This window comes from Nycticebus coucang, chromosome 17 (assembly GCF_027406575.1).
Source record: "Nycticebus coucang isolate mNycCou1 chromosome 17, mNycCou1.pri, whole genome shotgun sequence".
In the NCBI taxonomy this organism is placed as follows: Eukaryota; Metazoa; Chordata; class Mammalia; order Primates; family Lorisidae; genus Nycticebus; species Nycticebus coucang.
Window position 1 is genome coordinate 40,658,003 of NC_069796.1, and position 70,559 is coordinate 40,728,561.

The 70,559-nt window shown below is 50.1% G+C and overlaps 1 protein-coding gene and 1 non-coding gene across 10 annotated transcripts; one reads left to right on the forward strand and one right to left on the reverse strand.

Annotated features, from left to right (window-relative positions):
- Positions 1 to 13,255: 13,255 nt before the first annotated feature.
- PCDH1 (protocadherin 1) lies at positions 13,256 to 40,983 on the reverse strand. Of its 9 annotated transcripts, XM_053566256.1 has the most exons (6): positions 33,352 to 37,289; positions 30,819 to 31,681; positions 25,503 to 27,698; positions 20,032 to 20,251; positions 19,087 to 19,125; positions 17,172 to 17,306 (listed from the first exon to the last, which is right to left on the reverse strand). In XM_053566256.1, exons 1-5 carry the CDS (start codon positions 33,446 to 33,448, stop codon positions 19,100 to 19,102), a joined length of 3,402 nt encoding a protein of 1,133 aa, XP_053422231.1. In that variant the 5' UTR covers positions 33,449 to 37,289; the 3' UTR covers positions 17,172 to 17,306; positions 19,087 to 19,099. The 9 variants fall into 9 exon arrangements, with proteins under 9 accessions (XP_053422229.1, XP_053422224.1, XP_053422228.1 ...); XM_053566254.1 differs by lacking the exons at positions 19,087 to 19,125; positions 33,352 to 37,289 and adding an exon at positions 40,963 to 40,983 and having other exon boundaries at positions 13,256 to 17,306; XM_053566249.1 differs by lacking the exons at positions 19,087 to 19,125; positions 33,352 to 37,289 and adding an exon at positions 40,037 to 40,219 and having other exon boundaries at positions 13,256 to 17,306.
- A 17,712-nt stretch (positions 40,984 to 58,695) lies between these two features.
- LOC128569466 (U6 spliceosomal RNA) lies at positions 58,696 to 58,802 on the forward strand. Its single transcript, XR_008375401.1, has one exon. It is a non-coding gene; the product is annotated as a U6 spliceosomal RNA (small nuclear RNA).
- The last annotated feature ends 11,757 nt before the right edge of the window (positions 58,803 to 70,559 follow it).

Below are 70,559 nucleotides of genomic sequence, written 5' to 3' on the forward strand. Positions count from 1 at the left end.
CTTTATATGTGTATTGCATCTATATCTCCTATCCTGAAGTGGTTCCTGCGCTCCTCTATGCATAATGACATTCCCTGCTTTCTACTTTGGCCTCATTTGGGTGAAAATGTATCTCCCAGATCAGGCTTGGTGGCTCAAGCCTGTAATCCTAGTCCTCTGGGAGCCAGAGGCAGGTGGAATACCTCAACTCAGGAGTTTGAGACCAGCCTGAGCAAGAGCAAGACCCTGTCTCTACTAAAAATAGGAAAACTAAAAAAAATTAAAAAAAAAAAATAGAAAAACTAGGGCAGTACCTGTGGCTCAGTGAGAAGGGCGCGGGCCCCATATACTGAGGGTGGCAGGTTCGAACTCAGCCCCAGCCAACTAGAACAGCAATGAGAATTGCAACAAAAAATAGCCGAGCATTGTGGCGGGCGCCTGTAGTCCCAGCTACTTGGGAGGCTGAGGCAAGAGAATCGCTTAAGCCCAGGAGTTTGAGGTTGCTGTGAGCTGTGACGCCACTGCACTCTACCAAGGGTGACATAGTGAGACTCTGTCTCAAAAAGATAAAAAAATTAAGGGAGAAAAACTAGCTGGGCATGGTGGCCCATACCTACAGTCCCAGCTACTTGGGATGCTGAGCCAAGAGGATCCCTTGAGCCCAAGAGTTTGAGATTGCTGTGAGCTAGACTGATAACAAGGCATTCTACTCAGGGCAACAAAGTGAGACTCTGCAAAGAGGAGAGGAGAAGAAAAGAGAGAGAAGAGAAGAGAGGAGAAGGGAAGAAGAAGGGGGAAGGGAAGAGAAAAGGGGAAGGGGCGAGAGAGGAGGGGTGGGAAGGGGAGGAGAGGGGAGGGGAGGGAAGGAAAGGGAAAATCTATCTCCCATAAGCTGCTTACCTCATAGCCCTGAAAGAAGACAAAGTTGCTGAGGGGAGGCCAGAGGCCGAGGGGCTGTGAGTTGACTGTGTGGCAGCCAGAGTTGAGAGGAACCAGCAGAGGGTCAGAGGCAGGCCTGGCACCCCGCACCAGCCGCCTGGGATGGAGGCTGCTCTGCTTGCCAGGCCAGGCGTGCTGATGTTGGGAGCTGCTTATCAAGTTAGAGAGGATCCATTGTCTCTGGCTGTCTTTGCACATTACCCAACCCATCCGTCCTGCTCTCCTGCGCACCCTGCCTGCCCCCAGCTCTGCCTGCGCTAACTAGTTAATTGGATCTTGGCTAACCTGGTTATGGGCCAAGTCAGCCAGTTCCTCTGCCTCCAGAAGCAGGGGTGGGGGAGGGGCAGATGGCTGTGCAAATGTGTGCATGAGCGTGTGTGTGTGTGTGTGTGTGTGTGTGTGTGTGTGTGTGTGTGTGTAGAAGCCTGTTTTGAGCTCCGGTTCCAAGCCTCCCAGGAGCCCCCACAACCAGAGGAGACTGGATCTGGTGCCTGGGGTGAGCCCAAGACTCTCCTGCCCCACCGTGACAGGTGGAGGGCCTTGAATCACAGGACCTTATTCCAAAGTCCATCTCTGCTATTTGACTTGGGGTGTGGGTGGGGAGAGTGGGATGGGTGGGGCAGTTAAGCCCCAGCTTCCTTCTGAAGGGATTATAAAATGTACCACCTGGGGTGGTTGTGAAGATCAAGAGAAATAAAGCAGCCACTTCAGTGCTTGGCAGAGAGCTGGTACTCTGTAAATTACAACTGTGATCACCATCTTTATTTGGGTTCCTGCTACACCCCCTACCCCTGGAATCCTAGGATGGGGGAGGGTGGGAAAGATCTCAGGGCTGGGGGCAGGAGAGTCTTTCATTCACAGTTCTTTGCAGGTGTTTCCTCTGAGGCTCTACTCCAATCTCCTCAATTGTTCCTTATGCAAATGTTATGCTAATGTCATGTCAGAACACCCCTGTGCCCAGCATCCGGAAGGTGAAGGGTGGGCTGACTCCCCAGCTTTCCCTTCTGCTAAATCCTCTTTTTTTTTTCTTATAGAGACAGAGTCTCACTTTACCGCCCTCAATAGAGTGTTGTGGCGTCACACAGCTCACAGCAATCTCCAATCCTGGGCTTAGGTGATTCTCTTGCCTCAGCCTCCCGAGTAGCTGGGACCACAGGCGTCCGCCACAACACCTACAACCACTACAACTAAAAAATAGGCAGGTGTTGTGGCTGGTGCTTGTAGTCCCAGTTATTTGGGAGGCCGAGAGAATCGCTTAAGCCCAGGAGTTTGAGGTTGCTGTGAGCTGTGCCGCCATAGCACTCTACCGAGGGGACAAGCTTGAGACTCTGTCTCAAAAAAAAAAAAAAACCTCTGGAAACATCAAACTCTTTCTCCACCCTGTGTGAGCTACTCTACAATTCTGGAGGCACAGCCCCTAGTCCTGGGGGAGCTGGAGTTGCTGGGGCTGAGGCTGGGATGGGGGATGTGGGGGGAGGAGAGGGAGGTGGAGGAGGAGTGGGTTTCTAACTGGCATGTGGCCATTTTCTGGTTCTTCTGGAGGGCAAGGGCCACCTTCAGGTCCACCAGTGATTTCGCTCCAGGTGGATGAAGGGCTCCATATAAAGTGGAGAGATCAAAATCAAGGAAGTGATCACAGCAGTTCTGGTCTCCATGCTGCTTTCATTCTCTTACCAATTGTGTGACTTCACTTCTTTGTTTTGTTTCCTCAACTATAAAATGGGTATAATAATTCCCACCTCTCTAGGTTACTGTGAGAAATAAGTGAGATCCTGCAAAGCTCAACGAAAGTTGATCAGAAGTGCTGACTAGAATGATGGCAAAGGAAAAGTAAATTCCCATCCCTATTTCCGGGGCCCACATAGCAGGGTGATCAGATATAACTGGTGCCACTTTGCACCTGGCAACTTGATGCATGATCAGTTTTCTGAACTGAGGTACATAATAAAATCAAATAGTGTGTGCTCTCCCAACTAGGTGGGCTTGAGATTGGGGTCTCCACTGAACATTTAACCTGCTCTCTGGGTTAATGCTGGACAAAATTTAGAGTTGAATTTTAGTTTGATGCTATCCTCTGGGTGGTATAAAAATAGAGTTGTGGGGGGCAGCACCTGTGGCTCAAGGAGTAGGGCGCAGGCTCCATATACCGTAGGTGGCAGGTTCAAACCTGGCCCCCGGTCAAAAACTGCAAAAAAAATAGAGATGGGGGCAAAAAGACAAAGCTATAGGCACAAGTATGGCCAAAGTGGAACCAGACTCTTCCCTGTGGGGAGCCCCGTGAAGACACTGCCAAGCTTTTGTTTCTAAAATGGCCATGCCTGTAGGCAGCTCTCTCTGACCTCTCCAGTGCCTGTAGAGAGAAGAGCTAGCACTTGGAGCCTACTCCAGGGCAGCCCCCGCCCTCAAGGCATAGTAGGTACTCAATAAACACAAATTGGATGGTTGGAGAGATAGCCCCGAGGACACCGCCAGATAAATAACAAATTGTGCAAGCAGCAGGCCACTGTAATTAGACCAAGGAGGACAGTCAGTTATTAATATCAGGCAGGAGGCAGGGTTAACAGCCACTGAGGGTGGGTATAATGAAGAGAGAGTCACTTCCTGCACCCTCAGGGACTTTCCTCCAAGATGGCCTTCTAAAGAGGGCCTGACATGCAGCTTTTGTGGTGTCCCCAGTGGTTCTCAGCTAGCCCCCTGGTCTCTCTCTTTCTACCCTCCTCCTAACCCCACAGCCCTTTATCTGCACCTCCATTATGGTGCTGATCAGCATCAGTGTGGAGCCCAAATTGGAGTTTGATATGCCCAAGCCTTATCTCCCCTGTGGGATTCTAAACTCCCAAGGGCAGTATTTATCCTGTGCCCATGCCCATTGCCGTATCCCCTGCAGTGGACACAGAGCCCGGTCTTACCAGGGATGCTTAATAAATGCTTATTAAAATGGAGAATTCTAGTGAGGAGGGAAAGGGAGAGTGAGAGGGAGTGGAAAAGAAAGAGAAGGGGAGGGGAGAGAGAAAAGGAAGTTAGTTCAAAGAAGGGAGAAAGGGGAGGAGAAGGGGAAGAGAGAGAAGAAGGAAGAAGCTAGGGAAGAAGGGAGAAGGAAGGGAGGAAGAGGTGAAGCGAAAATACCAAGGCAGCCATGTCTGTTCTCTGGATCAGGAAACAAAAACCTAGCCCCGTCTTTGGTGCCTAGCATCTATTTGGAAAGGAACTGTGGCCACATGAAAAACTCTGCCCACCCCCCCCATCCAACTGCCCCATGTCGGCTGGGGCTGGCCTGTGTGTCCCTGGCCTGTACCTGCTCTCTCCCCTGTCAGCCCAGACTCTCCTTGGCAGCCTGCCCCCAAGGAGGTACTCTTGCCTTCCAAGGGGTGGGGGCGGGGCAGGAACCCAAGCCAAGCCAGGGAGCATGGCCAGGAAGGAGTCAGCAATGCAGATGCCGCCCCTCTCCTCCTGCCTTGATTAGAGAAATTGAGATGTTAATAATATTCCGAGATGCAAGGTGCTAATTAAAGTTAATTACTGTTTCCTTGTGAAGTAACCTCTCCTCGTGTTTACCAGGAACAAGGCTGCCTGCCGCTCCCCTGGCTCGTGCCAATCACAAGGCCTGCTGCTCAGTGTACCCCACACCCTCACAGGTGCCCTCAGCTGCCCCAGCTCAGCCCAGTCTAGCCCAAGCAGGCACCAAAATCTGAAGTTCCCAGGCCCTCCTCTTGGCACGGTATCTGACTAGCCCTGCCAAAGAGCACAGAGCTACATGGGCTGCGTGAGTGACCCCTGGGGCCTCAGGACACGACTAGTGGTCTCAGGGGCTGGCTTGGCACCCTTGCCCTTTGACTCCCCCCGCCTGCAGAGTCTTGCCCAGTCATCTCTTTCCAGCTCCTTGACCTGGAGCTAGTTACTTAACCTCTGAGAATCTCAGTTTTCTTGTCTATAAACGGGGATAATAATTCCTACCTTGTACTGGTATTGTGAGAATCAAAGGAGACACTGCCTGTAAAATGCTTACCACAACCACATAGGTGGAATTTAATAAGCTCTCAATTAAGGATAACTGTGATTATTGTTGTCTTTGTTAATAATCGTCTCCCTCCCAAATCCCTCTACTGTGTGGTCTGGCTGCAGGATTGGGGGTGGGTCAAGTGAGTATATCCACCTCATCTAATGCACACTGGGACACCACCACCCCAGCTACACTGCACATGTAATCCCACACCAAGCTACACACTTGGGAAACACACACACTTGCCCCCTTCAAAAGGCTTTCTCCTTGGCACCCTGATACTTCCTTTTCCCAGCACCCCCTCCCTGGTCAGACTCACCCAGAGAAGTAGAGAGAAGAAGCTGACTACACTTTTCCAGGAGTAGAGTTCTACAAAGCCCTGTGTGTGTGCGCATGCATGTGCATGTGTATCTCCACTCTTGTGTTCCACGCTTCATAGGGCTTTGGGGGAGAGGCCACCACCTTAGGAGCCAAGTCAGTTGCCATGACAACCAGGGCAGATGTGCACCCACCTCCAATTTCCTATGCTCCTTCAACCTAACCCTGGCATACACAGCCACTCTGGTCAATTCCGGGGGAGACAGCACTTCTCTGATGGTCATCCCCCCACCTCCACTCTAGGTTACCTCCCCTGTGTTTTGCCTGCCTTCTCAGGAAGCGCCTGAGCTGGGGAAAGGGCCAAGGGAAAAGACAGAACCGTGTGAAATGAATACTCCCTCAAACCCAGTTTCCTCTGGGGGCTTAGTACTAATGAGTTAATATTGCTGTCACCTTTGATTTGGGAGAATGGAGGCTTCTGAAGGGGTCTCCTGGGGGCTATAGTATGGGTAATCAAAGGGTCAAGAACTCTTTTTTTTTTTTTCTTTTTTTTTTTATTTTGGCCAGGGCTAGGTTTGAACCCGCCACCTCCGGCATATGGGACCGGCGCCCTACTCCTTGAGCCACAGGCGCCGCCCCAGGGTCAAGAACTCTTACTGGCTTTGCTCACCTTTCCCAGCTAAAGGAAGATCCCTGGCTCTTTCTCTAAGGGCAGTCCTGGCAGGCCCAGCCTGGGGCATTTCCTGTATATGGGCTTAGAAAGGCAAGGAGAGGGGACTTGGGGCTGGGCATCCAGCCCAAAGTGGGGGGTGTAGGTGGCCTGGAGGGACATTGATGGCACCAGGAAATGTGGGCCTGGGGAACAATGATTCAGTTCCTTCTGGTGGGCTCCTGCACTTTACCCACTCTGGCCCCAGACCCCAATTTCAGGAAGACCCTGTCCTTGGCTTCCTATTCCCAGTCTGACCTCTTACCTGCACCCTGCCTCTAGCCCTTTTGGAGAACTGGGTTCCTCCTCTAAAGCCTGTGCCTCCTGGTTCTAGCTCTATCTGCTTCAGGCTCTGCCTCATCTCCACTTCTTCCTTAGTGTCCTTCCCATCCCCATCCCTTCTACTCCCCCTACTTCCAGCCCTCCCCTCCTTCTCCACTCACCTGAGGCCTGCCCTCCCTCTGCCTCCCTTTTCTTGCTAGGGCTGCAGAATCCTTAATCAGATTTCCTTCCATTCACTCATTCATTCAGCACTTTTAGCAGTGGTAAATAAGTTAAACAAGGTTCTTACCTCCTGTATGCTTTTATTTTAGTGGGAAGAGACAGAAACAGAACAAGTAAACAAATAGGTAAAATAATGATTGATAGGGATAAGGCCAAGGAAAAGGACAAGGGGGCCTATAAGGCAGATTAAAAGGAGCAACTTCTATTCCCCTACTAAGATGTGGAGTTGGGAAAGGGTCATGGAGAACAGCCCTATAGGGCCACCTGGGGGCAGAAGTTTGGCAGAGGCAGTCCCTCAGCTCCTGTGTAAGCAGGGGGCATGGAAGCCACTAGACTCTGCTGCTGTCCTGACATGCTCACCAGCTATGGACTGATACTTCCTTTGAAGTCAACCATAACCAAGACATGATCTCAGGGAGATCTTGACTTCCTCTCCCACCCTCTTTGCTCTCAACCCACCGGGTTTTTCCAACTACTGGCCTCTTCTGGTAATGCTGATGGGATGAGGGGTAAGGGGACCACTCCTGGGGGAATCTAATGGAGGAAACTGAATATACAGGTAAGAAAAGATGTGACCATGTAAAATACAGCCTAAAAGCTTTACAAACTACCTCAGCACAGCTATAAGAAATAAGGACGCATGTGATGAAAGAGTTTTGGAGGGATCTTGGTCAGGAAAGGGTTCCTGGGAGCAAGTTTCCATGGGTGTAGTGTTTTGAGGGTTGGGGGATATGGAGTGCACTGGGCATTGGGCATGTGGAACAGCTCTGAGTCATGTGGAGTCACATGCACACTCACAAGCACAGCTAGGGGACTTTGCCCTTCCCAGTGCTGTAGCCCCATGAAATATTTAGGCTTCTGGACGCTGCTCATCCCTTATTGTCCCCCTCAGCAAGTATACTTCTCCTACATCATTTATGCCTGTCCCCTTTTCTCCCCTCTGAAGCCTGTGGAGAAGGGACAAACAGACCCTAAGCTGGAGGAGGAATCTGTCCCTGCAGACCCTGTGGGCAGGGGGCAGGATAGAAACCTCACCCTCAACCCAGCCACTCTTCTTCCACGGGGACACCATTGGGTAGACTTGGCAGCCAGTAAAGAGGGATGAGCCTAGGAATTGGGATGTAACATTGGCCCTCAAGAATGGGGAAGCAGGGTGGCGCCTGTGGCTCAGTCGGTAAGGCGCCAGCCCCATATACCGAGGGTGGCGGGTTCAAACCCGGCCCCGGCCAAATTGCAACCAAGAAATAGCCGGGCGTTGTGGCGGGCGCCTGTAGTCCCAGCTACTCGGGAGGCTGAGGCAAGAGAGTCGCTTAAGCGCAGGAGTTGGAGGTTGCTGTGAGCTGTGTGAGGCCACGGCACTCTACCGAGGGCCATAAAGTGAGACTCTGTCTCTACAAAAAAAAAAAAAAGAATGGGGAAGCAACAAGAGGAGGAGGGGATTTGAAGATACAGATGTCCTGGCTCCAAAAGGGCCCCAGAGAAAGGAAAGGCGTCTAGAGTGACAATAAAAGCTGCTATTTATTGAGTCCTTACAATCTTCTGTACTAAGAAGTTTACATACATTATCACCCTAAATCCACACTACAAATTTAGGATTTATTATCCCCACTTCATGATTAGAGAAAGTAATGCTCAGAGAGGTGAAGTAACTTGTCCAAGGCAATCAGACAGAGGTCAAACTCTCACACACCTGTCCTCTGAATATGCATGGGGGTGAGGGCAGGAGGAATCACGCCAGGCCAGTATCAGCCCTATTCCCTCTTACTCCTCAAAAGTAAAAGTAAGTCCCCTCTTGGTATGATCTCCGACCTGCTCCTCCTCCACTCTCCAGAGGATAATCTTTGGAGTTATTTAGGAGTTTAGGCCTTCTGGAGTCTCCCCTTGGCCTGGGTGACATCCTTTCCCTGTTCATTAGCCAAACACTGGTGACCAGAGGGACCCCCTCTAAGGAAGGAGAGACGGGAAGGTTAGTTAGAAAGGGAGAGCGTGTGGCGGGCGCCTGTAGTCCCAGCTACTCGGGAGGCTGAGGCAAGAGAATTGCTTAAGCCCAGGAGTTGAGGTTGCTGTGAGCTGTGTGATGCCATGGCACTCTACCGAGGGCCATAAAGTGAGACTCTGTCTCTACATAAAAAAAAAAAAAAGAAAGGGAGAGCGGGTGGCGCCTGTGGCTCAAAGGAGTAGGGTGCCGGCCCCATACGCTGGCAAAACTGCAAAAAAAAAAGAAAAAGAAAAAGAAGAAAAAGAAAGGGAGAGCAAGAGTGAGGGCTGGAGCCAGGGAAGTAGTAGGAGACTCAGGCAGAAACAGAAGAGAACACAGGTGAGTGTGAGGGGGCACTAGTGGCAGGGGTGGTAGTGTCAAAGTGACCCCCAGCCTGTACACTCAGGCCTACCCCATCCATTGAGTGATAACAGTATGGGTGACAGGTGAGAGAAGGCACTCCCAACCCCCTTCACTCCCCTGCTTCTCCTTCCCCTCCCCCACTGTTTTCTTCAGAACAATTCTAATTAGACTAAGTGACTAAGAGGTGGTTTCAGCCTGAACAGCCAATTAGGCCAGGAAGAAGAGAAAGTAGCTCCCCAAAGTCGCCCACCCCCTATTTTCCTTTTACCCAGATAAATATTTTTATCCCAAGACTCTAAACTGTCCTGCAACTTCCCTTGATCCTGCTCCCTCTGCTCTGCTCTGCCCACTGGGGCCCATTACCTGTGTCCAGACAGTCACTGATTTACTGCTTAGTCTCCACCATGAGCCTCTCCATCCTCAGGGCCCAAGTTCATTCATGGCTTCCTGGCAGGGGGTGCAAGGAAGCACAGGGGCCTCCTTGGAGGCTATCTTTATAAGTCTCTTTATTTCTTTCCTCTCTCTCTTTCCCCCATCTCTTCCTCTGGCACTTATTTCTAACATCCATGGACCAGGCCTACTGGTTGCCATGGAGACGCAGTGTGCAGCTGGATGGTGAGTGTGTGAGAGAGGAGCTGTGTGCACTCTGCAGCAAGAGGGGGCGGCAGGGTGAGAAATGTACCCTTACCCCCTGTGCAAGGACCGCAAGGATGTATTCTCTGAGGGAGAATGGACAGGGATCTAGGCTGACTCCCTGAAGAGAGACCCAGGCCAAGGGGGAGACTCCATAAGGCCTAAACTCCTAACCTTCTCTGCCATCTTCATCCAGGAAACATCATCCTCCTCTCAGCCCGTCCAGGTCAGATACTAAATCCTATTCAGTCCAGGCTCTGGATTGGCTGATTCTGCAGGGACCCCAACCTGCCTCTCTTGCCCAAGAAGAGGGCTAGGAACCCCAGAAAGGAATAGGTACAGGCTGAGGCCTGTGCTGAAACTGGGGGGAGGGGCTGTAAAACAGCTGGAAGATTAAGCTGGGCAGATGGGCTGACTGATAAGAGGCCAGCAACTCCCCAATATCACTCAAGGGGGTGGAGGAGGCATTTGGCCTGCAGGATGGAAACTCTCCTCAATTTCTATTCACTTCACCCAGTATTTGTCCCTAAGGTTAGGAAAAGAAATGAGGGACCTAGGCAACTGCCCTCAGGAAGCTTAGCATCTTAAAGAGTGAGTATTCAGGCTAAAGTCTTTGTCTCCCACCTCAGGGGCTTTGAAGGTACAATTTCTTGAGTCTGGAATGTTCTTTTTCTGAGCTTTAAATCTTCAGGTTTCCTCAGAGAAGCTTCCCTGGCCAGGCTGAGCAAAGAAGCCCCTTCCCCTACCCCACCTCTAGTTATCCTCCTTCATGTCCCACAGTTTGTTTCCTTCACAGCACTTTAACACAATCTATAATTACCACATTTGTTTGTTTATTGTCTGTCTTCTCTACTGAATTGTTAAATTCCAGAAAACAGAGAGAGTAGGGACCATGCCTGCCTTACTCAGTGGGTAATGCCAGTACCTGGACAAGCCTGCCCTTTGGTAGGTGCTAAATATTAATAGTGTTACATGAAAGAGTGGACCAATGCTGGGCATGGTGGCTCACGCCTGTGATCCCAGCACTTGGGGGCTGAGGCGGGTGCATTGCCTGAGCTCACGAGTTGAGACTAACCTGAGCAAGAGCGAGACCCCATCTCTACAAAAATAGCTGGGTGCTGTGTTGGGCTACCTGGGAGGCAGAGGCAAGAGAATCACTTGAACCCAAGAGTTTCAAGTTGCTGTGAGCTAAGATCCCACAGCACTCTACCAAGACTGACCAAGTGAGACTGTCTCAAACAAAATACAAACAAAAAAGGCTCATAGCGCAGCAGCTAGGGCACCAGCCACATACACAGGAACTGGCGGGTTTGAACCCAGCCCAGGCCAGCCAAACAACGACAACTACCAAAAAAAAAAAAAAATAGCTAGGCGTTGTGGCGGGCACCTGTAGTCCCAGCTACCTGGGAGGCTGAGGCAAGAGAATTGCTTGAGCCCAAAAGTCTGAGGTTGCTGTGAGCTATGACACCATGGCACTTTACCCAGGGTGACAAAGTGAGACTCTGTCTCAAAAAAAAGAGTGGATCAATAATTTCTTCTTTTTTTATTTTTTTGTAGAGACAGAGTTTCACTTTATGGCCCTCAGTAGAGTGCCATGGTATCACACAGCTCACAGCAACCTCCAACTCCTGGGCTTAAGCGATTGTCTTGCCTCAGCCTCATGAGTAGCTGGGACTACAGGTGCCCGCCACAATGCCCGGCTATGGACCAATAATTTCATTGAAGTCCCACAATGATCCTTGGTGGTGGCAAGCATTATTATCCCCATTTTACAATTGCAGAAACTAAGGGTCACTCACCTGTCCAAAGTTATAGCACTAGTAAGTAGTATAGGCAGAATTCTAATGTAGGTCTCTCTGACTCTGGGTGTAATGAAAGAAGGTGGGGACCATCTTAACCAATCTGAATTGCATCTGGTTCCTCTTCCTGTCTGTCTGCCTGTGTATGTCTCTACTCCCAACCCAAGATTCCCCAAAGAAACCTGGGGCAGGGAAGGAAAGAAAACAGTTTGAATTCCTGAGAATATAAATCTGACCTTTTCTTTTCTCACTTTAGAATCTGGAAATGGCTTCTCCTTTCCCCCTATTCCAAACCCCTTAGGTTAACCACCAGGTCCTTCCAGTTCTGGCCCCTGCAGCGGTTTCCAACTTCTCTTGCTCCTCTGAGCCACCTCACCTTTTCTTCCTCAACCTCCAGACCCTTGACTGCAACTACTTCCTTAGGTGACAACACCACCCTTTCCTCAGTGGCCTATCCCCCATCCACCCTTTGAAACTCAGCTCTGGCACCACCCCTTCCAGGAAGCTTCTGGACCCTGGAGGACACGCCTCCTTTGGCTCTCCTGCCAGAATTTCCGGCTCAAGACAGGGCTGAATGCATGATGTGGTCATTGTTTACCTGTCTGCCTTTCCCATAGAGACTGTGTCCTTCATGGGGTGTCCCAGTACTCTGTGCTGGCCTAGCACAAGGGAGGGGCTCAGGAAATGTTTGTATTTAATAGAATGAGTAAATCAACCATGAGCAGGATTCCGCTGTCAGCCACTGAAACTGCAGCAACTTCCTTGACTTTTGACATCTTTTTCTGGGCTATGACTTACCAGTGCCTCACCAGATAAGGAGGTGAGGCCTCAAGTTAGGGACAGGTCATCAGGGCTACATGTGGGGGGGAGTCTATGATTCTGTAACTGGAGGATTAGAGGAGGCCTTGGGGTTCCAGACAGCACCAAAAAGCTGACCTAACCTGTGGTTTTAGAGGCTGACAGAGGGGCCTTTTCCCTTCCCTCCCACTCTTCCAAGACCAGGCTCGCGGTGTGCTCGATCTCTTTGGATCTCGGCGGTGCCTTCCTCCTCCCCTTGCCCAGCCGGTCCCCGGTTGCAGACCCTACACACGTCTCTCCTAAAGTAGCAAGGGGACCGGAGGTGATCTCTAGGCCTCACAATGCTTCGCGTCTAGGAATGAAGGGGATCTAGTGACCCCCGCCGTCGCCGCTGTCGATCCGGGTTTACACGGAGGCTCATCCGGGATTAGTCCCAGCGCTCGGCTAATCCAGAGGCTGCAGCGACCCCGGGGTTCTGAGCTAGGCCCACGCAGTGCGGGCCCGGGGAGGGAGGACGCAGTCGAGTGGAAGCGCGCAAGGGCGGGGTTGGAGCGCCCCGGGAGGCGGGGCCGGGAACCGGCTGATCCGGTCTCCGTTTCTCCACCTCTTCGGAGCCGGTGTTTACCCGGGAGTCGGACGAAGGAGGCCCGGGCTGCTCGAGCCCGGAAGAGGGGGAGGGGACGCAGTCGGGGACCGGGGCTGAGACCTTTTTGTTCCCTTCCCCTAAATCGACTTCCAACCCTCGTTCCTGAGCGTAGGAGGAAGCGACAGACAGACAGATGTCTCCCGCCTCTTATCCCATCAAGTTCCACAATTCATACTCGTTGCCAAAGGAGCGGGGAGCGGGGATGGATACAGGGAACGACCGAAGGGCCCAGTCCGTACCAGCGCGTCCTGGGTGGGGGGAGCCTCATGGAAGAAGGCAGCATAGCAGAATCCTCCATCCCCACACCCCCTCCTGGCCTACACCTGAGTTCTGGGTGGGGATGGGATGTCTGGAGCCTAGGGAACACCATGAGGTACACACCCGTAGGTGCATAGACTGGGTGTCTGTCCTCTGTTTGCGTCCTCTCGCTCGCGGTCCACGTGAGGCACTGATGGATCCCACTGTAGGTCTCGGTCCCTCTTCCCCCAGGTGTCCCCTCCCCTCGCCCTCTCCAAGGCCTCTACCCCAGCTTAGGTCCCACTCTCCACCGGACGCAGGCCCGAGGGCCCGGAAGAAGCGGAGTGGGGTCCGGTTTTCACACTTTTATTGTAAAGCTCAGGAATAATTACACGGGTCTTTCATTGACAGCTCAGCAAACAAACCGGAAACGAACCGAACCGGAGGGGGTAGGGGTGGTGCCTGCGCATGCTCGCGGCGTGGGAGGGAGGTCAGAGAAAGAGAAAGACAGAAAGAGACAGAAATCATTACAAATCAACGGGATTGTGCTCGCAGCGCCAGGGATGGGGTGGAGTAGGGGCGGGGCGGGGGCCCTTCCCGGGAGGAGCGAGGCGGTGGGAAGCGGCACGAACCAAGAGAAACACGACCCCAGGATGGGCACCCGACGCGCCCACAACCCCCCACCCCGAGCCCCACCCCCCTACACACGAGAGAGACACGGCCCCCCTCCCCACTCAGATAACCGGAGAAGACACAGTCTCCCCCTAGCCATGGGCAGACACACCTGCCCAGGGGGTTCCGGAACCCCACGGGCGAGACACAGTCTACCCTCCCAGAGAAGTCCCCGTGGAGACGCCCCTTAAAAGACTTTCTCATGGCGCCAACACAAGCCCTCCCGACACCCGGAGACAGCCCCTACTCAGGGAAGAAATGGCTCCAGAGGTCCCACCCTCCGGAGAGAGTGATCCAGAGCCCCTAAAGAAAAGACAACTCAGAGACGCCCAGCTTCATCCCAAAGTGCTGCAGGGCAGAGACACCCCCATAGGAGAGATAGGAGGAGGGCCAGAAACATCCCTTCCCAGACATGCTTCAGAGATAGACCCCTTCCCTGGGAAAAGAGATGGCCCACTGACTTGCCTTAGGTACTCCCAGGAACCCTGGGAGGAAAACAGGCTCCCCAGAGAGTCTGGGGAGGGGTGGGGAGAGACTTGCTCCCATGGTCCCCAAAGGGAATACATGTCCCCCAGAGACTCCCAAGGGGAGAGATAGGGCCTAGAGAGCCCCCAGAGGTGAGGAATGCTCAGAGACCTTCCCGAGGGATGTGAGACATGCTTCAGGGACCCTAGGAGAGAAATATGTCCCCATACATCCTCCCCCTACCAAGAGACATGCTCTGAAGTAGGGGGATGGGGACCAACGAGGTCCCTTCTAGGAAGACACTGACTGGGTCAGGCTAGGTATGAGGGAGAGTCTCCTCTGGCCAAATGTCGCCTGTGGGTACATAAAACTGTACAGCGACACAAGGCATTGGGGAGGGGCTTTACAGACCTAGGACCAACAGGGATAGTCCCCAGTGCTGTGACCATCCCCTGCCCACCTTTGGTTTCACCTCTCCAGTGCCCAGGTGGTGACAGACTCAGTGCCCTGACCCCAACCAGGGGGTGAGGGGTCTGTCTTTGCCTGCGGGAAGGGCTTCTGCTCTGTGCTTCTCAGCCCTCCCAGCCATCTGGGCCACCCCCTTCCTTCTGGCTTCTCCAATGTGCAAAATGCTCCTCTGCCCTTCCACTCAGTGCTCAGGGGTTTCCAAGACCAGGGCAGGCTACCCAGGCCACCAGGGGCTTTTGGCGGGAATCTGTTGACCCCAGGAATGCCACCTGTCTGGACCACCTTCTCCACCAAGCAAACGAGCCTCATACAATCTTCTTACCTGAATCCTGACCTCTAAGATCCAGGACTCAGGTCAGTCCTTGAGGGCATTGCTCCTCCAGCTGGGCACCCAATGCTACCAACTCCACCACTATTGCACCTGCCCCATTTTTGCAGGGGAAGGGGCTGTCTCTTTAACAAGCCCCTAGCCCACTTCCTGGGCCTCCCCCAGGGAAAGGAGCCTTTGGCCAAACCCTAGACCTGGCTGTTGCCACCCAGCCCACTTTACCCCCTGCCCTCCACAGAAGGGCTATGTGAGGGTCACCAGACAAACAATGCTCTCCTTCCCAGCACTGTTACCCCAAGACATAGTAGGGGTAAGGGGCAGAGAATAGGGTGATTCTTCAGCCCCCTGGCTTTTCTGGGGTGGGGGTTGAATCTCTGGGGTTACAGGAGACAAGACCCCAGTGGCACAGCTCCCAAAGGCACCAGACAACCCAGCAGCCTCTACCCGCCCCTCCCACACGTGGGCCACCCCCTCAAGCTTGGACTAAGTCAAGCAAGGGCCATACCCTGAGTCTCCAGCTGCCCAGCCTGAGCCCCTGGGGAGCTGGAGAGGTACGGGCCAAGGCAGTGGGGGTTTCTGGAAGGAAGAGGGGCTGAGGCTTTGAGATGGCCAGAGTGGGAAATGGGGGCTCTACAGGACGCCCCTCACACCTTGGCCCCCTGAGGTGAAGAAAAGAACTCCACCTCATCATGGCTGACTGGGCTTCTCTGCCCCCTAATCTCCCCAGCCCCTCCCCTATGGGACCCCTGACCCTGGCAAAGGGAAGCCCAACTGGAAGAAGGGGGCCTGGAGCCCGGGGTGCCCTGAGGCAGCCCTTCCCACCCCCTGAGATCAAGGCAATGGTGGTTTTACAGGCTGACGGGTCAGTCATGGCAGGGGCTGGGGGTTGGGGGGCAAGGTGGGGGCAGGGCGCAGGCCCCCCATATTGGGGGATAGCAACCAGCCAGCCCCTGAGCAAACCTTCCTGCTCCCAACTCACCCAACCAGGCCAGAGGCACAGTCATCCCACCCCTGTCCAGCTGCCCCCCACAACCTCGGGGCCCCTCTGTGATGCTCATCTGGGTGTGGGAAGCCAGCCTGAGCGGGGGACTCCCCCCAGGGCACAGCGCAACAGTTCCAAAAAAATAGAGATTTGTATTTTTAAAAAAAATTAAATAAAAGCCCAGCTCTGCTGATAGGCGAATGTTACCCCCATCCCAAAACCCCCACCCACCCACTGTTTCCCTGGCCTGTACCCCCATCCCACCACGGCCCCAGGGGTATTTACAACATGGAACAATAGAGGCCTGGGGTGGGGGCACTGCGGCAGGGAGGAGGGGCACAGGGCAGGTCCCCCGAAGAGGGGTCCCCCAAGACAACACAACATCAACGAGAAAAGTTGCAAATCAGGCAGAAATGGGGACGTCATTCCAAGGTCCTTATATACAAACACTGCATGACCAGCAGAGAAGGGGGGGGCCCAGATGGGACCAGGCATGGGCACGTAGCAGGCAGGTGGGCCAGCCCAGGAGCAATATGGGAAGGCGAGGCCTCCACTCGACTCCCACCCCCATCCCCACCCCACCTTTGGTAACAAAAGCCCTTCAGGAAGCCTCTGATGGTCAAGAGTTTCCTCTGGGAGTTCCCAGGGAGAGAGGCTTCCCAGTTTAGCCCTGCTTCAGGGCTAAAATTGGGCATGCTATCCCCGCCCTGGTCGGCCATGCGGGAAACAATGGGTTAAAAATGTGCTGCCCACCCTTGACTCCACCATCTGCCCAAATTGATAGGGTGTTCCCTGGAAGTCAAGGGAAGGGAGCCCAGTCACTGTAGAGGAGCCCTCCTGGGCATCTGTTGGGGGAGCCCCATAAAGGGGAAGAAGGAGCTCCTGGGGACTAGGGGATGGAAATGAGGGGAGAGGACCTGGACCCTGCATGAAGGAAGGGCCAGCGTGGTCATGAGGCCAGTACTCCTCTCCACTGGGGGCCCTGGCCAGGAAGTCCACGCTGGAGGGGTCGAGAGTAGGGGCCCTGGAATGGATCCATGGGGGAGCTGGCCGGCAGCTGGGGTATGGGGATGGCTGCCAGCCAGGAGGGGGCTCACAGGTAGATCTCACGCTTGGCCGTCTGGGCAGATGCCGGTGTGGCTGCAGGTGGGAAGTCCGAGGTCTGGGTCAGGGGGATTTCCTCCAAGGTGGCCGAGTCCTTGCAGGAATCATGGCTACTGTGGGAGAAGGCACTGTAGGAGGGCAGGAGGCGCACGGGGGCCGTTTTGGTGTTCCGGTCTTCCGGGGGGCTGGGGCTGCCGGCGCCCGCAGGCTCCTGCCCTCCTCGGTCCTGGTAAGGCACGAAGGTGGAGAGTTTGAGGGCGCTGTTCTTGGTCCGGCGGCTCGGAGACGACTGGCCAGGCATCCAGCACGTGTCGGAGTGGCCAAACTCACTGCACTCCCGGGTACATGTGCCCGTCATGGCGACATCAGGCAAAGGGCGAAGGTCTGCAGGAGAGAGCAGGAAGGCCAGTTCATTAGGCATGCAGCCTGGCAAGCTCTGCTCCATGGCCTCCCCCTGGCATCTACACCCTGCCTCAGAACAGGAGTACATGCTCCTCCCTGCTCAACTGAAGTCACAGGCACACACGCCCTCAAACAGACACATACTCTCCTACCACCTACCCGCCAGGCTACCATGCACACGCTCTCTCACACATACACACATAAATCTTTTTTTTTCTTTTTTGAGACAGAAAATCTCACTTTGTTGCCCTCAGTAGAGTGCCATGACATCATAGCTTACAGCAACCTCAAACTCTTGGGCTCAAGCGATTCTCTTGCCTCAGCCTCTCAAGTAGCTGGGACAATAGGAGCCCACTACAATGCCCAGCTATTTTTACTTTTTTTTTTTTTTTTTGTAGAGACAGAGTCTCACTTTATGGCCCTCGGTAGAGTGCCATGGTCTCACACAGCTCACAGCAACCTCCAACTCCTGAGCTTAAGCGATTCTCTTGCCTCAGCCTCCCGAGTAGCTGGGACTACAGGTGCCCGCCACAACGCGCGGCTATTTTTTGGTTGCAGTTTGGCCAGGGCCGGGTTTGAACCCGCCACCCTCATTATATGGGGACGGCGCCTTACCGACTGAGCCACAGGCGCCACCCATGCCCAGCTATTTTTAGAGATGGGGTCTCACTGTGGCTCAGGCTGGTCTCGAACCTGTGAGCTCAGGCAGTCTACCCATCTCAGCCTCCAAGAATGCCAGGATCACAGATATGAGCCACTGTACCTGTCCACACACACATAAATCTATCCTTAAATAGGCACGTTCCTTCTATCCTCACCCACCCTCCGGTGCTCTCTTCACACACCCACCAAATCTGCCCTCAGACAAGTGCACAAACACACACTCATTTACATGCCCCATCATCTATCTTCAGATAGCCTTAAACATGGAAATCTACCCTCAGGTAAGGCTCAGGGAACCTCCATCCTCATTTAAAGACACAATCAAAATCTCTGTCTCTCTCTCACATACACACACACACACTCACCACAGAGATAGGCTTGGACACACAAATCTACTACACTGGGTACCTCTGTCCTCAGAGATGGGTACATACCCTCCTGTGATACCCTTCAAGCCTCACATGCTGCTCCCAGTTGTCCTAGAACCCCCACCCTACCCCAGCATAGCAAGGCCTTGCTTTACAGCCGTGGAGAAGGGCTGAGCTTCTATGTGAGGTGTTCACATAGAAGCACACACTCACACCCACAAGCACGCTCATGCAGCCCCTCCCCATCTAACTGTAGCCCCTACACCAGCCACCACCCTTGGCCTTGCCCCGGCTCCCTGCCCAGAGCACCCACGGGAACAGGAGTTGGCCGCCTGACATCAGCAGTAGCCAGTGTGGTTGCTGGGCAGCAGAGATCTCCATAGGAACAGCTGGGCCATGAGCACTTCCTGTCACAGCTGCCCTGTCCCGCTGCCCTCACTCAGAGACAGCACCAGGCAGTGACCCCGCAAGGGACATGACTGAGTAGCACTCCCTGGGTCAGGAGCTCCCCTGGCACTACCCACCCTGGCTTGGCCTCCTGCCAATGCAAGGTGAGGAGGGGGACAGCTCTGTTGTTAATCCTCAAAGTGCCAAAGCTCTTCAGCTAAGGCCAGAGTTGGAGGGGCCCAATGAGGCATGGAGCAGAACATGGATACTGAGTGGGCGGGGCTGGGTGCTGGGCCAAGTCCCACAGACCCCAGACCCCAGACCCCAGAGCAGCTCCCACATACCTGGCACTCTGCCTCAGGGCCTGCTCCGGGCAGCTGGCTCTGCGCGGGCACAAAAAGGACGAGACGGGCATGAGATCACGCATGGAGGGGACAGGGTAGGGATAGGACTCTAAGACCTAGGGCCAGGGAGGTTAGACAAGGGCCCTGTGACTGAGGGCTAAGAAGTGGAACTTTCCATCTTTTCGGGGAAAGAAGGCTTTGGACTGAGAGAGCATGAGACCCAGGGACAGCTCCAAGTTACAGCCTTTCCATCCCTAAGGCTAGTTCATTCACTCCATGCACAGCACATGTACTGCACACACGCATGCTGATGGCACACCTCACTATCCATTCCCATGCCAACCTCCACTTCCAGACCTCCCTTTGCCATCACACTCCAAATCTCTACCAGACAGGCCCCTTCCTACCCCCTTGCCAGACCTCCCGCTGCTCCTCAGCCACACCTTCTCCTACTCCTCTTCCCAGGGGACCATCATACCATTCTCTGAGCTCCCTACAAAATCCAGGGCCCACTCTTCTATTCTCAAGCACCTTCCACCCTGTTAGAGGACACCATCTGCCTTTTTGAGGTTTTCTCACCATTTTCTAAGGCTTCTGGCACGGTTCTCAGGGGCAGTATAAATGTAGTGCTAAATGCAACAACTTTGACATCAGAGAAACCTGGTTTGACTCCCTCCCAGGTCTGTCACTTCCTACATGTGTGACTTTGGGCTAGTAACTTAACCTCTCTGAGCTTCAGTTTCCTCCATTAAAGTGGGCATGATAAAGCTCTCAGATCAGAGAGTGGTTGTGAGGATAAAACATAAACCTGAAAGCACTCAGCCTGGTGACTGCTACTGAATGCACAACAAGAACTCAATAAATGAAGTATTTTTAAAGGTGTCATCACTAATCCCAGGCTTCTCTTCATTCCCAGAGTTCCCTGACTATGCTGCCACTCCTCACCGTTCTCGGGATGCTCCATTTCTCCTATGCTGCCATCGGGAGTAGTGCGCTCATAGTGATCCTCAGGCAGGGCCAGGGGACCCAGTCGAGGCCCCGAGGATGACTTGCTGGATGGTGTCTCAGACTCCTCCAGGCCACTGTCATAGTAACTGTGCTGGGATGGGTCCTGCAGCTCCTGGGCCTGGCTGGTGGCCGAGAAGGTGACACGGCGGTGAGGTAACTGCAGGGAGAGAGAGGGTCACTGCTGGCAAGCCAGCCTGCCCCACAAAACCCACCACCATACCAGGCCCTAGCTCCAGCCAAGCCTCCCCCAGGCCTCCACAGCAACTGAGAAAAGTCCCAGCCCCCAGCACAGCAAAATCCCAGTCCCCCAGAAAGCACAGGCTCCAATGGAGGACTGCTCCTTAATTGTGGGGCAGTTTCCAATACAACCAAGTCCATCCACTGAAAGTCCCAATACAGCGTAGGCCCCCAAGTTATTAGCTCCCAAGCTACCACAATAATCCTAATCTAGTACAACCACTTGTTAGAGCATAGCCTTTCTAGGTCTAATCCAGCTTCCCAACCTGGCACAGCCTCCTTTTAATTTTAGAGCAGCCCCTAATACAGTGTAGCACCCAACACCAGAATAGCACAATACCAGCCAACTCTCCTAATTCCAGCATCACCTCTAAACACCAACATAGCCTCCAAGTTCTAGAACAGCTTCCTAAAAGCATTAGACTTCTAACTCACAAACAGCTTGCTAGTACCAGGACAGTCCCCTTCTTTCCAAGCAGCACCCTCCAAATTCTAGGTCCTCACCTGTCTCCCTGTTCTGTGACTTTCCACTGCCTCCATCCAACCGTGGAGCCAACCTCTTCCTTACCCTCTCTTCTTTATCTCTCATCTGTCAGGCAGTAGGTAGCCTCAGGACTCCCTGGAGGCTCCTCCCACCTGGAAGCCCACATCCCCACTTCATCTCTCTGCAGAGAGGCCTGGGTGTGTGGAAAAAGGAGGGAGGGGAAGAGAGGGAGATAACCAGGGCACCTGGGGGAGGGGGTAGCAGAACAATGGAATCTCCCCAGTCCTCCAGATCAGGAAACAGAAAGTTACCTATAGAGGGGAGGGTCCACCTAGGAGCCCATGCACAAGGGGGTGGGGGGAGGGCACAGCATCCATCAGAGGTTATGAGGGCTAGTTCAAATAGAGGTTCCTTCTAGGAAATAGAAAAGAGCTTCTGGGAGGGACACTGACTTGGTAGAGCCAGACTTGGAAGCTTAAACTGAGGACTAAGGGTCAGGGGAGTGGAATGGTGACAGGCTGCTCTCAGCCAGCAGCCCTGTGTGCCTGCCACAGGTTAACGATCAGCCCAGGAACCTGGCAACCTCAGCTTGGCACTTGGCACAACTAACCAGCCACCCAAACACCCACCTGGGACTGCCGCTGGTTTTCTTGCCAACCAGAAATTAGGAGTTGTGGAGGGCACAGACCCAGGGCCTCTAGAGGCCAGGGTGAAAGCAGCCAAAGCTCAGGGCTCTTGCTGATGAGTCTCCAAGCTCCTTCCAAGTCTCCAAGACTTTGGCAATACTTTGTCTTTATTCTCTCACCCGGGTGTGCAGACTCACCCTCCTGAAAACCCTACATAATCGCCATCCCACTTAAGGCAGCTGGGATGGAGGTGGCTATCAGGACAAGGAGTTTTGGAGCTGTCAGGAAGGCAACACAGAACTGCTTCTCCATTTTGGCTCTCACCTCATCTTCAGTAATGAGGCAACCCTGCTTAGGATCCATGTTGTGATCCAAAACACTAAATGGCCTGGGTGATGACTAACAGGATCCCCAAAACTGACCTGGACATTTGGGGCTGGGAGTTTATAAAGAAGCACATTCTACTCAGTGTTGCAGTGAACAGGCACAGTAGGCATAGGGCAGCATGGCTGTCACTGCTGGCCAAGAACGGGCACCTGGTAATTGAGGGCTCCAGTCCTGCCTGCTAAGCAAGTCACTTGGTTTCTTTTCCCAGGATTCTCTTCTGTAAAAAGGAGGGTTAGGTTATACCCAATGCTTAATGTTCCCTCTAATTCTGCCACTATCAAATCTTAAAAGCCCAGATCCAATATCTCTTCCAAACTCTAGTCCTATAGTTCTAGACACTTTGCTGATTATTTCCAATTGGTCATCCCTACTGCCCTTCAGATTCAATATGTATGAAACCAAACTCTTTTTTCAATTAGCTTCTACATGGACAATGATCTCATTGCTGTCCCATCATCCAGACTCTCAGTCTATCTGGGAATCCTGGAAGCTCTCCTCTGATTCCCCATACCCAATTATCCCTTGAATCCTGGGTCCTTTCTCCCTAAACTTAGCCAAATCCATCCAATCTTCCATCATGACGCCCACTGTCACCATCTTAGTCTGAACCTTAGAGGTTTAATCCTGTACTTTCTTTAAAGTTGACCATACATTCCAGTGAACTTTTTACAACTCAGTATATCTAAAAAACTTAAGAGCTTTTGAGGACTCCCATTTCTTCTTAGGGAACTTTTGAAGGCAAGGCATGCATTTCTTTACTATCTACAGTTCTTACCAATCTCGCCTCAGTGTTCTCTTATACCCTCCACTCCAGCCAGAATATTCCCCCTTCCTGCTTTCTCACAGCCTCCAACTTGGTCATGGTCAGTCTTTGTCTCAGGAGTTTGTTCAAGGTAACTCGTGGCAGGGGGACCCTCCTGTCCAAATCCTGCACATCTTTGACAAGCTGGCGCAAGTTTCACCTTCTCCTCCCAGAAGCCTATTTCCATGTGCTTTGCAAGTCCCCATACTGTGTTCCTCAAGGTAGGGAGGAGCGATGTGGTCAAACAAATTCAGAAACTTCAAGAGTTAAACAAAATTTAACAGGTTCCGCCATTCTTGCAGGGCTTTGCAGAGCCTTTAATGTGATAGTGAATGTCCTACTACCAAAACAAACTTAGTCATGAAGCACCTCTTTTTATAGCATAATGGGCAACAGCAGACTTTGGAAATTATATTTCCTATGCTTTGTGTTTGAATCTGGCTCCATCACTCACTAGTTTTCATTTCTATAAAATGAGTATTAAGATAACCTCTATCACAGAGTTATGAGCATTAAACAAACTAATTCACATAAGGTGCTCAGTATGGTACCCTGCACCTGGTAAGGACTCAAAAAAATAGAAGTGAGTAGTAGCAGAAATAGTTTCATGGAACAAGTTGGAAACTGCTTTACTATAGCACTTCTCACTCAATAGTTAAGACTCTCAGGCAGCACCTGTGGCTCGGTGGGTAGAGGGCCAGCCCCATATTATCAAGGGTGGCGGGTTCAAACCCGACCCCAGCCAAACTGCAACAAAAAATAGCCAGGTGTTGTGGTGGGCGCCTGTAGTCCCAGCTACTCGGGAGGTTGAGGCAAGAGAATTGCGTAAGCCCAGTGAGCTGTGTGACACCACAGTACTCTACCAAGGGCAATAAAAGTGAGAGTCTGTCTGGGGGGTGGGGGGGAAGACTCTCAACTGCATCATTTCATTCACATGTATTTGTATAAGTATGGCCATTTTTTTTAAAGCAGAGTTCAGTATGCAATGGAAACTTGACCTATGTGTATTGATGACAACCCATGGTATGGGGTTTGGTTGTGTCCGAATGGTGGGAGGTATTTAATATGGCTCCATGGATGGGCTGGGTTGGATTATAGCTGAGAAAGGGACAATACCTCAAACTCTGGGAAAGAAAATGAAATAAAGGCACTAGAGGAAGAGAAGAAAGAAAGCAGTGGCAGCAAGGGCAGAGAAAGAGAAGTCAGTAGTTGTTGGTTACCCTACAGATGCTGGATTTGTCCAGGAGACATGAGATGTGACTAGATCTAACTCCTCCAAGGACTCCAGGAGTTTACTCTGAGAACACGTCCAGGGCACAGGGGAGTTTGTGGATGGAATCAGAGGAGAGAGCTGACGCCTTGGACCTCATGGGAGTGTCTCAAGCCTTTTCAGTCACCATGGAGATAGGCTGCCTCTGGCCTCAGAGACTCCCCCAGGACCCGAGGCCCCTTGCCCACACTTTAGCCTTCTTCCCCCCCAGGTACAATCAGAGACAGGGCAGACCCATGAGAGCAGGAAGTGAGAGATGAAGAGAGAGAGAGAGAGAGCCCCCAGCTCAGAGTGGCCAAAGCAAAGGGCTGAAGGAAGGAGGTGGCATCACACGCAGCAGTAGAAAGCTTCTGTCCATGAGCAGGGAGCCAGCCCTAAGAGTGGGGTGCACAGCAGGTCAATGCCAAGAAGGAATTCCCTCACCTTCCTTGGACTCTGCTCCCTGCAGCCCGGGCTGGTAATCACAGTGGGAAGACACAGGGCAGGGCTGGCTAATTGCTAGCTGTTGAGTGGTGTTGGGATAAGGCCGGGGAAAGGACTTGAAGGAAGATCTTGCCCTGAGGGAAGGTGGCTGGTATAATCAAGAGGTTCTCTACCCAGTGAACGCCCACCAGGTGCTCTGGTCTGAGGTCTGTCAGAGGTGATTCCATTTGGGTAGACTGGAAACAAATCAAGTCCCAGACAACACTGCAGCTCCTCCTGTCCTTTCTTGGTGAAGGGTTCATTTCTAAGGGGAAGGCCTCACAAGAATGGGGTGAGGGGACACATTACTAGACACCTCCATTTGAAGGCTGGCCAGAAGGGCCCTTTCCCAGACATGGACAGGGACATGGGGTGGATGGAGAGATTTAAGCTAAGATAGGTGTGGGACAGAATAGGAAGGTCTAGGATATGGAAAAGAGCCAAGGGAAGGGAAGGGAAAATTGAGGTAGGACCTGAAACAAAGGACTGCTTCCAGTCTCTCTCACTTCTTCTCTCAGTTCCCGGAAAATAAGAAACCAAAACTCCAAAAATACAGAACTTTATTGTTGGGACAAGAGTTGGGGCTGAGGAAGTGCAGGTGGGGCCCAGCTCGAGGAGCCTGGTGGTGAGGAAGACGTTAATACACATACACACAGGGGCACAAATGAAGAGTCCCCTCTCCCTGGCAGGTTCCCGACCCAGTGAGCCACCAGGACCCCAGGTCTCCTGTTAGAAAAGCACCAATGGTCTCAGATAGAGACCTAGGTTTGGGATAGATTCCTTCCCCACTTCCCTCCCTACATCTGCTCACTTGCTCGTTAGCCCCCACCCACAAAGACCAAACAGCTGGTGTAGTGTCCAGGGATTTAACAAGGCACAGGCCTCTCCCCTGTGAGGAGAGGGCAGGGAGGAGACCACAGAGCACACCCTCCCTCCCTTAATTTTCCCTCAGCCTAATCCCCACGTCTGGGAAAGGCAACAGATCATTACCAGCATATCCATCTCTAAGGATGTACCTCCTACTGCTGGCTTGGACTGGCTCCCTCACCTGCTCCCTCACTCCCACACCTCGGTCCAAATGGCCCCGCGGTAGGGGTAGGATGGGGGCCGGGGTGTGCTGAGCCGAAAGGGCTGGCCTACCTGCTTGCTGGGATATTTGGGGGGGTTGGTGCGGTAGCTGTAGTCAGAGTACTGCTCGGAGCCCGTGGACGTGGTGTCCCCGGTGCCCACGAATGTGTTTGCAGGTGGCAGGTCCTGTACCACCTGGTGCTTCTTGGAGGCCGAGGGTGACTGGGGCTGCAGCTGGATGGAAGGCAGTGGGGAGTTAGAGCGGTAGTGACGGCCCAGGTCGGGGCTGCCTGGTGGGTAGTTGAGGGGCAAGTGGATTCGGGGACTGTCTCCAGGGGCATCACTCATCAAGTTGAACTTGAGGGACTTCTGCAGCCCGGCCTCATCCTCATCCTCCACTGGCTTCACAGGTTTCGGGGACTTGCTCTTCTTGCCCTTGCTTTTGTTTCCCTTGGAGGTTTTGCCGCTGGGCTTGGGGGCGTACAGGTCCTTAGTTTCCTTCTTACCAGCCTGGTAGCCACTCTTGGCTTCTCGCTGCCGGCAGTAGCGCACGAGCACTGCCAGGGCAATGAGCAAGGCCACGGCCACCACACCAGCCACTACACCAAATAGGATGTTGCCACGCTGCTTAGAGCGCTCATATTCCGGGTCCCCAGCAATGTCAATATCCAGTGGTGTGTCCAGGCTGTGGCCCAGTAGCGTCTCCAGCAGTGTGCGGTTGGCCAGGGTTTCATTAACATAAAGGTGGACCAAGGCTGTGCCATAGCGTGGGGGTTTGCCACGGTCACTGACCTTCACCACTAGGCGATGTAACCCATGGTGGCGCCGCTCAATCTCCTTCTCCAGAGTGATGGCACCTGAATGTGACCCAATCTGGAAGAGTCCGTAAGGGTTGCCACCAGCGATGCTGTAGGTCAGTTCAGCATTGACACCAGAGTCAATGTCCTCAGCTGTCACCTGGCTGACTGTCTCACCAAGACGTGTCTGGGGGGTCAGCAGCCTGTGGGAGGTATTGGAGGGGGCAGTGATAAAGGGTGCATTGTCATTCTCATCCAGTACATTGATGGTGACACCAACGTAAGCTGAGCGAGGTGGGATGCCACCATCTACTGCCTTCAGCTGGAAGGTGTAAGTGCTTTGTTGCTCTCGATCAAAGCTCAGACTTGAGAGGATGGTGCCTGTGCCATTCTGGATAACAAAGTCACCATTGTCCTGTTCCACAGAGAGCTGTACCCGGGCATTCTCCCCCTTGTCTCCATCAATGACAGTCACCATGCCCACTGGACTCAGTGCTGGCATGTTCTCCATCACTGAGAAGTTATAGCCACTCAGCATAAATTTAGGATCATTGTCATTGCAGTCCAGCACATTGACAAGGACCGTGGCTGTGCCCTGGAGGCTAGGGCTGCCCCGGTCAGCTGCCACCACCTTCAACTCATAGCTGTCCCGCTGTTCTCGATCCAGAGATGTCTTCACCCGAATCTCTCCAGTCTCTGGTGAGATGGTGAAGAGGCCCTTGGCAGCTGGCTCAGGCTCCAGAGAGTAAACCAGCTCAGCATTAGAGCCAGAGTCAGCATCACTGGCAGTGACCTCCGCAACCACTTCACCAGGCTTGTTGTTTTCTGGGAAGGCCACCTCAGTGATGCTCTGAGTGAAGACAGGTGCGTTGTCATTGACATCCACCACCTGCACCTTGAGGGAGTTGGTGCTGGAGAGGGGGGGGTTGCCAGAATCCACAGCCACAATCTCGATGGTGTAGTCTTTGACCTTTTCGTAGTCAAGCGGGGTGGTGGTCTGTAGGAAATACTTCTTCTTGCTGTCACTGCCTGTCTCACTGGCCTGGCGTAGCTGGAAGGGCACATCACCTGCCACCACACAGGTGACTGCTGCATTCTCTCCCTCGTCTCGATCAGATACCTGCACCAAGGCCACAGCCGTCTCCTCTGCCACATCCTCTGAGATGTTAGCCATCCCATCTTGATGGGTCACCAGCCCTATGCCTCGGATCTCAATGGTGGGGGCATTGTCATTCATGTCCTTCACAGTCACAACCACCTGAGCACGGGCACTCTTGGGGTTGGCACCTCGGTCCTTGGCAAGCACTGAGAAGCGCAGGGTGCTTAGGTCCTCACGGTCCACAGGGCCCTGGACAGTGATAAGTCCAGTGTTCCTGTCCAATCGCAGAAGACGCCTCACAACTTCAGGTGCCTGGTGGAACGTGTAGTCGATCTCTGCATTGGCACCTTGATCTGAGTCATTGGCCTTCACCTATAGGGCAGAAGACAAAAAAAAGAAGAACAGAAGTGGGTTAGACCAAGGCTAGCAAATCAAAGGGCACATGTACTGCCCATGTTTTTCCGGGCAAGCATGACAGACAAGACTAATCCAACATGAAACCCTTCCCAACAGCTGAACAAGTACTGCCCTTTCCCAATTCTAATATTCTGGCAGACATTACTAACCTGTTTTCCTGAACAGCCAGATGCAGACTACAAATCCACAATCGTGCTATAGGCAACCACTAGAGATGGGACTGGGCAGAATTAAATCTTGTCATTCCTCCACAAATGTGGGGAGGATGAGGATCCAACCAGCACCTAAGGAAGCTCTTCCCTCCAGCTGAACTTGCCTCCAACCCTTCTGAAGAGATGGAACAGTGTGAGGGATATATGTATTGTATAATATGTATGCACGCACATATGCAAGCATATCATTATGTGAGACTGTGTGATTACATGACAAAGTATCTGTGTTTGTGTGTGCATGTTTGTGTATGCATGAGTAAAGACTCATTGCCCACCAGAGGCCATGGGTGAGGGGATTTCTTTTGAAAGCAGCCAGGTAGGGATGTGGGTCAGAGAGAGCCTGCCAGGCCAAGCCCGGCCACTGCTCTGTCAAACCGGGGAAACCTGTTTCAGTAGCTCCTTCTCCTCCTGACTGGCGCTGGCAAGACACCAATACGAGGAGAGGCACCAATGTGAGGAATCCGGCCTGAGCCTGCGGCCAGGAGGGAGGGGTTAGTGCAGGCCACAGAGCCTGCTGGCAGCAGGCTGGGCTCCTAGCACCAAACAATGAACTGTCTGTCCCTTTGCAGTGGGCACGCCCTCCCACGCCAACTCCAACGCGCAGTCACCCTGACTCTGTACAAACACGGGCGGTAATGGGGCAATAGGAACCAGGTGGGAATGGCCATGCGGTATCACCAGGCAGGGAGAAACGTGAGCACTGGAGCTGGGTCCCAGCCAGACTGAAAGTGATGACCATCGGAGGAGAGGGAAGAACAGGCAGCGTCACTGGGAAGCTAAACAGAAGTGTCCTGGGTTCAAATCTCAGTTGTGTGGCTTCCCAAGTAACTATCTGACTGACCTTGGGCCAATTATTTAACCTCTCCAAGCCTCTGTCTACAAATGTGTAAAATGGAGATTAAAAACAGATCGTTTTCACAGGCTGCTGCTGAGGATTAAATGGGATAATACACAAAAAAATTCCTAACACTGCCTTGCACCTGCAAAGTGCTCCTTAACATTTATTCTGTCCATCTACCCATCTATCCTCCTAGCTGCCCATCTCTGACAAAAATCAGTGCTAACATGTTACTGGGTACTGTACCTAGTGGGCCCTCAAGCCACTGCTAGTCCTCTCTCCAACTATACCTGCCAGGGCTTTTTCTATAGACAAGATTCCTGGGTGGGGGTGCCCTAACTACCTTGGTCTCTGCTTATATCTGTCAGTTCTAAGCCCTAACGGTTTTCTCCTTCCTTGACCCCAGCCTGTCACCAGCTTTAAGATGAGGATCCCCACTATCTCCCTGTCTTTAGATTGGCCACCCAGCTTCTTATCTCTCTCTTGCCAGCTTACCTCCCTTTGCCTTTGTTTATGACTCTTGGCTTCTATCTGTCCCCCCCCCCCATTCCTGCTTAGTTCCGATCCTGCCTCTTTCCCACGACCTGTTCTTTCCCATCCCTCTTTTCAGCCTCGTCAACCTCTCAGCCTACTCTCTGCCCTACTCTCCAGCTTTCCCCTCACTGGGGGGTGGAAAAGCTATTATATACATAGGCTCTGAAGCCAGGCTATTGGATGCAGCAAAAGTGGGCTCCGAACCCAGCAACTAGGTGATATCAGGTCCTAATCTCTATGTGCTCAGTTTCCCATCTGTAAACTGGGGATAATGCTTACCTTGTTCTGTAAGAATTAAATGATGTAATACACATACTGCATTTAGAACAGTGCCTGGTACCTAGGCTATTATTATTTGCCATCTCCGACTGTCTGTCTCCCTCTTCATTCTCAGTTTATCTTTTCCAGATTCCAGTCCACTAGCTGAAAATATCAGCTAAAATAAAGGCTGAAACTCTCACCCTTCCCCCACTTTGGCTTGAGGACCTAGATGAAGGGTTTCCCAAGGGTTTTCCCAAGATGGGTAACGGTGTCCAGGGCAGGCTGAGCCCTCCTTAACTCCCTCACATCAAAGAGAGAGGCAGCTTCAGCCCATGGGGAAGGAGAAAGGAGCTGGGACTGGCAGGAGGCCAGGGCTGAGATGACAGGGGGAGATACGCCTACCTGTCTGCAGGGACGCTTTCTTTGCTCCCTCCCAGGCCCCAGCCCCCCCAAGCTGTCCAGCCCCGGGGCAGTTCCCATGGAGAGGGGTGTTGAGAATTTCTTTTTTTTTTTGGCTGGGGCTAGGTTTGAACCCGCCACCTCCAGCATATGGGACCGGCACCCTACTCCTTGAGCCACAGGCGCCACCCATGGTGTTGAGAATTTCAACAAAGGCAACTAACCCTGCCCACTCCCCCACCCCTGTGCCAAGTCCCCCACATTCATGGATGCTGCATACCTAGGGTTGGAGGAAGGTGTATAGATCCCCCACTATGGTTGTCTGAGGATCACTAAGGACTCAACTGGCTAAAATGATCTCATTGGAGTTTGCCAGTGAGGAGCAAAGTGAGGCTATGTCTTCCAGCTTCAGGAAAACCTCAACTGGCTAAAGGGAAACTGCCCCTGGTTGGGAAGATATTCTCATCTCAGAAAGATTCTACCTGGATAAAAGGTGATTCCTTTGTTCCAACTTAGCTCACCTGGCTGGGGAATAAGGAGCTCATCTGACTAGGGAAGGAGTTCCACTTCTCAGAGGTTTTCCCAGCTTGAGTTTGCGTTGGGGATGGGGGGAATTACTGTTCGTGTCATCTTAGTAGCTCGATAAAAGAACTTAAGATCACCTGTTGGGGTACAGAAGGGGGGTTTTGTGGGAAGGTCTCTTCTGGCTGGGGCTGGGGAGAAGGGGTCTTTTCCCCTAAGTTTCCCCCCCTAAGTAAAGGAAATGCTCCTCTAGTTGGGGTGGGCTCCTATTTCTAAAGGTTGGTCTAACAGATGCAGAGGGCCTCTCACCTGGATAACTGAGTGGCCTATGGGGCTATTCTCAGAGAGTTCAGCCTCATAGGAAGGTCGCTCGAACTTGGGGGCGTTGTCATTGGTGTCGAGCACGGTGACACGCAGCAGGGCACTGCTGGCACGTGGAGGGCTGCCACCATCCTGTACCTTGATGGTGAGATCATAGGAATCCCAGCGCTCACGGTCCAGGTTGCCCATCACAATGAGCTGTGGCTGCTTTTCCTCCTGGTCCTCCGCCACCTGCAGCCCAAATAGCTCCTGGGCCTCAGGCCCAGCCTGCAGCTCATAGGATGCCACACCGTTGGGGCCAGCATCACGGTCTGAAGCCAATGGGATGGGGAAGAGTGAGCCGATGTTGGTGTTCTCAGGGATGGTCAGAGTGATGACTGGTGAGGCGAAGTTGGGTGTGTTGTCGTTGATGTCCTGTACTTCTATCTGGCCCTCTAGCAGCCGGGGACTGCCATTCTGCACTAGGTCTGTGATAGACACCTCAAACTCCAGAATGCAGGGCTCACCAGGGAGCTGGTTCTGGCATTCACGGAGGCCTTCACGGTCGATAGAAGTCTCAGTGGTGAAAATGTCACCTGTCTTGCCATCCACTCGAAGGTATGGGGCGCCTACCTCTAGTTTGTACAGGTGGCCCACATCCGGAAAACCATAGTCAGCCGCGAGGCTCCCAATGAGGGTGTTGGGTGGCTGTTCCTCTGGCACCTTGTACACTACCCGTGTGGCGTGGCCTGGGGATGGAGCCAGCAGGAGCAGCAGTGCCAAAAGCAAGGGGGGCAGCAACAACTGCTGCCCCCCAGGACCTGGGCTGGGCCTCAAGGGCCCCATCCTGGCAGGCCCCAGAATCAGGAGGGCTGCAAGAGGAAGAGGCAAAACAGAGGCTATCAGATGGGAAGAGGAACCAGGCCCTGGGGAGTGCCCAGAGCCAGTCCTCTCCTTGCCCTCTCCCCCTTAACACACTATTCTCTCCCAAGGAGAGTCAGTCCTAACACAGAACCCTGCTTCCAGAGCCCAGAGCCCAGAACTCTTGAGTCTCACCCATGGCTGGGCGTAGCAACTGTGTCTGCCCCAGCTGGAGGAGCCGGTAAGCCCTGGCAAGTCTAGAGCAGCTCCCGCCCACGGAACGCCCTCACCTGCCTGATGCTCCTTGCAGGCCCGCCCGCTATCCTCCTTCATTCTTTTCCTTTCTGCTCTCTGCTTTGTGCTTTGCCCAACACCTCCTTCTCACCAGCATCCCGCCTTAGTCACTCATGGTAATTACCCTGATACTGAGATAGGGAGAGAGAGCAAGTGCAAGGGTGAGGCCTCAAGCACCCCCCTTTGGAGCACCCCTCCCCACACACATGGTAAAAAAGAGACACAGGTACCTTCCTACGTGCCCCAGACCCTGGGACCATTACTGCACTCATTTCTCTCTATTCTCAGATGCCAAGCCAGCCTATGTGTATATGGTATGACGTCTCAATTCCCCTTTTTCTGACACCAATCACCCCTAGAATCCAATATTCACCACTCTCATAAAAGGCCAGCTGGTGTTGGGCAAGGCTTATGAAAATGGTTGGTGTTGAGGAATAGGTGTTAGCCCTCTTGACTTCCCCTCAATGGACATGCCCCAGAGCGAGCGCATGTGTACATGTACACACACACACACACACTTCAACAGTTCCTAGGGCTCCTCTCCTTTCCCTCATGCTCCCACAGGCAGGTATGTAGAATAAGTGAGCAGAGGTCGAGATTGGGGTCAGAACTGTGGTTAATGCTGACTAGCCCTGGAATTAGCACTGGGAGCTGCCCTGGCCTGTCCTTAGCAACTGGGAGCCTAGCAGGCACAGAGCCGCCGATGACACCACCAGCCTTTCCCTGAGTGCCCAGAGCCAGTCCACTGGCCAACCCCCCGCCCATCCTCTGGTCTCTGGATGAACATCTGGCTCCTATATGATTTCTATCCCCACATATGTATTATCCAACCCCTACTTCACACCCAGCTCTCTCTCCCTCTTACCAGTTCAGCTCCACCTTACATTTGTCTCTCCTTGCCCACACCAAATCCTTCTAGTTAGAGCTTTGCATGCCCTGGCTAATTACAAGCTGCACACCATCACAATAACCCACTTTTTCCACCCATCTCCCCTGGATCCTAGTCACATCTGTCAGCTACTGTTCCAATCTTAACTGCGCCCCTCTCCAATAAAACCATGGCCAGCCCCTCCTCTAGTTACACCCAAAACCTCTAGCCCAGCATTTTCTGCAGAGGGCTCTGGATCAGTTTCCTTTCCCCACTTGGTGCACCTGGAATACCCACCGCACACGGGAATACCCACCCTAGTCCCTATCACCAACTACATCCATCCCACTAAGGCAGGCTCTGGCCCCTAGGAAGCCTTTCTGGGCCTCTCCAACCTACCGTGACCCCTCCTTCCTCCAACTCACAGCCACTTATTGTCTGCTCCAATCCCGAGGCAATGAATCACTGGGCTACCCGGGACACCGCCCGCCTGTGTTGTTCAACTCCGGTATTGCGCACCTATTTCTGTGTTCTCTGTCTCTCCAAGCAGATGACAGGCATCCCGAAGGAAGGGGCAGCTCTCTGAACATTCACTCATCCGCTGGCCCTCACTCATGCACCTTCACAAAGCTGGGTACACTGCAGGTGCTCACTTACACATTGAACGAATGTTTATTGGGCACTTGCATGCCAGGCTCTGTCCTGGGCATTGAGACACAGCAATAAACAAGAGTGGCCCAATCTGCCATGATGGGGACTATTGGTTAATTTTAATGATTATTTGTTAATTTGGGGGGGTCATTGCTCTGTACCCATTTGGCAAATGTAAGGTAGCAGGATGAAGAAGAGTGTGGGCTGTGGAATCAGACAGTCTAAGGCAAACCCTAGTTGGTACTTCCTGGCTACGTGACTTAGAGCAAATGATTTAAAGCTTCAGTTCTTTCATCTGTACAATGGGAATAATACTACCTATTTTCTAGGAGGTTTGAGATAATATAGGCTAAATGCCTAGTATAATATGAGTATTTAACAAATGAATGATCTCTCATGACACTTTAGCACAATTGTAGTTATGAACCTCTTTGGAAAATTTGTTGTCTGTCTTTCTTACAAAACTGTGAACAGAATAGGAGAGCTTCTACTTTGTTCATTCCTATGTCCTCGGGGTCAAGCCTAGGACGTGGCACACAGAAGGTACTCAAAAAGTAGGTCTTCACAGACACTGCTTTAGCTCCCTGTGCTTAGCCCATCCTGGGACTTGCCGTGTGATCATTGCTTGTTGACTCACTTACTTGCCATTTCCCTATTCCACTCAAAACTTGCTAGGGCAAAATTTACACTTTCTCTGTTTCAGGTGCTTAGTAGACTCTCAGCAAATGCCCACTGAATGCACGCATTCCTCACACAAGCCAAACACTTCACCTCCTCTATGTAGCCTTCCCTGAGCACAGCCCCCTCCCTGGTCACTCCTAGGCACTAATGTGTGCCAGGCAGTTATCTGATTAGTATGCATGTTTGCTCCCAGCTGCAATCTTAATCTCTCTGATGTTCCATCTAGATCCACCCTCCAGCCACCTGCCCTCTACCTTCATGGACCCGGCACAGGGCTCATCTTACTGCTTCAAATCCCAACCTAAACACATCCCCGGAGGACTGTCACCAACTTCATTCCCTTTTCTGCCACCACCTTGTCCGCACAAACAACATGGGATCATTGTTGCAATGATCCCAATTCTCTGCATAAGTCTTGGCAGTTTAGGGGTTATATGGGAAGTCAACTGAGATCACCCTAAGCCTGACTAAGGAGAAATAAGGCAATCACTTCCCCCTTTCTCTCCATATCAAGGATATTTCACCTTTTGGGGTCATCCTTTTAAGAATTTTATGAAACTATGGTACAGATTTTTCCAAAAAAAATGATTGCTCACAAATTTTGGCTACAAATTCAGAGGTCCATGGACTGGCAGAGTCAGGGTGACCTCTGTATGGCTGCTCCAAGAGCTACAGATCAACCTCCTACTTAGGGGCTTCCTTCCCATAGGCAGGGACACATCCTGAGGCTCTAACCTTTCAGACTTCCTGGGCAGCACAAGTTCCAAATGCTTGTTGAGACTATCCTACCACACATACACACACACACACACACACACACACACAGAGACACATTCTGTCTCTCAGTCTTAGAAGATGCCCTACCTTCAGCCAGCGTGAGTTAGGGAAAAGACTGTAGTATCTAACTTCAGAAATGGAAAGAGGAGACCCACAGAGTAATTCCAGGTATGGGATGGTGAGGGGAGGTGTTCCTGGGAAGAGGACCATGAGGAAAATGAGGTTAGAAGAAAGGTTACTCAGAGTGGGGGCAAGAGTTGAAGAGGGTTTAGGCCCTCAAGGCATTTGGAGAATTCCTTCAAAATGAGGATTATCTGGCCCTACCCATAGGAAATTTGATTCGGGAGGTGGGACCTAGAGAAACCCCCAGGCAATTGTGCTCCAAGGGTCTACACCACCTGGGAACAACCACTAGGTCCACAGAATTAAGAAAGAGCCTAAGGTTCTGCAAACTCTATTATCATCTCCTTTGCTTATGACTATCATCATCTCAGCAAATACTAAGACTTTACTAAGTGTTTTACACATAGGATCTCATTTAATCATCTAACCTTCTGAAATGGGTACTAATTATTATCACACCCCTCCCCATATTACAGATGATCAATCAAACTGGGGTTCAGCAAGAATAAATTAATTGTCTTAGGTCACAGAAATAGCATGAGGAAGAGCCAAGATTTATGAAATAAGAATGCCTCTTTGCGGGCAGCACCTGTGGCTCAGTGAGTAGGGTGCCAGCCCCATATTCCGAGGGTGGCCGGTTCAAACCTGGCCCCTGAGGCTGAGGCAAGAGAGTCGCTTAAGCCCAGGAGTTGGAGGTTGCTGTGAGCTGTGTGATGCCAGGACACTCTACCAAGGACGATAAAGTGAGACTCTGTCTCTAACAAAAAAAAAAAGAATGCCTCTTTGCATCCCACAGTCTAGGGAAAAGGCTAGATGGGGGAAAGGAATAGAAATCCCTGAGGCTGGAAAATGATGTCTGTTATGTTACCCACCACCTCTCTCTCTCTCCCTCCCCATTCCTGGGCTGCCAACCCTGACAAGAAGGGAAAGAAGAAGCTTAGGGTTCAAGCACTAAACAAGCTCAGGCTTCCCCAGCTATCACTGCTCACCCAGAGGTCTGCAGGGATTCAGGCAGGAGCAGTTCATCACCACCCCTGCTCCCATCAACTCTGAACTTTGTCCCCAGCAGTTGAGTACTGGGAGTCATTAGTCTCAGCCGGCAGCCTTTGAAGCAATGAAAGCATTTAGCACCTTATCTGCCCTTCCCCAGGCCCTGGCTGCCATCCTAGGCAAGGGTGCCCCACCTCCACCCAGTGACATGGGCACCCAGGACCCTGAGAAGTCAGAGCCTCAGCAAGGAGAGGCACAAGGACCCATTTCCCTTAAGTTTGAGGAGCAAGAGAGCCATGGGGGGTGTAAGAGTGAGGGATGAGGAAGCAGAGTCCAAGAAAAGCCAGGGGAAACACAATCTGTCAACATCCAGGAAGAGATGAGGACAGAGGTGAGGGTTCACCTGGAACCTTCATTTCCAGTCAACTTCAGGGACCAAGGTCCACTTCGTGCTGAAAGCTGTGACCAGAGAAAAAACACATACAGGCAGACATCACTGTCCCAATGACCAGGTCAGCTCTGACTACCTCTCCACCCCCACCCCAGCACTGTTATACAACAGCCACTGCTGCAGGCACAAAACACCAAGGGACAAAGGGAGAGTCTGGGAGAGGAGAGCAAGCAAGTGGGTCTAATGTGGGGTGGAGCTGTACAGAGGCTTCCCACAGTGAGCAAGTGCACAGACCTCATCTCCTCTCTCCTCTTCCACAACCCTCTATTAGCGTTTCAGGGCTTCTGGGCATCTGCATTCTTTTTTTTTTTTTTTTCTTGGCCAGGGCTGGATTTGAACCCGCCACCTCTGGTATATGGGGCTAGCGCCCTACTCTGTTGAGCCACAGGCGTGGCCGGCATCTGCATTTTTGAGGCAGACTGTTGAGGTTCTAATCCTCGGTCCACCATTTCCTAACTGTGTGACCACCACCAAGTGTATTTACTTTTCTGAACCTGTTTCCACGCTGTGAAATGAAAATAACAAATCCTGCCTCTTGAAATTATTTGGGAGGATTAAATGAGATCTGCTGCATATAAGGTCTACTATATCATAAAGGACAGATTGTTGTTTTTTTTTAAAGTCTTCCCATCACCGAATAGAACATTTTATTTCCAGCATTAGGCACTTAGTAGGTGCTATTTGATTCAATGAATAAAGGAACTGATCCCTTGCCAGCTGGCAAGTCCTGTGATGACAAAGATGGCACGTACCTTACTACTGCATCCTTACCACCCACCACAGGCCCTGGCAGGGCAGCCCTCACCCTTTACCAGAAGGGTCTCCACCTTCCCCACTGCCCCCTCCCAACCTTGATTCCCATTTACTCCTCCCCCACCATTTGAGGCCTCCTTCTGTCCTTTCTAGCCCATTCTTAGCAACAATTAGCTGGGTAACTCTTATCTGATTCCCCTGAGGAGAAAAAGCCACAGTAGCAAACCCTGCTAGGAGGATGCCAGACCAGTAAGACACCCCTTTCCAGTTGAAGTCCCACCTGGAACTGGGGATTAGAGGTGGGGGGCGGGGGGGACTAAACGCAGCCAGAACTAAATCCAGACCTACCCCCCTACTACACTGCCTCTGGCCATCTCTGGAGACCCTTTCTCATCCCTCTCCCTTTGATTCCACCTCATGCCCTAGTTGTAATTAACAGGTTTCCATGCTCCCCCCTGCAGGCCCCTACGTCAAGAAAGCAACACCTACCCACTCCTACACACATCTAGATCTCCCGATGTCACAAATACCTTCTGGGGGGCCCCTTCTGGGCAGCTCCCGAGGGTTGACCCAGAGCAGGTGCTGGAAAGCTCCCTGCCTCTTCCCGCAGGAAGTCCTGGACTCTGCCAGCCGAGCAGCCCGGGTCGGCACCGCCTTGGTCAGTGGGCACACACCCAGCAAGCGGAGCGTCTCCTCCAAGAGGACCAAGAGTAGTGTGGGCAAGGGACCGGGGTGGGGGGTGAGAGCAGTGAGGCAACATCCACTGCTCCTAGGCTCGGGCAGCCCCGCCCCCACCCCCACCCCGGCGGCGCCCGGCGTCCAAGAGCCCCAGGCAAGGCAAGGCAAGGGCGCGGTGGGGACAGAACGTGCTTCGGCCAGAGGGCCACTCGCGTCCCCCACCCCCGGGCCGCCGCCGGGAATCCCTCCACCTCTACATCTCCGGCCACCGCCTGGGGTCTCCCGCAAGCCCGCGCCGCCGCGAGCCGCGAGCCGCGCAGCGGGCGCCGGGAAGGGGTGGGGAGGGAACCGGAGCCGGCGCCGGAATCACAAAGCCGCGAGCCAGGCGGGGACATTCTCATAAAACCGACCTTCTCGTGGCAGGCGGAAGAGGGTCTTTGCCCCACGCTCACTCCTCAAAGGCCTCAGCGCCGCCCCCAATCTTTCCAGTCAAAAGGAATAGTCGCCTTCCAGGAAACTGAGACCCTAAGTCTGTGCTACGGCGGGGAGCGGGTAGGGGTGCGAGACCATCTAGCCTACCAATTTTGCTCCAGTGCGTGCTGAGATCTCCCTTCTGGCCCCAGGGCTTTGCCTGCGAACACAAATGGCCAGCAGCGGGGACCGGTGGAGGGGGCGCCCAGGTGTGAGAGGCACCCAGGTGTGCGGGACCCAGGTGGCGGGGAGAACTCAACTAAATGGCCTTAAGAGGGTCGCAGTCACCGCCCCAGGCTTACATCTGCAAAGCAACCTAGGGCCCAGGAGCCCCGGGGAGGTGGAATGTCTGGGCAGTCCAGGTCCAGCTACTTCCCGGAATACCGGCCGGTCCGGCCCGTGTGGGGGTTGGGGAGGTGCAGGCTGGGAAGCCGGTCAGCCAGCCCTAGGGCTCCCGCTGTGCAGATATTTACAATAACAATGTCGTGATTTAGGTGAAGGGGCTCTTGGGCTCGCGGCGTCTCCAGACAGAATCTGGGCTCTGAAGGAGAGGAACGGAGTGTATTTGTGTGTATGCGCTGCACAGTGTAATGTGACACTGTTGGTGTAAGGTGTGTGTGTGACATTCAGTGTTAAGATGTGTGAAGCAATGGATTGTGTTTGCGACCGTGAGGCGCTGCTGTAGGTGTCACTTAGTGTTGGGGTGTGTGCCGTCAAGGCGTGTGCTGAGACCTGGGTTGTGTGTTCGTGTGGGTGCAGTCGAGGAGTGCAAGGAAACCTGTGCAGTGTACCTGTGTTCCGACCAAGGAGTGGGTAATGTAATTTATTGTACGGTGTGTTCCTTAAAGGAATATGTGCGTGAGGGGTCATGTCTGAGTGTTCATCTAGCGAACTGTGGTCATGACACTCGTACATTAGGGCACGAGATTGTGTTCGTGTAACCCTGTCTAGAGTATCGCAGCTGGTTGTGTTGCTGCTCTGTATAGTCACGGGTTGTGTGTTCGTGCCGCTGACTGTACAGACGTTAAAGTGGATTCTGAGCTGGTGACGGTGCCCCAGTGGGCGCTGGTGTGCCGGAGGTATGTCTGTGTGCACATATGTACGGATGTATATATACATGTATATATGTCCGTGGTCTGGGCCTCCGGGTGTCCGCGGGGAGCTGGAAGCGCCTGAGTGAGCCGACCCAGTCGTCCAACAAGTGTGTGTGTGTGTGTGTGTGTGTGTGTGTTGTGGCTAAAGATTCTTGCTTGCACCGTCCTCGGGGAGCCCCCCCAACCCAACTGGGTGTTGCGCGCTTCCCTAAAACCATCCTGCCTGCCACGCGCTCCGGGAGTCTCCATATCCCCGGAGCTCCAAGCAACCCGAGTGCGGGACGCAGGGACCGGGGTCCTGCTCAGCACCCCCGCCCCTCTCTCGACTTCTCGCCGCGGACCTTGGAGGCCAGGGCTCCCCGGCCGCAGCCCCCCACTCCGTGCTCCCAGCCGCCCCCACTTGAGCCCAGGCGCGCTGAGCACTGGCTGGGGCCCCGCGGCCTCGCTCGGCTGAGCGCCCCTCCCTCAGTTCCCTCCGGCCATGGCCGCTTTGGGCCCCGAGCCGCTGCCGCCTCCACGGTCGCCAGATTCTTACCCGCTTTAGGGCAGCGCCGGCTGCCGGCCCCGTTGTCCATGAGCCGCCACCGGCCCCGGCCCGGGCTGCGGCTCGGCACGGCTGGGGCTGGCGCTGCGGTTCAGGCTCCGGCTCCGGCTGGCTCTGGGCGCAGCAGCCCGGCGGCTTTGCGTCCGCGCCGCGCTCCCGCTCCCGGAGTGTGTGAGGCGGCGGCAGTGGCGGCGGCGGCGGCGGAGCCAGCAGCGAGCGGAGCGCACAGCCCGGCCCGCCCCCTCCCTCCCCCCTCCCTCCTGGCCGGCCCGCCTCCCCGCCCCCTCGCCCCCCTCCGGCCGGGAGGTGGAGCTCCGGTTCGCTCTGGTCCCGTTGGGAGGGGACCCAGAGCACCGCTACCCAAAGCCGTGACCCACTCCTTTGCCATCTCCCCACTACCCGAGACCCGGATACATAGGCAGTCCCCTTCCTCTGCTCTTCACCTTGCACTTATCCCCACCCAACCTCCATCTAGGCCCCTCCTAAATCCCCTCCTTACCCTACTCAAACACCTGTCCTCCACTCTGCCCCCTGGGAAATCGAGGCCGGGGAAGTGACTCCTCCCCTAGTGCCTTCTTCCCTGGGTACCTGCTCCTTCACATCCACCTTCCTCTTCCCTAGACCCCCAGATCACCCCGTGTGGCCCTCCCTTCCCACTGAGCTCCGGGGAAGTCTACCCCTCCCCCTCTGGCCTAAGCCGCAGAGCGGTCAGCTTCGGTGGCCGCAGCAAGCCGTGGGGGTGGGGCTATGAGGGGACCGCGGGAGGAGGAGGGCAATGGGACCTGGAGGCTGTACAGTGAGGATAGAGGAAATATACAAGTGTGAAGATGGAGTGATGCGCCCGAGCTCAGGCTATTTCAGGGTCCTGTAATCACCTGTCCTGAAGGGCGGCGTAGTCCTATGGCCACACGCCTTACCTGTGACATGTACATATTCGCAAAGTCACACGGGTTTCTGACCCGCGAGGCCGCTCAGTGTCACGGCCTGTGTCATACGTCTTCGCAGTGCCACACGCTCCCTATCACACACTCACCGAATCACACACGTTGTCACACGCAGTGTCTCAACACACCAATACACGGTTTCTCTCTTTCAGCTCCGGCTCTCTGGCGCCACCTAGAGGTCTCTGAGCAGCTTGGGAACTCCCCTGCGCTCAGGATTTGGTAGACTAGGCTGCTGAGCGCCTCAGTTCAATAAGGACCTCCTTCCTTACTCACTTATAGGTCAAGGCAGGGTGTTCTAGGTCAGAAGAATGAGGAAGGCTGTCGCTATCAAGGCCCGGTGGTGGGTATGGAAAGGTCCTGATTATGGATGACTGGTCGCTGGGCCTTCATTTGCCATAACCTCCGACTTCTCATCCGGGTCTTCCCCCATTTCCCAGTACCTACCACTCTCCTTCCTATTAGGCCTTATCTGAGATCTTCTCCTTTCCACTCTTCTGAACCCTGGCCTCTCTGTCTGGGATACTCTTTAGAGTGGGATCTCTGGCTAGCCAAGGGGCAAGTAAGAAATGTCCAAGAACTCTCCCAGAGCAGCATCCCCTGAACTAGATTCCTTTTCTGGCCTGGGCTCTGATCTAACCCTCAGTCCTAGGAACCCAGATAGGAGGTCTGGATGGGAGATGGGATAAACTGGTGAAAAGAGGGTCTGTCCTGTGAGTGACTTCTCTCTGTCCCCTGCAAAGCTTATACTGTTCCCATCTTTGAGCGCAGCTCTGAAGAGGGAATCAGTGGCCCAGAGAGGAGAAATCTTCCACAGAGGAGCTGCCCTAGTCTCCCTGCCCCCAGCATGTGCCTGCTGCCCGATGCAGCAAACCCTCCCCGGTCTGCTTGCTGGGAGCCATTCAAAGGCTCCTCTGTTCTCTTCCCTTGCTCAGGGCTGAGCAGCCGCAGAGCAGGGCAGGAAATGCTAATCTCCCAGATGTTCTCCTCCACCCTCCCCGCTCCACCACCTCAAACCCAAATTTTGCACCAAGTAGTAGGAGCACAACTGGGCCACAGCAGCAACACCAGGATGTGTCTACCCTTCTCCTGATACCCATTCCCTCCTATCCCAGCTACCAGGCTGGGCTCTGTGAGGACCTGAGATGGGGGCAGTGTAGATATGGGAATTGCGACCTGTTCTCTGCAGGAAAGTGGGCAGACAAGAGGACAGGAATTGGGAAGAAGATGGTTGTAGAGCAAGGAAGGTGGCTTCTGAAGAGGACAGAAGTCAGGCTCTTGGCCCCATACCAAACTGTGAGGAGGCCCTGCTTGGCAAATGGAGCATTGAGAGAGGCTACTGAAACTGATGGCGCCTGAGTGCAAACTGAGACTTTGGCCAGGGATTGGAGGCTGGGTGATGTTAGGTATGGGAGCAATTGGGATGCTTGCTGTGTTATTTGCGTGGCTGGGATGGGCTGTGGCTAAGATGGCTAGGATGCTGTGGGGCCTGGAACTATAAGGAAAAGCTGGTGTTCCTGAATTCAACTGGGACATTATAGCAATGCTGTGAATCTAGTATGCCTAGGCTATAGCTAGAGACACTCAAATTGCTCAAGAGATTATTGCTAATCCGTGCATATGTGTCGGGGGGAGAAGGTTGAAGGAGGGCTTAACTGAAATGCTGCTGGGCCTGTGTGTATAGGGGTGAAGCTGGCATACCTGACACTGGCTATAGCTGATAAGCTGTTCCTTTTTAATATGATGCAGGTGGGGGTATAGCTGGATCTATTAACCAGTCCTGAGAGATGAGAGCCTGTTGCTAAGAGCCTATACCTGGGAAGCAGGCTGTTACCTGGGATATGAGCAGAGCTACTGTTGTGTATAAGACTGTAGCTGGGATGCTATTGGTCCTGAAGCTGTAGCTGTGATGACAGCATATTGGGGATTGGCTATAGCTAAGATGCTATTGCCCAGGATTGTGTCTGGGCTGTTACTGTGTGCAGGACTCTAGCTGGGGTGCTGAGGTGCCTGCAGCTACGGCTCTGAAGCTTGGGTGTAGCTGGGAGGCCATTTCCTGGTGATTTAGCTGGACCACATTTTGTGGGGGCTGTAGCTGAGACTCCATTATCTATGAGATGAGAAGCTATTGCCTGAGATGCTGTTCTGAGAGGCAGGATGTTACCTGAGATGGGAGCTGATCTGCTGTTGGACCCTGAGTGGCTGTTGGCTCAGTCTGTGACTGGCTGGGTGGGAGAAGGCGAGTGAGTCCTCTGTTGAGGTCTGGGAGATGCCAGGAGCCCTAGGCTGGGCGGGGGCTGCTGCTATGGGGAGGCCTCAGCAGCTGCTCTGCTGTGGAGCTGGGAAGCCTGTTTTCATTACTGTTTTAACTCTTTTTTTAACCTTGTTTTTCTCTCGGCTGCACTTTCGCTCACTCATTAATTTTGGTATTTTTCTCACGGTGCCTCAGCCCCTGTCACGGCTGCCATGGCAACAGGAGGCAGTGCGCATAGTGCCAAAATATCTGATCAAAAAATAACCAAAATAAGCAAATACCAAGACGCCTGTGCTGGGGGCTATGGCCAAGGGAGAGCCAAAGGCTCAGATCCAGGAAACCCTAGGCTCCCAGGGGACCTTCCCTGTCTTCCCCAGGGAAGCTTTGCACAACCTTCTGATAACCTGGGAGGCCCCTTCCCAAGCATAATCTACCAAGATTTAGATATCCATTAGTCCCCCGCTGAGGGGCAGCTTTGCCTGAGGGGGGGAGCATTGGGAGAGAGTAAAGGCTGGGATTCACTTTTAAGAAGCTCTCTACCTGCCCCCCCACTGCCCCCCAGCCACAAACATCTACGCTCACCCGCCCCACTACTCTTCTAGCTCTTCCTACCTTGGGTTTATTACCCCTTCTCTGCCCCCATCCCCATTTGGCCACTTCTATTTTCCTCTTCTCATAGCCCAACATCCTGATGGGATTGAACAGAGGGAAGGAAGCTGCCAGCTGCCACCACTCCTTAGTGGAGGTGCTGGAGAAAGGGACCATAAAAGTACCTAATGCTCCTAGGCCTCTGGCCACCTTTAGCTCCATCTTCCTAGGAGAAATTCCTAAGCATCCCCGAACACACACACCCCACTCTATTTCCCCTCCTATTTCTTGGAAGCCTTCCTGTTCTCTGGAGGTCTCCTCTCAAATGGGCATGTCCTCAGGAAGGGGAAAAGGGTAGAACCTATGTGAGGTAAGAAGGGGCACAGCTCTTGGTGTTATGTCTCTCTTCCTTCTTTACCCACTCATTTCCCCTCTGAGGGGGCTTGTCTAAATGTCTCGAGCGATGGGAATTGGAGGAATAAGGAGCCGCTCAACTCTGTCTCAATCACATCATTCAATTACATCTCTGTCCCCTCTTCCTGCTGCCTCATCCCAACAGTAAAAATCCCATTCCCAGCAGTTCTCCATCACTCTCTGGGAGTGGCTAGAACTCACCTCCTGCTCCTCACTTTCAATTTCTATCCTCCTCCCCACAAGAGCAGTAGTGGCCTTGGCCTCCTGGCAGAGCCTTCCCAGCTCGTTTCCATAGAAACGGAGTAGGCTGTGCAGTGGGGGAAGGGGAGGGGAAATGGGAACGGGAAAGGGACCAGGCCTCTGGGGCAGCCCCCAAATGAAGGGTCAGGGGCACTGACAGAAGGAGGAAACTCTCTCACCTCAACAGAGGCTGGGACCCTGATTTGGGTGGGGAGGGGGCGGGGGCAAGAGGCAGCAAAAGCTTCTTCCTCATACAGCTGATTCTGCTGCCTCCTGGGAAGGGGACATAGAACTGTCCCCTCTCCTGGCAAAGGGAGGGGATTTCCTCCCTCTCCACCTCCTTAAAATCCGTCCTTACCAGAAACTGTCTGGTCGGGGATAAATCTCTACCGCAGGACTGTATGTATGGGAGATGGGATAAAGAGAGGGACCTTAGGATACCGACCCTACTCTACAAGATCCTCTTCCTCCCCAGCCCAGCGGCTTCAGGATCAGGACCGCTGGGGAGCCTAGGGAACCCAGTGGCCGCCGCTGACCCCGTAGCGTGCAGCTCTCAAAGGCCCCATTCATCTCTGGGGGCTGAAGGCGCCATTGTCCCTGGCGGGGGGTGGTGTGAGGAGCGAGGGGGTCTCGACTCAGAAGGAAGGAATGCGTCTGGAGAAGTTGCCCCCAGGGCTCCAGTCTCAAGTCGCCACCAGATCCCCATCGGGACCCTTTCCTGACCCCAGCCCTTTCCCCAGGAGCTCCCAGCAGCCTTCGCGCTTCTGCTGAGGGTGGGGACGGCTGCGGCGCTGGGGAAGCCTCGCCCCACCCCTCGGGTGCGCTCCGGAGAACCGCGCCTGGGACCTGGAGCTGTCCAGCACTTCCAGTCCTGACCGACCGCTGATTCGTCTAGGTGTCAACGGACCAGGAGGTGCTCTGAGCCAGCCCTGGTGGCTCGGGAGCTCTTCCTCACTCAAGCTAAGACTACTAAACCACACCTGGTCTGGGTGGGCTTGGATGAAGCTCCGGATGTGGGGATCCATCGGTGCTGAGAACTGACCTGGGGGCAACCTAACCCCTTTCCCATTTGAGCAGAATTGAAGGGTCAAGTGACACCAGAACACTGCCCTGGAGCCCTGTCTCAGACTTGGGCAGAAAAAAACACCCTGAGAGGTTAGGCCCTGCCTCCCCCCCTCCCCCATCTCCCTCCGTGCTGGTGTTTCTGTTTTCCTCTCGCTCCCCCCTCCTCCTCTTTTCCTTCCCTGCTGGGTTGGGGGCTGCTGAATTATCATTTCTCAGCTCTGCTAATGTGCTCCCCGCTGTGGGGAGGGATCATAATTCTGGGAGATGATTAAGTTTCAAATTGTTTTTCTTTGTATTGTTGAAGATGAGGCTTTAATATGGTCCCTCCTCAGCCCAGGAGCCTGTTCCCATCCCTCCTGTCTTGGTTCTCTCCTTGTTGATAGGCACAGTTTGAGATTATGTTCTTTGGGGTCCCCTCCAAACTTCCATGTGCATGGGGTGGTAGAGTGGGCTGGGGGGGAATAGGCCTATCCTGACTCAAAGAGGAATACATTTAATGTAGTGGTGAGAAATACTGATTTTGAAGTCAGACAAGTCGAAATTCAAATCCTGACTGCCACTTACTATGTGACTCTGGATGAGTTTCTTAAACTGCCTGATCCTTAGTTTCTTCATCTATTTAATGGGGATACTAATAATTATTTCATAGAAAGTTGGTGAGGACTTTAAGTGATAATGCATGGAAAGTGCTTAGCAGAGAGTATGGCTTATGGTAAAACATGGTAAATGTTAGTGGTTACTCCTACACACTTACCAAATCCCGTGTGATCCTGTCTCCCTCGTACTCCTTGATTTTGTTCTTCAGCCCAGTAAATATTTATCTAATGCCTATTATTTTCCAGATACAGTACAATAGAAATAAAGTTACCAGATGGAAGAAAAGTAGGTTTTCTTTCTTTCTTTCTTTGAGACAGAGTCTCACTATATTGCCCTCGGTAGAGTGCTGTGGCATCACAGCTCATAGCAACCTCTAACTCTTGGGCTTAAGTGATTCTCTTGCCTCAGACTCCCAAGTAGCTGGGACTACAGGCGCCCACCATACAACCCGGCTATTTTTTGGTTGTAGTTGTCATTGTTGTTTGGCAGGCCCAGGCTGGGTTTGAACCCACCAGCTCCAGTGTATGTGGTCGGTGCCCTAGCTGGTGAGCTACAGGCGCTGAGCCAGAAAGAAGATTTTCTTGCCTATCTGTCCCTCCATCACCACTTCATTTACCTCCTTCCCTCCTTTCAACTCAAGATCGCTCCCATTATACCCTCCACCTACTTCCAGCGCTTCCTACATTATTCACACTCTGGTTTCCCTTCTTTCACTGAAGTTTTTATCCTCCTAATGCACATGCATCCTTTACCTTCTATGTCCCATTTGGGGCCATAATAGTGAAAAAGGGGGGTTGAGTTTTTAAACTAGGGAAGAAAATTTTTTTTTTTTGTAGAGACAGAGTTTCACTTTATTGCCCTCGGTAGAGTGCCGTGGCGTCACACAGCTCACAGCAACCTTCAACTCCTGGGCTTAGGCAATTCTCCTGCCTCAGCCTCCCCAGTAGCTGGGACTACAGGCGCCCGCCACAACGCCCAGCTATTTTTTTTTGTTGTTGCAGTTTGGCCGGGGCCGGGTTTGAACCCGCCACCCTCGGTATATGGGGCCGGCGCCCTGCTCACTGAGCCACAGGCACCGCCCTAGGGAAGAAAATTTTGAGTCACACTTGTGTGTGTGAGTGAGCATGTGTGTGTGTGTCTGAGGAACACACACATTAATTCACATTCAACAATGAGTCTATAGTGACTTCTCAACTCCCACATTTGAACTGTGGTCTTGTTTGCCTGTCTATCCCTATATTTATATGTCTATTTCTTGGCCTACTTGTCCCTGACTCACTCTTTTGTTGGAGAATTTGTTTTGTAATTTTAAATAGCTTTATTAAGATATAACTGATGTAGGGCGGCGCCTGTGGCTCAGTCTATAAGGCGCCAGCCCCATATACCAAGGGTGGCAGGTTCAAACGCAGCCCCGGCCAAACTTCAACCAAAAAATAGCCAGGCGTTGTGGTGGGTGCCTGTAGTCCCAGCTGCTCTGGAGGCTGAGGCAAGAGAATCGCTTAAGCCCAGGAGTTGGAGGTTGCTGTGAGCTGTGTGAGGCCACAGCACTCTACAGAGAGCCATAAAGTGAGACTCTGTCTCTACAAAAAAAAAAAAAAGATATAACTGATGTATAAAGAACTGCATGTATTTAATATGTATGATTTGATGAATTTGGGTGTCTTTGTTATACTGTGAATGGAAAAGCTTACTGGTTGTTACTATGAGAGGGTGATTTATGATAATATATTTTTGTATCTGCTTAGCTAGCCTCCTACCTTTCACACACTACTCCAAAATATAGCACCTTGGCATTTGGGAAAAGAGTAGGAGCTGACCCTCTCCCTCCTCCTTCCCTGAAGCAGGCCATAAAACCTCTGACTTTATTCCTTTCTCCTTTCTTGAAGTAGGTTACAACACCCTCATTCCAGAGGTGTCCTCCCTGTACTAAGAGGAAGGGAACATCTTTGTTCTTGATGACACAGGGGCACCAAGTAGAATCTAAACAAACTGCTAAGTTCCTCCCAGTTTGTGACCATTAGGTCATACTACCTTTGTCTAATCATATTTCTGCATGACTGTCTACTCTTAAAAGAATTCCCAGTCCAAAAGGGGCTTTTCTCATTTTAACATTGAGAAAACATTCATTGCTTGGTGAATGCTGGGAAAGTCCCATCCCCGTAACCACAATTTGGTGTCCAAGATTAATGGGCATGTGACTGAAGTTGTCTGACATTTCCTGGGAAACCAGAGACATCATTTTCACAAACACCATGAGGCATGGCTCATGTCTGTAGTCTTAGCAGTCTGGGAAGCTGAGGTGGGTGGATAGCTTGAGCTCAGGAATTCAAGACCAGCCTGAGCAAGAGCAAGACCCCGTCTCTAAAAATAGCTGGGTGTTATGGTGGGCACCTGTAGTCCCAGCTACTCGGGAGGCTGAGGCAAGAGAATTGCTTTGAGCCCAAGAATTTGAGGATGCTGTGAACTGTGACACCATGGCACTCTACCAAGGGCAACAAAGTGAGACTCTGCCTCAAAAACAAACAAACAAACACCATCCTTAACCACCTGTTAGGTAGTTAAAGATAAAGGTCTTTGCTTTCTTTTGGCTATCTTAGGAGTTGTTCTGGATTTCGGAAAGAATGAAAAAAAATTTTTTTTTTTTTTTTTTTTTTTGGGACAGAACCTCAAGCTGTTGCCCTGGGTAGAGTGCGATGGCATCACAGCTCACAGCAACTTCCAACTCTTGGGCTTAAGCGATTCTCTTGCCTTAGCCTCCCAAGTACCTGAGACTATAGGTGCCTGCCACAATGCCCGGCTATTTTTTGGTTGTAGTTGTTGTTGTTTGGCAGGCCCAGGCTGGATTCTAACCTGCCAGCTCTGGTGTATGTGGCTGACGCCTTAGCTCAGGCATCCTCAAACTGTGGCCCACCGGCCACATGAAGCGGTATGAATTTGTTCCCGGTTTGTTTTTTACTTCAAAATAAGATATGTGCAGTGTGCATAGGAATTTGTTCATAGTTTTTCGTTTTAAACTATAGTCCGGCCCTCCAATGGTCTGAGGGACAGTGAATTGGCCCCCTGTTGAAAAAGTTTGAGGATGCCTGCTTAGCTGCTTGAGCTACAGGCGCCGAGCCAAAAAAAATTTTTTTTTAAACAGAGTCTCATTTTGCCGCGTCATAGCTCACAGCAACATCAGACTCTTGGGCTCAAGTGATTCTTTTGTCTCAGCCTCCCGAGTAGCTGGGACTACAGATGCCCACCACAATGGCTATTTTTAGAGGTGGCATCTCACTCTAGCTCAGGCTGGTTTTGAACCAGTGAGCTCAGGCAATCCACCTGCCTCCGCCTCCCAGAGTGCTAGGATTACAGGCGTGAGCCAAGAATGAATCTTTTTACACTCTCTTTTGAGGATGTCTCTTTACCCATGATTAAAAGTGACCAGTAAGTCATAAAAGGCTTACTGGTTTTGATTCTGAGTTACTTGATAACCACCTTTGGTTTAAAAGATAAAAAAAAGTTACTTGAAAGTTTGTTTTTTTTTAAGAGCTAAAAGTCAGAAGTTAGCCTAATTAAAAGCCAATATTCAGGCTCAGCACCTGTGGCTCGAGTGGCTAAGGCACAGGCCACATACACCTGAGCTGGCGGGTTCAAATCCAGCCCAGGCCCGTCAAACAACAATGACAGCTGCAACCAAAAAATAGCCAGGCTTTGTGGCGGGCACCTTTGTCCCAGCTACTTGGGAGGCGGAGGCAGGAGACTCACTTGCGCCTAGGAATTGGAGGTTGCTGTGAGCTGTGATGCCACAGCACTCTACCCAGGGTGACAGCTTGAGGTTCTGTCCCCAAAAAAAAGGCCAATATTCAAAATATGTGATATTATATATATATATGTTTAAGGCATCTCTGTTTTCTCTGTTGAATCCTGTTTCTTCCATGGAAACTTCTCAGTTCATGAACACAGCCCCCACCTGAAACTATTGCTATATTGTCTATATTCTCTGCCAACTCTGTCCATCTCCCTCTTGTTTGAACTTTATTGGCTTCTTTTTTTTTTTTTTTGTAGAGACAGAGTCTCACTTTATGGCCCTTGGTAGAGTGCCGTGGCCTCACACAGCTCACAGCAACCTCCAACTCCTGGGCTTAAGCGATTCTCTTGCCTCAGCCTCCCGAGTAGCTGGGACTACAGGCGCCCGCCACAACGCCCGGCTATTTTTTGGTTGCAGTTTGGCCGGGGCCGGGTTTGAACCCGTCACCCTCGGTATATGGGGCCGGCGCCCTACTCACTGAGCCACAGGCGCCGCCCCTTTATTGGCTTCTTTCCATTTGATTCTGCTCCTTTCTCTCTTTTGCCAGCTTTGGTCTTCCATTCAGGTCCTCTGAATTCCTGCTAGGTCTCCTTTCTCCTATCCCTCTTCAGTACCTCAGTTACTTGACCTTTAGCTTCCCAGGCTCTCAAGGGACTCAGCAACCCCCGAAACAACCACCTGAGGCTTAAAAACAAACAAACAAAGAAACAAAAACACACACAAACCCCCACCAATTATTTAGAAACAGTATTTTGTCTACTTATATGGGCTTTGAAGGCAGACAGCCACTAGGTGTCTCCTCAGTCACTGACCTAAAATTTAGTTCCCAGCCTTTATAAGATTGACCTCTAAGGGGCGGCGCCTGTGGCTCAGTGAGTAGGGCACCGGCCCCATATGCTGAGGGTGGTGGGTTCAAACCCAGCCCCGGCCAAACTGCAACCAAAAAAATAGCCGGGCGTTGTGGCGGGCGCCTGTAGTCCCAGCTGCTTGGGAGGCTGAGGCAAGAGAATCGCGTAAGCCCAAGAGTTAGAGGTTGCTGTGAACCGTGTGACACCACGGCACTCTACCAGAGGGCGGTACAGTGAGACTCTGTCTCTACCAAAAAAAAAAAAAAAAAAAAAAGACTGACCTCTAAGAACAGACAATGTACTCCCCAAATTTGCATTCTTTCTCTGTTCCTTTGTGATGTAAATTTTCTATGCTGCCTCCTCTAGAATCTAATAGTTACCCTTTGGAAATACAAAGTTCAGGGAGATGACCGTCATGACAAAAAAAAGAGCTATTTGGAAACCTAGCAAGTGAAAAATCTGAAGACTTGTTTCCACACCTACTGGTTAAAACAAACAATAGGGTAGCGCCTGTGGCTCAAAGGAGTAGGGCACCGGCCCATATACCCGAGGTGGTGGGTTCAAACCTGGCCCCCGCCAAAAACTGCAAAACAAACAAACAAACAACAACAACAAAACAACTTTACACTCTGGGAGGCTGAGGCAGGGGAGCTCACGAGTTTGAGACCAACTTGAGCCAGATAGAAAGCTTGTCTCTAAAAATAAAAAAAAATAGCCCACTGTTATGGCGGGCGCCTATATTCCCAGCTACTTGGGAGGCTGAGGCAAGAGGATCACTTAAGACCAAGAGTTTGAGGTTACTGTGAGCCACGGCACGCTACCAAGGGTAACAAAGTGAGACTCTGTCTCAAAAGAAACCGAAACCCCCCCAAAACTTTAGACTTTGAGTATGTCATCTTAACTTGTTAAATCCGCCAAAAACAATTTGGATTAAGCTATTTCTTTTATAAACCAGTAAGTTTTGAATTATTGTACCTGGCCAAAAATGTTTTAATGAAAACTATAAGAACTTTGCATCTGTCATTTATGTATCCATGTTTGTATATAACACATATTTGGTATTTTTGAAGAAATTCTATTCAAATTGGTTTAAAAACAAATAAGCACTTCTATAAGTTAGGTCTTCCTAAAACTCTTAGAAATATGCAGAGTAACCCAAATTGTTTTTTTTTTCTTCAGGTTTATGTGACTTGGATAAGTCTTTGAGAAATAGGATTAGTTTTAAAATTTTTGGTAAAATATGGCTCGGCACCTGTAGCTCCGTGTCTAGAGTGCCAGCCACATACACCAGAGTTTTGGTGGGTTCAAATCCAGCCTGGGCCTGCCAAACAACAATGACAACTATAACCAAAAAATAGGCAGGCCTTGTGGTGGGTGCCTGTACTCCCAGCTACTTGGGAGGCTGAGGCAAGAAAATTGCTTAAACCCAGGAGTTTGAGGTTGCTGTGAGCTGTGATGTCACAGCACTCTACCCAGTGAGACTCTGTCTCAAAATAAATAAAAGAAAATTTTTGGTAAAATAGAAACATGTCTTTAAAATTGTTAGCATTACATATAATGCAGACACACATTTTTCCACTTGGGCTTACTAGTTAAATAAGCTTATATTATCTCTACTAGTGTTGCAGGAAGATGAGGCCCAATGGAGAGAAAGCACCCAAACACCATGTTTATAAGAGAAAGGGCTTTATCCGCTGGCCAGTAGCTTATGGCATAGAAGAATTCAAAATGGCCCTGTTCCCCAACTGGCTTGGTCTTTCCCTTTTTATCTCCAGTCAAAAAGTTCCAATCCACAGGTACCTTTCTCATTGGTCAGTTTGAATCAAGCAGGAGATGCTATTCCAGCCCGCACAGAACTACAAGATTTCACAGAAGTGGAAATTTCCAGGTCCCAGGAATTTAAGTCTACAAATTCCCTAGAGCTGAGTCATGATGGAGACAACCCTGCAGGCGTATCCTTGTGGTCTCCTTGAGAAGACCTGTTCCCAGACCTCACCCTTCTCGGATATCCTCTCTCACTAGATGTTTAAGATAATAAAATTACAAATTCAACTTAAGAGCAGAACATGGAATAAAAATGAATTACTAATGTAAGTCAAGAATAGAAGTTAAAAAAAGGGAGAGAAGGAAGGACCAGATGAGGGAAGAAAGAAGAAACACAAAGAAGTTAAACTGTATGTTTAACTTTTCATTTCCTTCTGTGATATTTTTGATACTTGCCTACTTTATCAATAATAAATGTAACTTAAGATAGTGGCTAGCTTTGTTTAATGTCTCATGAAATTTTCATGAGTAATTTAAGTATAATTGTTAAGAACAAGTGAATTAAGTAAGATATAAGTAGGATAATAATTTATAGCCTTTTCTTTTTTTTTTTTTTGTAAAGACAGAGTTTCACTTTATCACCCTCGGTAGAGTGCCGTGGCGTCACACAGCTCACAGCAACCTCCAACTCCTGGGCCTAGGCGATTCTCCTGCCTCAGCCTCCGGAGTAGCTGGGACTACAGGCGCCCACCACAACGCTCGGCTAAGCCTTTTCTAACAATTACTTTTTTTTTTTTGAGACAGAGTCTCACTTTATCACCCTCAGTAGAGTGCTGTGGCATCACAGCTCACAGCAACCTCCAGCTCTTGGGCTTAGGCGATTTTCTTGCCTCAGCCTCCCGAGTAGCTGGGACTACAGATGCCCACCACAATGCTCAGCTATTTTTTGTTGCAGTTTGGCCGGGGCCAGGTTCAAACCCGCCACCCTCACTACTCATTGAGCCACAGGTGCCGCCCCTAACAATTATGTTTTATAAAATATTTCTACTTAAAAATAGTTTCAAAACTTTTTGGTGACTTGAAACCTTAAAGTTATATTAAGTTAAAAACAGTAATAATATTGCCATACAAAGAAAAATTAATAAACTCATACTTTATTGTATTTTTTTATTTTTTGTATTTGTATATCAGCACAGATATATTTTATAGATTTTTGTAAAATTTTATAATGAGCATTTTGTAAGTAAAGGTATATTTAGCTACAATTTCCCATTTTCCATATGAATGTATCTTCAAAGCGATTTATGGAAAAAACCTTAAGTACTCTGGAATGCAGCTTGCTAAAAGCTTTAAAATCTAGACAGGGTCTTGCTCTATTGCCTGGGCTAGAGTGCGTTGTCGCTCACTGGAACCTGAAACTCTTGTCTCAGCCTCCTGAGTAGCTGGTACTATAGGCATGAGCCACCGTGCCCAGCTAATTTTTCTATTTTTTTGTAGAGGCCGGAGTATCGCTCTTGCTCAGGCTGGTCTCAAACTCCAGACCTCAGAGATTCTCTTGCCTGGGCCTCCCAAAGTGCTAGGATTACAGGCTCAAGCCACCACACCAGGCTGTCTAGTTTTCAGAACTCTAATGAAGAAATTGATGAGTTCATGAAACTCCTAACCAAGATCAAACAGAACAAGGTTTGATTAAATGGGACTAAATGAACTGTTGAGGTGATTTTTTTAGATGACTTTTTGTCTGAAACATTGCTGGTTCTTTAATATTTTGTTTTCAGAATTAAGATAACTTTTTCTTACTTTTAAGCTATCTATAGCTTATAACAATTTGATAAAATATACTTTTGTAAGCAGAATTGAAACCATAGCTTTTTCTCTGTACTTCATTCCTCTAGAATTCAGAAACTATTAGTATTCTTTTTTTTTTTTTGTAGAGACAGAGTTTCACTTTATTGCCCTTGGTAGAGTGCCGTGGCGTCACACGGCTCACAGCAACCTCCAACTCCTGGGCTTAGGCGATTCTCCTGCCTTAGCCTCCCGAGTAGCTGGGACTACAGGCGCCCGCCACAACGCCCGGCTATTTTTTGGTTGCAGTTTGGCCGGGGCTGGGTTTGAATCCGCCACCCTCGGCATATGGGACTGGCGCCCTACGCACTGAGCCACAGGCGCCACCCAACTATTAGTATTCTTATTTATTTGAGACAGAGTCTCACTATGTCACCTTTGGTAGAGTGCTATGGCGTCACAGCTCACAGCAATCTCAAACTCCTGGGCTTAAGCGATGCTCTTGCCTCAGCCTCCCAAGTAGCTGGGACTACAGGCGTCCGCCACAATGCCCAGCTTTTTTTTTTTTTTTTTTTTTGAGACAAAGCCTCAAGCTGTCACCCTAGGTAGAATGCCATGGCTTCACAGCTCACAGCAACCTCCAACTCCTGGGCTCAAGCGATTCTCCTGCCTTGGCCTCCCAAGTAGCTGGGACTACAGGCACCTGCCACAACGCCTGGCTATTTTTTGGTTGTAGCTGTCATTGTCTTTTGGCGGGCCTGGGCTGGCACCTTAGCTGCTTGAGCCACAGGCGCCGAGCCCCAGCTATTTTTTTGTTGTAGTTGCATTGTTGTTTGGCAGGCCCTGGCTGGGTTTGAACCCACAGCCCCGGTGTATGTGGCTGGCGTTCTAGTCGCTGAGCTCCAGGAGCTGAGCCAGTATTCTTATTTTTATGGCAATATAATTATTTACATAAGTCCAATAAGAATCTATTCTCTTTGTAACAGAGCACAGTTGGAAATAATGGTTATATTACGAAAGCTTTGACTAGAATGCTTATATTCAGATACAACCAGATAACTTTAAAAAACTAAGATTGAGCCAGTAAAGCCCCTTGGAAAAAGCTAGCTTGGTATCCTGCATATGTGGTTCCTTTACATAGTTAGTTGCCTTACCAGCCTTACAGGTGAGTAAGTAACGCCACTTTATGGCAGGTCCCGGAACCTGAAGATATTTGGGGAACTTCGAAAAGAGAATTCACCCAAATCTATAGGTATTTTAGGCAAAGTCTGGTGGCAAGTCCTTGGCTTGGTTTCCTAGATTTGAGAGGCTTTTAAAAGTCAAATCTGAGATTCCTTATGAAAAGTTCCAGCAAAACAAAGACAGCCTATATGGTCAGTCACTATTTTTGCTGCAGTTATGTAAATAATCAGGCTGAGTTTAATGAGACTAGACCTATTTTGCATGCAAATTAATCTTACTTTGATTATCTTTTGTAGAAAGGGAAGAGTATTGAGAAAAAAAAAGTTTCAGAAGAAAACTATAGTGCACCCATTGTTACAGTCTAGCCCTATTCATCGTTTCTGAGGTTTTTTTTTTTTGTTTGTTTGTTTTTGTAGAGACAGAGTTTCACTTTATTGCCCTTGGTAGAGTGCCGTGGCGTCACACAGCTCACAGCAACCTCCAACTCTCCAACTCCTGGGCTTAGGCGATTCTTTTGCCTCAGCCTCCCGAGTAGCTGGGACTACAGGCACCCGCCACAACACCCGGCTATTTGTTGTTGTTGTTGTTGTTGTTGTTGTTGCAGTTTGTCCGGGGCTGGGTTTGAACCCCCCACCCTCGGTATATAGGGCCAGCGACCTGCTCACTGAGCCACAGGCGCCGCCCTCTGAGGTTTTGTTATCTGCCTATAATTCTTCTAGTTTTTTATCAATATCAGGCTACAGCTCTCTAAACTAATATGTCCAGTGTTTATCCCACCTTTCTAACTTAGAATCACTGAATGTTAAAACCACCTTTTTCCCAAACCCTGCAAACTGAAACTGGACAACTTAATATAGGCTTCAGAGAAATCATGTTAGTTTTTTTTTTTTTTTTTTTTTTGAGACAGAGTCTCACATAATCATAGCTCACTGCAACCTCAAATTCCTGGGCCCAAGTGATCCTACTGCCTCAGCTTCCTGAGTACCTGGGACTACAAGCACAAACCACCATGCCCAGCTATTTTTTTTTTTTTTTTCTATTTTAGTAGAGATAGAGGTCTCATTCGTGCTCAGGGTGGCCTTAAACTCCTGACCCCAAATGATCCTCCCATCTCAGCCTCCCAGAGTGCTAGGATTACAGGTGTGAGCCACCATGACCAGCTCACAGAAATTTACTTGTGAACCATTTTTGTGCCTGTTGCTTTGTGGGATATTCAGAAAATTCACGAGAACACCTCATAAAAGTTGCAACCAGGCTTGGCGCCTGTGGCTCAAGCAGCTAAGGCACCAGCCACATACACCTGAGCTGGCAGGTTCGAATCCAGCCTGGGGCCTGCCAAACAATAATGACGGCTGCAACCAAAAATTAGCAGGGCATTGTGGCGGGCGCCTGTAGTCCCAGCTACTTGGGAGGTGGAGGCAGGAGAATCACTTGAGCCCAGGAGTTGGAGGTTGCTGTGAGCTGTGATGACATGGCACTCTACCCAGGGCGACAGCTTGAGGCTCTGTCTCAAAAAAAGAAAAAAAAAAGTTGCAACCAGTAAAATCTATCAGATTACCACTGCTTGTCCTCATTCCGCCATCTCAAGATGCTTTGAGCTCATATTTAGAAATCATCCTGACTAGCTTCCCTCTGGACTCAGAAATTGAGTGTATCATTTGCTCTAACCATTAAGCATTATTTTTCTTTCTTTCTTTTTTTTTTTTTTGTTAGAGACAGAATCTCACTTTGTCACCCTTGGTATAATGCCATGACATTACAGTTTACAGCAACCTCCAGCTCTTGGGCTTACGTGATTCTCTTGCCTCAGCCTCCCAAGTAGCTGGGACCACAGGCGCCCACCACTATTTTTCTTTTCTTGTCATAGAAATTTCTCTCTCCCTCTTTTTTTTTTGAAACAGAGTCTCACTTTGTTGCCCTTGGTAGAGTGCTCTGGCGTCATAGCTCACAGCAACCTCAAACTCTTGGTCCCAAGCATTTCTCTTGCCTCAGCCTCCCAAGTAGCTGGGACTGCAGGCACCTGCCACAATGCCTGGCTATTTTTAGAAACGGGGTCTTGGTCTTGCTCCTAGTGGTCTTGAACCTGTAAGCTTGGGCAATTCACCTGTCTTGGCCTCCCAGACTGCTAGATTAGACAAATGAGCCACCATGCCCAGCCCTGACATATCTCTTATTAAGGGTCAGACTGATTATTCTATAAAGAGGCATAACTCTGGTGGTAGCCTACCTGAAAAACCACCTAATGACTGAAATGAGACACAGATGCCAACTGTTTAACTGGGCTGATCTATTTCCAAGTTATGGGATAATTTGCCAACTCAGGTTTTGGGTAGTGAAACTTCTCAGGTTCAGTACTCATAGCTCAGTGAGTAGGGTACCAGCCACTTACACTGAAGCTAGAGGGTTCGAGCCCGGCCTGGGCCTGCTAAACAACAATGACAACTGCAACCAAAAATAGCCAGGCGCTATGGCAGGTGCCTGTAGTCCCAGCTATTTGGGAGGCTGAGGCAAGAGAATTGCTTCACCCCCAGAGTTTGAGGTTGCTATGAGCTGTGATGCCACTACACTCTACAACATAGCGAGACTCTGTCTCCAAAAAAATCCCAACCAAATAAAAAAAGAAAAGTTTCAGACAGGAGAATGATGGGGTTTAGGATACACTATTCCAAAATATGGCAGCTTGGCATTTGAAAAAACAGCAGAGGCAGAAAGGCCACTATCACCTGCCAATCTTTCTTCTTCTCCGTAGAAGGCCTCCGTAGCAGGCCGTAAAACCTAGCAAGGTCACTCTCTGATCTTCTTCCTCCCTTCTTTCCTAAAGTAGGTTATAAAATCCTCATTCCAGAGATACTATCCCTACACAGAAGGAAAGGAACTTCCTTGTCCTTGAGGACAGAGGCATCTGAACAAACAGGACTTGCTAAGTCCCCCACTCCCCAGTTTATGACTGATCTTATGATCGTACACCCTTTGTCCAATCACACATGATTGTATGAATGTCCCCTCTTCCTCAAACCTAAGCATAAAAAATACACAGGCTTCCCTGTTTCTTTGAATCTTCATTGTGTCATGTAAACCTTTTATTAAATAAATTTTTTTATGCGTTTCTCTTAATAATCTCTTTTTTGTTCTAAGGATCTTGGCCATGAACCTAGCCATGAGCGAGAAAAGAAATCTTCTTTATCGTGCTCACTTCGGCAGCACATATACTAAAATTGGAACGATACAGAGAAGATTAGCATGGCCCCTGCGCAAGGATGACACGCAAATTCGTGAAGCGTTCCATATTTTTTTTCTTGTGACCCTGAGTCTCCCCATTGTTAAACTCATTCTTATCAGTCTCGAATTAAAAACCTGTGCAGCAAAAAAAAAAAAAAAAAGAAATCTTCTTTATCTAACAATGGCTTTTTTTTTCTTTTCAGTTTCTCCAACAAGTCATTTCACAATTCTTTGAGGGCCTGGGTCAGTGCAGGAAACGGAAACTACTGTAGATATTTTAAACTGAAGGAAATTTAATATAGGGAATCAGTGTTTATAAAATTGTTGAAAGAACTTGTGGAATAGACTTCCTAAAACTGCACCAGAAGAGCTAATATGTTTGCCACAATCAGTAAGGTGGTGAATCAAAGGGCTGGCATTGGAACTATTGAGTTAAAGAACACACTGCCAGAGATTTGCCATCCAGGAATTAGGAAGCAAAGATGAGGAAGCTGTTATAGAAGAACCTTATGTATCTGGGATCCTACTTGTCAGCAGAAAACCCCAAATAGCAGAATGGAGGCTTCTTCATCTTTTCTGCCTTCCAGTCACAAGTACACAAGTGCACCTAATTGTAAGGGAGTCAAGGAAATGTATTCTAGCTTTCCAGTCTCTACCATAATCAATGCAGGTTGAAAGGATGAGCCAGAAAGTGCCTGTTTCAGACCAAGTCTCAGAAGCAGGAGTCTGGAGGCATAGTAATCTCAAAATGATTCCAGATCCAATTTGTAGTCATGGAGGTCAGACGTTGAGAATCACTGGAGGGATGAAATTGAAGTCAGTGCATGGGGAACAGAGGGGGACAGAAGAGATCATGACTTAATGTCAAAGACTTGAAGTTCTTACTTCCTCCAAGGGGCTGTATACAATAATTCGTGGCCCTGAGTATAGCCCCAAGAAAGCGCGACCCACCCACTGTGGCAGCTTCTCTCACACACTGGTTTGTTTTTTGTTTGTTTTTTGAGACAGAGTCTCAAGCTATTGCCCTGGGTAGAGTGTGTGGCATCACAGCTCACAGCAACCTCAAACTCTTGGGCTTAAATGATTCTCTTGCCTCAACCTCCCAAGTAGCTGGGACTACAGGTGCCCACCGCAGTGCCCGGCTATTTTTTTTTTTCCCTTGTTTCAGCTGGCCTGGGCTGGGTTTGAACCCACTAGCCTCGGCGTATGTGGCTGGCGCCCTACCCACTGAGCTACGGGTGCCACCTGTTTGGTTTTTCTTTGTGTGACCCTTTGTGACTGACCTGTCACCTACCTTAAGACCATCATTCTGAGGCTGGGCACAGTGGTTCACACCTGTCATACCACCTACTTGGGATGCTGAGGCAGGAGGATTACTTGAACCAGGAGTTTGAGGTGCAATGAGTTAGACTCATGCCATGGCTCTCTAGCCTGGGCAGCAGAGTGAGACTCTTATCACAAACCAACAAAAAACCCACCACCATTCTGAAATGAGCCCCTGGGATCACCAGCACTGGAAGGGAAGTATAAAAGGAAAAGACTCGAAGTGGGCCCATCTTCCAAGCAGTAGGGCCAGGGACCCAGAAGTGTTTTCCTGGGGAATATGAAGGAAGTTCTGCCTTCCAGCTGTCCATATCAGCCTCCCCTGCCATTGCCGGTGTTTTGACTATCTTCTTCTTCTCTGACTCCATGCATCAGAACCCAGGTTATGATGGTTCTAAGACAAGAAGGAACTAAGGGACTAAGACAAGAATGCCTCCAAGATCTCAAATAAATCTTAAGACCATCAAACGCTAGCAGTTTATACTGTTGAGAGAGTCTGAGGGTGGTCTGGCATCTGTCCACATCAATTGAGTGAGTATGTTATCTCCTCAAGGGATTAAATGGGAGGCAACATATCCTGCTGGTTGAAAGCTTGGCCTCAGAGCCTTGTCCTGGCTCAGTTGTTTCCAAGTTGTGTGACCTTGGGCCAATTACTTGCTCTCTTTGAGCTTTGTTCCTACCTGAAAAATGGAAATAATAGTATACTTACCTCACAAGATGGTTGTGAGGATTAATTGAGGTGCTAATATATAAACATGTATAAAGTCCTTAGTTCAGTGCCTGGCATGCAGTAAGCTGGTATAGTAACTGGTAGTTGTTATTTGTTGCTCTTATAAGTAACATACATTCTCAGGAACAAATATCTTCCACCTTAATTGCCAAGAAACATCTGGAAGGGTGAGTTCCTCACACAAAGCTTGCTCTAGAACTGTGAGATTTTAGTTACATTTTGAAAAGGTTTGGAGTCTTGAGGATGCCCCTCAAGCCTGTTTCCTTCAGCTGAGAATTCTGTTTCCTTCAATCCTGGTGTTGTCCCTGTGAAGTTTCCCTGTATATCCTAACATGCCCTGAAGGAGAGGGATACAGTATCATTCTGACAGATGCGAAAGGGAGAGACTGATGATATTCAGAGACCTAAGATCAGAAGGGTTTGGAACCAACTCTTCTGACCTTTTATGTCCCTTTCATCATCCTCTGCTTTCCTTTCCCCAAACCCTCCAATTTCATTGACGTTCCATTGACTATCTGTTCTGTACCAGACACTGTGCTAGCACAGGGGGTACAGTGGAGAACAGAGAGAAAGGAACCCCTAGCCAACTAGAGCTCCCTGTCCACTGAGGCTACAAACTATATAAACATAATCACACACATAATCATTTAATTAAGTTTTAATAGGTGTGTCCAACGAAGCTAATAAAGAACGATGGGAGTGGATAATGGGGGAACTTACCCTCCCTCATCAGTTGGGACTAGGGGGTAAGCAGGGAAGGCTGGATCAGACCTGAAGAATGAGAGTCAAACAGCCAAGGAGAAAGAAGTTCCCTGGGAAGAAGCGAATTTTCTTTCAAAATGTCAGGTGATAACTCTACAGTGTGTTGCCTTGACTGGGAGTATTTGAGTATAAACTAACTGAGGATTCCCAAAGGCATAAATATTTAATGTTAGGATCTTTGAGAAATCCTACCACGTGACCAACTGATAGGGTCAGGAGGCCTACTTACCAGCCTTCAAACCATATGTCTAGAGGCCTATCTCTAGGTATGTAGTATGTATGAGTGTGTGTGTGTGTGCGCCCGCGCGCGTTGTAGTAGTAGTGCTAGTAGTAGTATGGATGCATGATTTTCACTGTGAACGTCAGTGCAGGTGTGTATGGATAAATGCAGAGCTATGATTAATAATTTTCACATCTGGTCCAAGCCACAGAAACATATCTTGAAATTCAGTGATTTGACAGCTTATGGAGGTGGTGGAGAAGAGCCGAGAAGGAAGACTGTTTCCCTATAAGTACACAGGACCTCTAGCAGTTAGACTGCCTGCACTTGACATTAGAGATCTCAGATCATCCACCTCTGCCAAATGTCAGGGGCAATTTAGCTAGCACTTCTAGAGAAGCATTGGTGTTAAAGGTGGAAGGAGGAGAAGACTTTAAAATTTTTAGTCTTTTAGAAAATCATTCTTTAAAATCTGGGCACCCTCCATGTATTTGTTCCTGGGCCCCTGGTGAGTGCACCTTTATTAAGACTCTGAACAGCCGGTGTGGTGGCTCAAGTCTGTAATCCTAGCACTCTGGGAGGCCAAGGCGGGTGGATTGCCTGAGCTTAGCAGTTTGAGCCCAGCCTGAGCAAGAGCAAGGCCCCGGTCTCTAAAAAACCGGCCAGCTTTGTGGCAGGTGCCTATAGTCCCAGCTACCAGGGAGGCTGAGGCAAAAGAATTGCTCAAGCCCAAGAGTTTGAGGTTGCTGTGAGCTGTGACGCCATGGCACTCTACCGGGGGCAACAAAATGAGACTCTGTCTCAAAAAAAAAAAAAAAATTAAGACTCTGAATGTATATGTGCATATATGTGTATATGTGCATATATGTGTATATGCATTGACTATATGCGCTATGTGTCTGTCCATGCATAGGTGTTTGGGGAATACAGTGCAAATTGTGATAACTAAGAGCCCCTGTAAGTTTGGGGCCAGTGATGTGTTCCTGTGCTTCTCCCCTTCCACTCCATGTGCTCAGCCCCTCTCACTATGTCTATTTCCCCTGCTCTCTTGAGAAGCAGAGGCTGAGAGTGTCTGCCCATTAGGGCTGAGTTCCTTCATATTAACCATAGACTAAAAATGTACTAATTGCCACAAGACAAACAGAAGTGATGTACTCACATTCACCTCCATTCCATAAAGCAAGTGGAACCTGGGTCCATTGCAGTGAGTGAGCTTCAATAATTCATCCCAGCTGCTGATGTGGTATTGCCATAAAGCTAATTTAACACTGGGGGTGGGGTGGTGCAGGGGAAGTGAGGAGCAATTATGCCTTTACCTGTGGCAAGGCCACTCTGCTAGCTCTTTGGTGCGGGTCTGGAAAGCAGAATCCCAGAGTAGAGGCAAAGAGCTGGGGAGGTCATTTGCCCACTTCCCTCCTTATAGGCAGCTGACTTTTTGAAGTAGTTAGTATGATATTCTATTTTTTTGAGACACAATCTTTTTTTTTTTTCCAGACAGAGTTTCACTGTGTTGCCCAAGCTAAGTGCCTTGACATCAGTCTAGCTCACAGCAACCTCATACTCCTGGGTTCAGGCAATCCTTCTGCCTCAGCCTCCTGTGTTGGGACTACAGGCATGCACCACCACTCCCAGCTAATTTTTAATTTTTTTCTGTAGAGATGGGGGTCTCACTTTTACTTGGTTGGTCTCAACCAAGGAATTCAAGCGATGCTTCTGCTTTGGCCTTCCAGAGTGTTAGGACTATGGGTGTGAGTCACCACACTCTATTTTGTTCTCAGTGACATTCTTTTTTTTTTTTTTTTCTGAGACAGAGTCCCACTATGTCACTCTCGGTAGTGTGCCGTGGCATCACAGCTCACAGCAACCTCAAACTCTTGGGCTTACACAATTCTCTTGCCTCAGCCTCCCAAGTAGCTGGGACTACAGGCACCTGCCACAATGCCTGGCTATCTTTATTTTTTGATTGTAGTTCTCCTTGTTGTTTGGTAGGCTTGGACTGGGTCAAACCCACCAGTTCTGGTGTATGTGGCTGGCGCTCTAGCCACTGAGCTACAGGTGCCAAGTCCACAGTGATATTCTTGAATAGAGACTTCCCACCTCTGTCTCCAGATCTGGACTTCTCAACAGTCACAGAGATGAGTCTTAGGTTGGTAAGATCAAGGTCTCTCTGTATGTCTCTCCATGGAATCAAAACCCCTGGATTTTCTTTGATAGTTGGATAAATGAGGCTGAGGTTTTTGCTGGAGAGGAAACCTATGGTTGATATCTTAACTGATGATATTCAACAACCCTTTTGATTTTATTTTTTCTCAAAAACTAAGAATCACTCATTCAACATCCAAAAGATGTTTATTGAGTTCCTATCTTTATGTATTCAACAAATGCTGAGTAAGCATCTCCTGGTACTAGGTGAACCAGATTGGATCCTTACCTTCACGGAGTTGACAGCACAGTGGGAGAGATAGGCATTAAACAAACAAAAAAAACACATGAATGAGCATATGATTGCAAATTGTTGCTAGTGCTATTGTCTAAATTTATTGATTCATTTAACCATCAATTCATTTAACCACCAATTTATTTAACCATCAATTCAATGAGAGAGAATAGCAGTGAGGAGGAGCTTTGGAATGGGAAGGCCTCTCTGAACCCTGAAGGAGGGGTAGTCTGGGGCAGAGGATAGGAAGAATAGACCAGATGGAGGGAAAGCCACATTTTTCAAGGCTTTGCTTCTTGCTACAAGCAGGTGTACAGACTTTACTGTGGCCTAGTGGGAGAAAAGGAATTGAAAAAGAAAGACTTAAGTTCAAATCCTGCCTTTGCCACCGTATGGTTGGGTGGTTTCTGGCTGTCAGTTACCAAATCTATGACATGGAAATGATAATATTTCCCACTTTATAAGATTGTTGTAAAAAATGAGTAAAATAATGTTGAAAAGTGCTTACCAGTGCTTGGCATATGGTAAGTGTCAATAAATTACTATTACTGCTATTATGATTATCTTTAAACGTTCCATGCTCTTTTTTTTTTTTTTTGGTAGAGACAGAGTCTCACTGTATCGCCCTCGGGTAGAGTGCCGTGGCGTCACACGGCTCACAACAACCTCTAACTCTTGGGCTTCCGCCATTCTCTTGCCTCAGCCTCCCAAGCAGCTGGGACTACAGGCGCCCGCCACAACGCCCGGCTATTTTGTTCCATGCTCTTTATTGCCCCTAGACTTTAGTGCAGTTTGTTTCCTCTGCCTGGATCACACTCTCTCTTCTTTACTCATTCACAGTCATCTTTCAAGTAACAAGTAAAATGTATTTCCAGGTAAAATGACTTTCCTGATCCCTAGATCAGTGGCTTTCAAACTTTTATGCCATTAAGAATCACTGTGGGGGGCAGCGCCTGTGGCTCAGTGAGTAGGGAGCCGGCCCCATATGCCGAGGGTGGCAGGTTCAAACCCAGCCCGGGCCAAACTGCAACAACAACAAAAAAAAATAGCTGGGCGTTGTGGCGGGAGCCTGTAGTCCCAGCTGCTCGGGAGGCTGAGGCAAGAGAATCGCGTAAGCCCAAGAGTTAGAGGTTGCTGTGAGCCGTGTGACGCCACGGCACTCCACCCGAGGGCAGTACAGTGAGACTCTGTCTCTACAAAAAAAAAAAAAAAAAAAAAGAATAACTGTGAAGAGCTGGGCACGATGGCTCATGCTTGGAATCCCAGCTACTAGGAAAGCTGACGCAGGAGGATCACTTCAGGCCAGGAGATTGAGATCACTCTGGACAACACAGAGAGACCCTTATCTCAAAAAATAAAAGACTCAGCCAGGCATGGTTGTGCACACCTGAGCCCAGGAGTTTGATACCGCAGTGAACTATGATTATGCCACTACTCTCCAGCCTGGGCAACAAAGCAAAAACCCATCTCTATTACCCTGCTTCCCCGAAAATAAGACATCCTCCGAAAATAAGTCCTACTTACAGGAAAGATAAGACGTCCCCTGAAAATAAGACCTAGTGCATCTTTGGGAGCACACCTTAAAATAAGACACTGTCTTATTTTTGGGGAAACGGTATTATTTATTTTATTATTATTATTTTTTTTTTGTAGAGACAGTCTCACTTTCTTGCCCTCGGTAGAGTGCCATGGCGTCACACACAGCTCGCAGCAACCTCCAGCTCTTGGGCTTAGGTGATTCTCTTGCTTCAGCCTCCCGAGTAGCTGGGACTACAGGCGCCGGCCACAACGCCCAGCTATTTTTTGTTGCAGTTTGGTCGGGGACAGATTTGAACCCACCACCCTCAGTATATCGGGCTGGTGCCCTACCCACTGAGCCACAGGTGCCGCCCCCTCTATTATTTTTTTAAGTGTCTGTGTGTACTTAATACAAAGTGGATCCTCAGGTTAAACAAAGTACCATGGTAATATAAAATGATAGCACTGGGAAAAATGCAAACAGAATGACAGATATACAGGAACTCTCTCTACTTTCTTTGTCACTTTTCTGTAAATCTAGAATGATTTCAAAATAAAGAGTTTATTTTAAAAAGTAGATTTCTATACAAATCAAAACCACAATGTAATATCACCACCTACTATCCAAAAGAAAAAAACAAAACAGCAAATAACAAGTGTTGACGAGGATGGGGAGTGACTGCTTAATGAATATGGAGTTTCTTTGGGGATGATGAAAATGCTTTAGAACCTGATAGAGGTGATGACATTACACAACATAGTAAAAGTACTTAATGCCACTGAAGTGTATGCTTTTAAATAGCTACTCTTTTGTCATATAAATTTTACCATAATTTTTTTTTTTTTTTGGCCGGGGCTGGGTTTGAACCCGCCACCTCTGGCACATGGGACCTGCGCCCTACTCCTTAAGCCACAGACACCGCCCCACCATAATTTTTTTTTTTTTTTTTTGTAGAGACAGAGTCTCACTTTATGGCCCTCGGTAGAGTGCCGTGGCCTCACACAGCTCACAGCAACCTCCAACTCCTGGGCTTAAGCGATTCTCTTGCCTCAGCCTCCCAAGCAGCTGGGACTACAGGTGCCCGCCACAACACCCAGCCATTTTTTGGTTGCAGTTCGGCCGGGGCCGGGCTTGAACCCGTCACCCTCGGTATATGGGGCCGGCGCCTTACCGACTGAGCCACAGGCGCCGCCCAATTTTTTTAAAAAGCAGATTCTTAGGCTTCACTTTGCCCAAGGCTCCTGGCTGGAGCCTTAAAGGTTTTGTCTCAGTACATCTGACAGACACCCGGTGTGTGAATTTTCAATAAGTACTGTACCTCGGATACCTCTCATGCAGATAGTCTAGGTACCATATTTTGAGAAACATCACTAAACAATGTGAAACCTCCTATTGATCCTCTTCCATAGATCCCCAAGCCTCTCTTTTTGTAACATACATCACAATTGTAATGATTGCATACTTATCCTGTACCTCTTTTCCCCTGGACTGTAAATTCCATGAGGGCAGGCCTCGTGTCTTCCTTGTTCATTATTATATCCCCAGAACTTAGAAAAAGCACCTGGACATTACACTTGCTCCATTGGATATGAAGTGAATTGAATAACTGAATTGGATTAACTAGAAAGGATCAGAGTAAAAGGGGAAATCTCTAGCTGAAGAACCCACAGGCTAAATGGGAGGTCCAAGATTTAAACCCCCTTCTTTCCATGACTAACACTGCAGGACAAACTACATGAACCCACAGTATAGAAATTAGCAGCATGGAGCCCTTCCTCAGCAACCCAAGCTAGACGCCGCTTGGGAAGGCATGTCTAGGAGCTCAGGGCCAAGCCTGGGCAGAAGAGTCTTGGTTCTGAGATCCTTGGGTATAGCACCCAGAGGTGCATAGCTCTGCTGGCATCTCCTCTCTGGAAGATTCTGGCCAGGTTTTTCTGGCCACCCTGGCCGGTCCCAGTGGCTTTTGGCGAGGAGACCTCTTTTACTGTTGGCTGCTTCCATGGTGCCTTGGAGCACAGAGTCAGCAGAATTGCTTCTCTCACCATCTCTGAGCTGGGCCTGGGCCACTCTACTACTGTGACCTACACTAGCTTCTGGGGCGTCATCTGCACTATAGGAAGTGTGATGCAGCCAAGATGGTATAGTGGGACGTCCAGGGGACTGGTTGGAACCTTATGCCTGAGCCTCTCATATGGAGTCAGCACAAATGTAATTTTCTCCTCACTGCCCCCATTCAGGCTCCCTGGAGTCAAACAGTTTTTCTCCCCTTCACCTCCGTGTCTTCTCTGACAGGAAGAATGAAGATTTCCAACTCTGCACTAAGTCTAACCATCAATTAAACCTAAATCAACCAATACTCCCCACCCCATATATACACACTTACACACAGGATACCATAAAAATAGGAAGTAAAGGTCTTTCAAAGGAAAAACTAGGACCTTTTCTTACTTTTAGCCCTGGCCTTTTTCAAGGCCTCAAATCCTTCCCTCAACGTGAAAAAAGTCACTTCCTTTGAGTGTCTATCATGCATCAGGCAGTGGAGCTTAGAGCTCTCCATGCATTAATTTATTCAGTTCTCGTGCAACCCTACAGGTAAGTGATGTCTTAAAAAATATAATACAAACATGCCGAAAACATGCATATGAACTTTTTAACAAATAATTTTTCTTTCTAATATATTCATAGAGAATATATCTATTACATATATATCTGTGATAAACATTCCTTTGCCTTCTTTATAGTTTTACTACCCATATCTGTGTTCCTAAATGATATAGTTTAGATTTGTCTATTTTTGAGGTAAAAATGAATATAATCATACTGTATATACTGAGCATTTTTTTTGTGGTTTTTGGCCGGGGCTGGGTTTGAACCCGCCACCTCTGGCATATGGGACCGGCGCCCTACTCCTTGAGCCAAAGGTGCCACCCTATACTGAGCTTTTTTAAACTTATTCTTTTTTATTTTTCTGTTTTTGGCCGGGGCTGGGTTTGAACCCACCACCTTCAGTATATGGGGCTGGCGCCCTACTTCTTTGAGCCACAGGTGCCGCCATTTGAACTTATTCCTGTCTTCGCAAAATTAATTATTTTATGTTGTTTCATGTGTCTGAAGTTAGTTGATGTTCATTGTACATTCCACTGTATCATATACTGTAATTGATCTGTCCATTCACTGTAGATCTGTCCATTCACTGTCCACCCGCCCCATATGGGTTCTTTTCCCTTTTGGGACATTACAAATATTTTTGAACATGAATTCTGGTGTACAGGGGTCCAAAATTCTCTAGGGTATACAATTAGCAGTAGTATTACTGAATCATAGACTGTAAATATCTTCAGGTTTTTTTTGTTTGTTTGTTTGTTTGTTTGGTGGTTTTTGGCCGGGGCTGGGTTTGAATCCGCCACCTCTGGCATACAGGACCAGCGCCCTACTCCTTGAGCCACAGGCACCACCCAGTATCTTCAGTTTTAACTGGCAAGTCCAAAGAGTGCTTTTCAAAATGGTTGTGATAAATGTTATATTTATCCTTTTCATTTTACTGATAAGGAAAATGAGTCTCAAGAATGTTCAACAGTAGTCCAGGGTCACCAGTTCCAAGGAGGTAGATCTAAGATGTATACCAAGTCAATCTGACTTTAAAGCTTATGCGTCTCAGTATCTACCCTCTAAATTAAGGTATGTTCAAATGATAAAACTAGAGAGTCAGCAATAGCTCAGTGGTTTAAGAAATATAACTGGTTACTTTTCTCCCATGCAATGATCTGAGGAGAGTGTTGTAGATCAGCAGACAGTTCTGGTCCATTGTCATTAGGAATAAAGGTTACTTTAGGGCCCCTAAAAGGAGTGGTAGGGTGCCTAGCTGAGGCTGCACTGTACCACATCTGACATCCAACTGGTAAGAGAGTGGGAGCGCGTGTAGGGTTTTATGTATATGTAAAGTAGTATGGACCTGGCTTAGGTATTGTCCATATCACTTTTTTTTTTTTGAGACAGAGTCTCACTATGTTGCCCTCAGTAGAATGTCTTGGCTTCATAGTTTACAGCAACCTCAAGTTCCTGGGCTCAAGTGATTCTCTGGTCTCAGCCTCCCAGTAGCTGGGACTAACAGGTGCCCACCACAATGCCCAGCTATTTTTAGAGACAGGATCTCGCTCTTGCTCAGGCTGTAGGCTGGTCTCGAACTCCTTAGCTCAAGCAATCCACCCATCTTGTCTTCCCAAAGTGCTAATTACAGGCGTGAGCCACCACACCCGTCCTTCTTCTTCTTTTTTTCTTTTTTTTAAGACAGAATCTCACTATGTCGCTGTCAGTGGAGTTCTATGGTGTCACAGCTCACAGCAACTTCAAACTCTTGGGCTTAAGCAATTCTCTTGCCTCAGCCTCCCAAGTAGCTGGGACTACCAGTGCCGGCCACAACACCTGGCTATTTTTTTTATTGCATTTGTCATTGTTGTCTAGCTGGTCTGCACTAGATTTGAACTTGCCAGCCTTGGTGTACGTGGCTGGCATCATAACCACTGTGTTATGGGCGCTGAACCTTTTTTTTTTTGGCCGGGGCTAGGTTTGAACCCGCCACCTCCAGCATATGGGACCGGCACCCTACTCCTTGAGCCACAGGCGCCGCCCTTTTTTTTTTTTTTTTAATTGAAACAGAGTCTCACTTTGTCACCTTCAGTAGAGTGCAATGGGCTCATAGCTCATAGCAACCTCAAACTCCTGGGCTCAAGCAATTTTCTTCCTTAGCCTCTCTAGTAGCTGGGACTACAGGCGCCTGCCGTAACACCTGGCTATTTTTTTTTTTTTTTTTTTTGTGGTTTTTGGCCGGGGCTGGGTTTG

Coding starts and splice junctions, on each gene's coding strand:
- PCDH1 (XM_053566248.1), bottom strand. CDS start 33,448: ATGAGTGAGGGCCAGCGGATGAGTGAATGTTCAGAGAGCTGCCCCTTC. Junction 31,682..33,351: donor GACAGAGAACACAGAAATAG/GTGCGCAATACC, acceptor TTCCTCTTGCAG/CCCTCCTGATTCTGGGGCCT. Junction 20,252..25,502: donor CCAAATATCCCAGCAAGCAG/GTAGGCCAGCCC, acceptor CTCTCCCTGCAG/TTACCTCACCGCCGTGTCAC.